This window comes from Lycium barbarum, chromosome 2 (genome assembly GCF_019175385.1).
Source record: "Lycium barbarum isolate Lr01 chromosome 2, ASM1917538v2, whole genome shotgun sequence".
NCBI classification, from domain to species: domain Eukaryota; kingdom Viridiplantae; phylum Streptophyta; class Magnoliopsida; order Solanales; family Solanaceae; genus Lycium; species Lycium barbarum.
In genome coordinates this window covers 96,150,478-96,222,566 of record NC_083338.1, presented here as the reverse complement: position 1 = coordinate 96,222,566, position 72,089 = coordinate 96,150,478, and the positions used below count along the sequence as shown (strand labels likewise).

Sequence of the window (72,089 nt, the reverse complement as noted above, 5' to 3'; positions counted from 1 at the left end):
TGCCCTTAACATGAATGTTGGGTTGTTATTTATAGTACAAGAATCAGCCCTTTGGCTGTGATTATCTACCAATTATGACTAATAATGAGCAATAAATTCTCACTTAATGCCAACCGTAACGCTCACCTCGAATCTGATCCGATTACGTAACGGCTCCAAAACGCACTATCCTCATTCAATGACCCGATCCGATGATAACCCGTAGCAATCCCGTTTCAAATGATTACTTCGGTTGAAATCGAAGTCTTCGCAAAGATTGCCCACAATGTCTCCACCTGTGCCGCCACATGTCTTGCTACGGACACGCCACGTGTCAAGTTATGCCTCACCATGTATACATCATGGTGATTGGATACTGGGTTTCTGGAAACATATTAAAACTGGAAATCATCTTATGACTGAAATTCTGGCCTTACAACTTGGTTTGCAAATGGTTGCCGACCATCACCTTACCCCTATTGAAATTGAAACCGATTCCACTGAAGTTCTACAATTACTTCGGCATCCTAGCCTTAACTATCAAACTCTCATTTCGGATTGCAGGTGCCTATTGAGGAGGTTGGGGAATCCAGTGGTGCGACATAGCTTCAGAGAAGAAAACAAGTTTGCTCATGTTTTGGCTACTTTATGTTCTAGGCTTCCAATGTGTAATCAACTTTGTAGTATGACACGTCCTCCAGACTTTGCAAAACAAATAGTTAAGATTTAATTCCCTAAAAGGTCACCCATATTTTGACAATTGTCTCATAATATTACTGACTAGAATATCGCTCAACTATCCCCATTTTCCTCAAAAAATACTAAACATTACAAACCTCTTTCTCTCCTAGTTGGTATGCCATGTCACATTAAAATTTTATTTTTTAATAATAAATTTATGGAATAATTTCAAAGACCTCGCTCCGAGTTTGTCTTGATAACACTTAGTTCCCTTGTGGTTTAAATATTTGCACTAACCTCCCTTATTTTAATTTTTGTAACCAAACTTGTTTAAGTTATTAAAAATCATACTCCAAATTTACCCTTTTATATTTTAGTCATGCGAACAATGTTCATAACAATTCTCTCACCCTAAAATTGTTAGGATTATTATATTGATAGTTAGGCTAAAAATTTGAAACTATCTTATATCTAACTAAGAAATCCTAAATTATAGTGTTAATGTAACATCACTATGAGAAATCCTAAATTCTAGTGTTACGGTAATATTTCTCTTTATTCTTATAATCATGTTATTAATAACAATATTTAGGCTAAAAGGAGCACATCTCGCTTTTAGTGTTTAGAGGGTGAGATGAATAATCCATTTTTTAAATTCTTATAATTGTATTATTGCAATAAGTTTTGAATCAATTTTCATATCACAGTTGTTGAATTTCATGTTTTAGTGTTCGAGATTAAAATTTTCAAGCACAAAAAAAAAAAAAAAACACCAGCACTTTTACCTATAAAATTAGATAGTTATGAATTAGGAAAAATCTTACGATCAATGAGAAACTATTATTGTCAAAAGTTTAAACATTATAAATAAGGTTACAAAAGGGTATAATAGCAACATAAATATTTTTTAGTATTTAAAATTAGTTTGGTTACAAAAGAATCAAAATAAGGGAGGCTAGTGTAAAGGGAACTAAGTGTTATAAAGGCAAATTTGGAAGGAGGTTTTTAAAATAATTCCATAAGTTTATTATTAACAAAATAAATTTTAATGTGACATGACATGCCAACTAGGAGAGAAGAAGGGTTTTGTAATGTTTAGTATTTTTTGAGAAAAATAAGGATAGTTGAGTGATATTCTAGTTTTAAAATAAATAAAAGTGATATTAATAAGTAATTGTCGCAACATAATCTTTTAGGGAATTAACTCAAATAGTTAATGCAGAAAAGGAGTGAGTGTCTTTAGTAAATGTGTAGCAGTGTATGTGTGTACTAAGTTGGCAAGCTTAGAAAACCACTTTGTACTCACCATCCATGATGGTGCATCTAGCTCTACCACTACTCATGTAGTGCCTTAGTATTTAAATAAAATGTCGTTTTCACCAAAAAAAAAAAAAAAGAAAGATATTAATTAAAATAATGTTTGATTTTTCCTTTTAGTTTTTGCACAAGAATATATGTATAACATTATGCGAAATTTATATATTATTTAATGCGGGAAAGAATGTGCAATAAAAATATAAATATTAGTAATACAAAATACTAAAACCACCAAACTAATCCTCATTATAGTAAGAACTTTTTTATTTTGTTTTAAAAAAACTAATATTTTAAATTATATAATATTATACAATTATGTAATTTATCAAATTAAACTGTCAACAGATGAAAAAAAAATATTTAACATTCTACAAGAAATAATTTCTGTTTTACTTATCCTCGCATTATAATTTTTAGGCAAAAGTCATAGACAACCCCCTAAACTTATCTACAAATTCCTCATGGCCACCTCAACTCAGACTTGTACCTATTGAACACTTATACTATTCCGAATTTGAACCAATTAGATACTTTTTTAATAATCTGCCAAAAATGTAAAGTGTGTGAGTTACACTTTCCAGTGACGTGGCAAGTGACAAATTAACTGTGGACACATGGCATTTAAGTTCTATAATAATTAAAAAATATTTTAGTGAATGAAAAAGGAGTATTTTATGCAAAAAAGAAAAGGATCCTACCACCCCCATCCACAGCACCCTTCCCCTGCTACAGAACCCCGTCCCCTGCCACCCCCATTTCTTCTTTTCTTCTTCTTTGATATCAATATGTTTTCTCTTCTTTTATCCAACTAAAAGAAGACTCCACCGATACAAAAACTTGCTTCCTCGACTAATTTCTCATTGATATAAGGAGCAAAAAAAGGAGGATGTGATACAAGTTAATGGATACAATCTTTCGATCTTTTGGTAATTCAAGAACGTAATTTTTTGAGTTTTTATTGATTTATTTTGGGTTCTTTTCCTTCTTGTGTTGTGGATTCTTTAGAGATTAGAGTTTTTTTATAATCTCAGAGAAATTATTTTCCGAATCATTTCTACTTGCCGCAAAAAATGGAGATTCGCCGGAAAAGTTTTGAGACCCAAATCTGATATCTTTTTTTCTTGATGGCCAACTCAGATTTGAAAAAGAAAAAAATGGTGGTAGCATTTTTAAATCTGAAGAAAGAAAAACGACGAGGCGGTGGCTAGTGGCAGAGATGGTGGTCATCATCCAAAAGAGGATGAAAAAATGGCGGGGTGGCAGCGGTGATGGAAATTAAAAATTACAATGGTGAAGTGGCCGGAGAAAAAAGAGGAAGGAGAAGAGTGGACGGCGGCAGCGACGGGGTTGGTGGTCAATGATGGCAAAGTAAGATGAAGAAGAAGATAAAATAAAAATTAAAAAGGAAATGCTAAATTAGATTACCCTTCCCACAAAAAAAAAAAAAAAAAGAGGTTACCCTCCTCACGCGCTTCAACTAAGTGCAACACACACATTATACCAACTCAGCAAAAAGTATTCAATAGGTACAGGTTTTGAAGAGTTCGAGTGTCAAATTGAAACAAGTTTAGGTTTAGGTGGCCATGAGGAATTTGTGGACAAGTTTAGGGGGCGGTCTATGACTTTTGCTTAATTTTTAAGTACTGATCCATCGTAGCTTGTCTCTAAACCGAACTACCACTTACTGCATTAAAGCTTCTCACTCCGAAACTTTTTTTAATGCATTTTGAGCAAGTAAATCTATTTCTTAACTTTTAATATCTATACAAACCGTTCCTTTTGTTTGCCAATCCAGCATGCATATTAATTAGTATTTCAATTTTTTGTTGTCGATCCTGCAAAGCCAAAGCTGTACTATAATTACCTTTATGTTACTTGTATAAAATTGGAATTCAACTTTCAACCTTTTAATAAGATGAGGTACATCTTTTAAAATCTTTTAGGGTCTTGCCAAGTGTAGTATTGCTTAAAATTTTTAGGGCCTTGCCAAGTGTAGTATTCCTTAAAATTTCCCTAAATTTCAGGACACACTCAATAAAGATTTTTTTTTTTAAAAAAAAACCATGTTGTGTGCCAATTAGGTCCACCCCTGGAATGTACAATATCATATCAGCAGGTTATTAACTTTATACATGGTTTGGAGGTATAATATCGTATCGTACATGGTTTGGAGGTATAATATCGTATCGGTTTGGTATTAACTTTATAACGTCAACGGTTATACCTGTTGCTTTTGACTTGGTCTCACTAATCGTAGGCACGATTGAATTTTTGATCAAAGTAAGCTATTATTTAAGCCAATTCATCAAAATAATACGTTTTTTTGAAAGTTAACATAACTAGCATAAACGTATTCCTAAGTAACGTATTAAGTATTATTTTATTCAAAAATTCCAATGGACAAAAAAGCCACGGGTTAACGACGTTAAAATATAATTTGTTACTGCCAATAACGTATTATGGCTAATACGTTACTGGCAGTAACAAATTTAGACAATCCAGGTACAAAGAGTCTTTCTACGAAATCTGACATTGATTGATCTTAAAGTCGTAAGCTGTAGTTATGACTTCAGCATAAAACATAACTGACAGTAACGTTTCTTTTGAAACTAGGCACATGCAATCGAATCTTGCAGAGAATCCTGCAAATTGGGAATCCTTCTGACTGATTTGACTATAAAACGTTATCTACAGTTACGTTTTACTTGTAAAATGTGACACACAATAACGAAAAAAATGCTAAAGTCCCTCTTCCTCATACTTTTCGAACAAAACCACAGATCATTATAGAATATAATGTATAAAACGAATGTTCAAACACATTCCAACAATTTTCAGCAAAGCTTCTACTTGTGTGCCCTATTGTTGGATTAACATTCAAAAATTCAACAGGTATGAGTTAATTAAGTCAAATATGTTAAAATAAAACTATAGTTTTAATTTATTTTCGTGTGTAGGAGTAAAGATGACCAATTTTGAACATAATGTGATGGTTGCTTTGTATTGGGGTGGCGAAATAATTACTGAAATGAATGGATTCAGGTATACTGAAGGTGCCAAAATGATTCTTAGCATGTCTATTTCAACGAACCATGCTGAATTGGTTGAATTATTGCATGAGAAATTGGGGATAGATAGTGAAAATATTCAAATCGATATTTCTAGAAAATATCCATGCTCATTTCAAGGTAACAATACAAGGTTCATTGAGTTTAAAATTGAGAAGAACCAGTCCTTGCTACAATTTTTCGCCATACCTCAAAAATTTGCGGATAAGATCGATATAAATATTTTGGAGATTTATGTAAAGACCAAGTCAACAAATCAAAATAATGTATTTCAAATGAGTGGTCAGCATGGTTATCGCATGAATTTGTTGGCTCAAAATTATGAATTTGCCATGTCCAGTCAGCCTCATTTTGCAAAACCGATTATTCAACCATCGTTCCAGCAATTGCCGATGCACGACAATCCAAATTTCTATAATCAATCTCACACCAATGTGTCATCATATAGTGCAACACATGATTTCCGTCAATCATTTGGTGCAGGTCCTAGCAGGCATGGTCATCGATCATTTGATGAAGGCTCAAGTAGTCAAAGACATATTAGTAGTAGCCATAGAGAATATGAGGCCACGTAAAACAACAAATTATATTTTTCCGATAGCTTGGGCTTATATATCTTCAACAAATAAATTAGTCAAATTATATGTACTCCCAAGAAGATATTTGTACTACCAACTGTTGCACTATTATTTAGTGTTAGAACAAGTTTATTAGAAACCTCAAAATTGTTGCATTTTTTAACTTTTAAATGTGTTAGTACTCGTATAAATTTTCTGCTAAGAGAAAAAACTTTCTTATATATCCTACAATCTTACTACAATTTATTAATATAGTTCCTTCCTTTTCTCCACAGAGAAGCTGAGGCCAGCATTGATTTGTATAATGATGCAAATGCTGAAATTAGCTCCGAAAGTTCAGAGGATGACGATCCTTCAGGAGATGATGAAGAGAGTGAAATAGAAAGTGAACCTGATGAAGATATCGTTGATATTGGAGATTTACTTCAAAATAATATTAGTGTAAATCCTGATAATCAATTTGGTCATGGTGTGTCTGAAACTAGGGCTGTTCACAGTTTTGGTTAAAACCAAAACCAAACCGAAAATTTAACCAAACCGAATAAAAAACCGACATTTGGTTTGGTTTGGTTTGATTTGGTTTTAAATTTTAAAAACCGATAATATTTGGTTTGGTTATGGTTATATTAAAAAATAACCGAACCAAACCGATAAATTATATACATAAATTTTATAATTATTTATATATATAATATTAGTTTTCAGAAATAATTATAAATATTTTATACCTTTTAATCATTAATTTGATCTCTGGTCTACTTATTTCACATTATTGTTTAAGGCCCGTGTTTTTAAGAATATGTCCAAGCCCATGTCTTTAAGTCTTTTAACTCTTTAAGTGTTAAGTGTAAACCTACTAACAGAAGCTCACGTTAGAGTCTAATGTCTTTAACTTAAATTTTTAATCTTTCTTTGTCAGCCATTTGATTTTAGGTTTTTTTTTTTCGAATTTATACCTTTCTTTTTTGCTTGTCCGAATGGGTCCTAAACTTCTAATATTTTTCATATGAAAAGGACAGAGGTTGTAGATTTGGAGGTTCCTATTGAAGACACTTCAGTAACATCAGCATTTGCTGCAACTCAAGTACATAGTAATGTCCTAATACTTCTTCCGTGGATAATTGTTATATCCGGCATTTTTGCATATTCGGAAAAATTCGAGATAACTTGACTTGTAATGAATGAGGCTATATTTGGACCTTACTTAGTATGAATGTGCCGGCTATGATAACATTGGTGTGGAAATACGAGAGGAGGCGAAGGGCAAAATTTGAATTTTGGGAATTAGTTTCGGGAATTACAAAATAAGAATTTTAATGAATTGGGCTCAAAAAAATGGAAAGAAAAAGGGGGCCCAAAAGAGATGGGGTGGCCGGCCAACTAAAGGCCCAAGCCCATGGATTTATTAATTATCCATGTGTTAAATTAATATAAGAGATCATTGATGAGTCATTATACCTAGAAGTTTCAAGAAATCAAAAGAAATTGAGAGAAAAAGAGAAGGAGAGGCTCACGGCCAAGTTAGAGAAAAAGAAAGGAAAAAGAAAAAAATTCTTGGAGCTCAATTCTTTGGTTCAAAAATCCATCTCTTTTGGAATTACTACTAAGTGCAAGATTCTCTACAAAGTGGTATAATTATTTTGGCAAGAAAGTGGTTTTGGTGGCAAGTGAAGAACTTGAAGAAAAGGTAAGAATCAATTCCTTTTTATTATGTTATGAAGGTTTATTTGTGTTGTAGTATGTAGAAATGAGTAGAAAGTATGGAAATATGGAAGTTTGCAAAGTAGGTATGTAAGATGGCATGTGGCCGTGTGTGTATATATGTTGTAGCATGTGTAAAGTGTATGAAAATCATGAAATTTTGTGTGTTGTGAATGTATGTGTGTGGCCGTGTAGTGTAGGGAAAAAGGAAGATGAACAAATATTATTTAGTATGTTAATTGGGTTGTGGTAGTCTTGTGATGAAAATGGAAGGTTAATGGTTCTAGTTGGCATGAGAAAATTGTTGTTAAGTGGTTGTCGGAAAGTATGTGATTTTATTATAGTTTATGTAATTATGAGAATGAAGTTGTAAGATGCAAATTGTTGTGGTTGTAAGTGAACTTGGAAGATAAGAATATATTGTGGATGTTTATGTTGAAAATTGAAAGTTTAGGTGGATTATGGTTTTGGTGGAAAGTTTGTATATTTTGTATATCTTGTGAATATTTTGTGGAAATGATATGAAGTGCTTCCAAATTGTGTTGTAATGATCTTGATTAGTAATGAATACGAGAATGTCGATATTGATTTGAAAATATGAAGTTGGAATGAAGGTTACGACATTATGTTGGAAAGATGACTAGTTATGTTATATTGTGTTTTATATGATAATTATTGATGTTGTTGGATTGTTGGGATGCTGTTGTTGATATATTGGGCTGAGCTAAGTCTCGGGGATGCTATATGTATAGGGGAAATGCTGCCGAAATTTCGGTAGATAAACATGAATTCAAGAGAACTCTTAGAAGTTATAACTCACAATTGGTAAATATGACCATTTGTAGATTTTGGGCGAAACGGGAATCGAATTTGAGCGAGCGTAAGGTGCAACTAAGGTATGTAAAGCTCACTCTTTCCTTCTTTTGGCATGTCCTATGTATACTAGGTCAAGACTTAAGCCTCGGGAACAATTCTGTCCATCGAAACCCGAGTTTGATTTTGAATACTATTCGTTCAATGTAATTGAACTATAGTTCTTATGTTTTGTTGGAAAAGTGTCTAAACATCCATAACTTCCACAAGCGTATTCGGATTGCTTTGAAACCTTCATGGATGACTTCATAAAGTCCAATGTTGTAATTTATATCCGCCACCTCGACTTGACCCGAGGTGGGCCCACAAGTTCCGAAACTTCCTTCGTTTGTCTCACTTGAGCTATTCTTGTATGATATAAAAGTAAGTATTCTGATATTCTGGATAAGCTACTTACCTTCTGTATTTTTCCTGATGCATGATTCTGGCATGTGTGATTTATGTTTGGAAAGTAATAAAGTTGGCATTTATATTATTGTGCGCACTATGTGATATTGACCGCTGGACCCCTGACCGCGGTGTGTGCGACATTGACCGCTGGACCCCTGACCGCGGTATGCCGCACTATGTGATGTTGACCGCTGGACCCCTGACCGCGGTATGTCGGGTTTGGGATGCTAACCGCTGGACACTTGGTCGCGGTATGTGTGATAGTGACCGCTGGACTTTTGGCCGCGGTAATTGTGTGTTTGATTTTCTGTGTGTATGAGACGGAGATGTTTTTCAAAAGAAAGCAAAGTATTTTGGCATTTTGATTGCCGTATTTGTCTTCCGGAACCTTTTATGTATGATTTGTACGTCAGATGCAACACTTTGGTATTCTGGCTATTGTGCCTACGTTCTGTACATTTTACTTCGGTTATGACCTCGTTTTCTGTATTTCAAGCTTTGCATACTCAGTACATCTTTCGTACTGACCCCCTTTCTTTGGGGGCTGCGTTTCATGCCCGCAGGTACAGATTCACATTTTGGTGACCCACCGGCGTAGGATTTCCCTTTTGCGGTTCGGAGTGCTCCCTTTGTTCCGGAGCCGACGTTTTGGGTACATACTCTTCCAATGTATATGTTTATGTTTATTCAGGGTACGTCTGGGCCCTGTCCCGCCATCTGATTCTGTTGTTCCGTATTAGAGGTCTGTAGACATAGACGTGGGTAATGTACAGTTTTGTTTGGACGCGTTGTGTAAATTGTGTTTGGGCGGCCCATCCGCCGTGGCGGCCCTATCGGTCGTGTGTATGTATGCTTCGGTACGTTATGTATAGTATGATAGCCTTGCCGGCTTCTATGCAGTATATATGGTTGTAGGCACCAGTGTGGAGCCCCGTCTGATATTCATTTATGTACGAGTCGTCTGTATGCTGTATCTGGTAAATGAGCGCGTAGGTGTGCCCCAAAGACATAACTAAAAGTATGCCCACAAGGCGGAACTTTTCCTTAAGGCATAACTTAAACTTTACCTTATAAGGCAAAGTCTATGCCTTAAGAAAAGTTCTTGCCTTATGAGGCATAATTTTGTTATGCCTTAACTAAAATTCTGCCCCATAAGGCATAACTAAACTATGTCTTAGGAAAAATTCTGCCTTATGGGGCAGACTTTTAGTTATACCGGATCCGGCATAACTTTAGCTTTTCCTTAAAGATTGTATGCTGGATCCGGCATACACTCCCCCAGTCCTGCCTGGCGAAATTATTTTTTTATTTTATGCCTGAGTGGGGATTCGAACCCAGAACTTCATGTATTCGCCCACCTTTCCAAGCAAAGGGCAAAACTTAAAGACCACAAATATGAGGGGCAAAATTTAAAGACCACAAATTTGAAGGGCAAAATTTAAAGACTACCCCAAAAGAAGGGCAATCCGTGCAAAAAAAATGAAACAGTTTATTCAGCAACTTATAAGCTATTGCTTATAAGCTGTTTTTAGCTTTTTGGAGTGTTTAGCTGGTCAGCTTAAAGTTATTTTGTGCTTAAAATAAGCTCAAAAAAATAATTGGGCCCATTTGACTTAACTTATCTAAAGCAGCTTATAAGCCAAAAAAAATAAGTTAGACTACCCAACTTATTTTTTTTAGCTTATAAGCTGCAAACAGCTTATAGGCATAAGTCCATCCAAACAGGCTCTAAGTATCTGACTTATAGTTTGAAACTTTTTTTTCTTTTCGATGTTAATATTTATCCCCCAACAAGCAAGAGGACGAAAAAAAATTGATTAATGTGCACTTATTCCTCTTATTTCTTTTCCTTTACTGACATTTGTTAGATTTGAGACCGATAAAGGTGTCTGCGCCTTATATCATTTTTAATTAAACAGATATACAGCGTGCCACTATTTGCCGTCTTAATTATGGTGTAAAGTCAAATATGAAAAAAGAAACACAAGATAATGATATAAACTTCAGTATGTTAATTAGACTATTAGTTGTTGTTAGGATATACTATTAATCATGCGGTTTAATCATAGTATTATATTTTATTCTTTATGAAATAATTATTTATTTATTTATTCAATTTAATAAAGTCTTACTTTAAATAGATCATTGTTCATATGCATGTCCATTATTTATATAGTAGATAATTTAGTGTGTAGAGCATTAGCTCATGTATGGAAGATTAAATTGTCAGTTCTTATAAGTTTATGTTCATAATCAAAGATAAAACTGGATAAAATATCTTGATGATTGTAGCACGAGATTAAAATATAATTTATCTGATTATGGGAATGAGCTTATTCCGACTTCTTGTGCTAGTACATTTTGTGTGTATTAAACTGATCAAGTAGAGATAAGTGTTTTTTGTACTGAATATATAAAATAACCTCTCTAGCTCATTAAATGTACTTTTACTCTTAATCTTGATATGATTATTATGATCAATGTGATTTGTTCATTATTTTGATTTATTCAAAGACACGACTCAATTGCGGGTCTATGTGTTAATGGTAAATTGGATAATGGAAAAATACATTTGTGAAATAATAATTAGTTGATAGAATCCATGTCTCGACTTTGAGATTGATGATACCCCTTAATGGATGCTTATAAGTTTCACGTGAAAATCCTGCAGGTGGATTTTGTATCCGTCACATGATATAAGTTAAGCGGAAATATAAAAGATTCAATTAGTCAATGAATTAAATTGTCAGTAATTTAATTTAATTGATTGGTATCTGTAATCTTAACATGGGGAGTTAATTAAGTTTAATGTATGATTTCGAAATTGAACTTAGGAGTGCAGTTACAATTTTTTAGTGGAATAAATTGTAATTTATTATGATAGGATTAATTCTCATATTCCGAATTAATATCACAATAGGAAGCCTCATTATTAAAATATGTGGTCCCTATTATGCCTGAATATTCTAGAACAAGGAAAAATAATATTCTTGGTGGGTAAGGAAAAGCCACACGTTTTTTGCTAGGATTTTACACCAAAAAACGTGGCTATATAAGCATAGCTTTTCAGCCCTAAGTTATATATTTTTCCTAGCCGCAATACCCGCCACTCAGGTATTCTAGTTGTAAGAAAATTTAGGATACATAGTAGAAAACTGCGGAACTAGCGTGTAGTGCTGCTGTGAAAGATTTGTGCAAAAGCTTCAAGAGGTTAGTATCTCGTTTATGATCTATGTTGTCTAGATTACATGTAAGTTTAATCTTGGTTGTTTGCTTCCGCTGCGCATATGCCTATGTTCCATCAATTGTAAATGGAAAAGAATATCAAAATAATGGTTAAAAGTTAGTTTATAAGAAAACTGTCATATCAATGCATGTTTGATATTTGAATAATTAAACCATTTGAAGTTATAAGTAGGCATTTGGCCATAGAAACAAAGAAAAAAATCACTTTTTTTTTTGAAATTTTTGAAGTTGGAGTTGTGTTTGGTCATAGATTTTGCGAATAATATTTGGTTGTTGAAATGCATTTTTCCTTAAAAAAAACATGAAATATGATTTATACCTTTCAATTTTTAAAAACTAGCAAAATCACCCAAAGCAATTAATAAACATAACCAGTGCGAGAAATATAGCAATTATACTTGAGATTAGCTTATGGAGTGCTAAAACCAATGGCTTCTTTCAATCAAAAGGCTGCACTGCAACTGGGAGTCTTACGTACACAACAAAATATAGCATCTCTAAATATGATTTTGTTACAAAATTCTCACCTGCGTCTTTTCTTTTAGAGGCTTTTTAGCACAAGATGTTCAATGTTGTTGGAGTGGAGAACAACTGAGCAATATAAGTTGCTTCTGACCAGTGAAAAAAGTTGTATGAACTTTTAGGGTAAAAATTGAGCAACACAAAAATTTTTGGGGTAAACATAGAAAACGAAAAAACAAAAGTAAAAGTCCAAAACAGAAAATGAAAAGTTTTGGTTGTTTTTCAAATTCCAAATACAACGTCAAGTTGCATTTGGAATTATTATGGCCAAACACCATAGAGTGAAAAAAGTGAAAAAAAAATATTCTAAAAAAAAAAGTGAATAATTCTCATGGCCAAACAGGTCCTAAAATTATGAAAATAGTACGGGCCCGTTTGGACATGATTTGAAATCAGGTTGATTTGAAATTGAAATTTTGTTTGTACATGCAATTTGAATTTCTTAAGCATAACCATGAAAAACCCACAATTTGTGAAAACTAAAACTTCCCCAACTCTTATACAATCTCACCAAATAAGCAAATCATAATTCATAATCAAAGTATCGAAATATCATAAGACACTATATTAATAAATTATATATCTCTATATTCATTTTACAAATAAATGCTCCCGATTACATGCAAATTATAAACTTTCAAATGCAAATAATTTTGTAAAGATCCACTGGTTCAAAAAATAAACAACACTAATAACTAGTTATTCTTTAATTATAATCATTCCACATGATACAAACAATCTCTTCACATCAAGCACGAATTTTTTTTAATTTTTTTTTTAACAAAATATAAACTTATGGTTCAAGTTTTATATTTTTAAAAAAAAAAATTGAAATCACAATTTAGAATTCCAAATCCAACTCTTTGGAGAATTTGGGATTTGAATGATGATTTGAAGTTGAGGTTGAATTTTATGCATATTTCGTAAACAAACGCTGATTTGAAATCAAAATATGAAATTAGACTTCTAAATCCTATGGCCAAACCTGCAGGGTTTTCACATGAGACTTATAAAGGGGTGTCATCAATCTCAAAGTCGAGACATCGATTCTATCAACTAATTATTATTTCACAAATGTATTTTGCCATTATCTAATTTACCAGGAATACATAGACCCGCAATTGAGTCGTATCTTTTAATAAATCAAAATAATGAACAAATCACATTGACCATAATAATCATATTAAGATTAAGAGTATACGTACATTTAATGAGCTAGAGACGTTTTATATATTCATTACAAAAACACTTATCTCTACTTGTTCCGTTCAATACATACAAATGTACTAGCACAAGTAGACGGAACTATACCGTTCCCATAATGAAGATACATTATATTTAATCTTGTGCTACAATCATACCAATGGCTTTGTCCAATTTCCATCTTAAATTATAAACATAAACTTTATACTTATAAGAACCGATGATTTAATCTTCTGTATATGAACTAAACTCTATATACTAAATCATCTACTATATAAGTAAAAGACACACATACTAGTACATGATCTATTTAACTTTATTAAAAAAATGAATAAATAATTGTTTTATAATAAATATTATATCCAAACACATGATTAATAGTATATATCCCAACATATATATATACTAGACGGTTGAAGCCCGTGCAAGGCACGGGCCTGTGCCCTACATGGAAACATTTTTTTCCTTTTCTGTTATAAAATTTACAATATGATCTATCCATTTGGATAATGGGCTTCAGGGAATAAATTGTGCCGGCAACTATGTCTAAAATAAACTTTGAGTTCAAAAGTATGCTTTGCTAGAACGCTACTTAAAAATATAACAATCTTATCATATAGAAAAACTTAGCAGTAGATTTAATCAACCTCACTTTTTTCCCCAAGCTAGTACAACCTTTCTGTCACTTCTCTTCATCCTCATCTCCATCTTTTTTAATAACATCTTCCATATCTTCAGATTCATCATCTTCCGCAGCCTCATCAGTAAACCATGACAGTACATGAGGAATTATTTTGTCCCGAGTTGTTCAACTACAAAAGCAAAACATATAACATCATATTTGTGATCCCAACAACAAATAATGATGCATAAACAAAAACTGAATTTCCCTGGACAAAGAGGAAAGTAAAAGTGAATTAATACTAAAGTAAGCATCCCAACAACGAAGAAATCAGCAGCAGACCCAATCTAAAGGGAATTTTCCAACAAAGACTATATTTGGCCCACTATGCATATCTCAAACTGTAAGCATGTAACTTGATTAGGGTAAAAATGACAATAATGTGTATTTCACATGTTAGAGTCGCACGTCCAATTAGTAAGCATCTTTCTTTCGAATGAATTTGCATCTAGATCTTGTACCTTGCAGTGATTAACAAAGTTGACTCGTTAGCCAACAAATATTCTTCTATCCATCATGAAGAGTGCTTTGTGAAGGTCAACCAACGTTGCAAGAAGTGAACGAACAAATTACCTTCTAAACGAACAAAAATTACTTTGAGAGCTAAATTCTTATGAACTGGTGCTAAACCATGAAAGTATTTAGGGTCCTCTCCGATATCAATCTTCACCCAAGATATGATTTAGTTGCTGCATATTTCATACACTAAATAGATGAAAAACCAAGAAACTTTTTTTTTTTTTGTTAGAATGACACATATAGCTAACATATCCTGTTTCCATAATCGTTAGGTGAAGAATTGATCGCAGCATACTGATAATCAACTGTAAAATCTTTGCATACAAACATATTACCCAACACCAGGCCACAATTGACAAGTACCACCCGAAGGTACAGAACCTTTTCCATGGCTTTCAACCTATAATAGCCAAAACCAGAAAACTGAACTTTTCTTAGGAAACAAGAGAACTGTATAGGCTAACCTTGAATGGAACAGAAATATCTCATTACAGTAAAAAGGATTGATTAAATCCCACAGGTTTAAGTCAATGGTCAAGACTATTATGACTGAAGCAGACTCTTGTATTTTTGTAGCTAATCTTACCACCAGACTTAAAAAGGTGATACATTGTAATAAAAATCTAGTCAAATTATGAAGATTTTGTCTTGTCAAAGCAAGGTAAATACAAATATGCATTATAGTCGCACTATAGCTAAATATGATTTCTATTTCAAGTGAACAAAGGCAACATAACCGATAACATGATTTACTGTTAATACTTCCCAATTTCCAAGAACCAAGAAGTTCCTACTGGAAGCGCAGTCAAATTCCGAGCAAACCAATTCAGCAAGCTAAGACAAAATATTTAACTTCTGCTCAGAGCATTATAAAAGATCTTAAAGGGCTATGTGCTTCAGTTGCTCTGGTTAAAGCAATTTTGCTTTCCCCTTTTCCCTAAAATATATATTGACAAGGAAAAGGGCCCAAGCATACAAGAAATCAGCAGGTTTAAGCTGATATACGACTCACATGTTGAAGTTCTCACTTTTTTATACTAAAAAACAAACACAATATACATAGGAGTAATGTAATATCATTTATGTAATTGCAGATATTGTGAATCAGTACCTGCTACAGCCATTATAAATTCTTGTTTTTCGTTTCATAAAGATAAAAGAAAGTACATTTATATCCTTCATTCAAATTCCGAACATTAAGTCAAGCCAAAAAATCAAATTTTTCAGTTAAGGAATACAAGCACATATAAGAAGCCTTTTACGAAGGAGATAAAAATATACATTTAATGGTGTACGTTATCAAAACTCTGGGAAAATCTGCCATTTATTGGTTTGTGCTCACAAGAATAGGTTAATTTCCATAATCAACAATTCTTGCGAGAGTCGTGGAAGACGAAGAGGGAAGATAACTTTTCACTGACAAAGTTTCAAGAATGGTACCTTGAGGAGGAAAAAAGTATTGGTGATATGCTTGAAGCAACTTAATAGTAAACATTTTTCTTTTCTCTATTTTTTACGGGTGAATTTTTTCTTTTCTCTTTTTACGGATGTGTAATGGAGATTTACTTGTTTTTACATGCATCTTTCATAGTTTCAGGAATTTTGTTTGGGTGATCTTTTTCTCTTGTTGGTCTTTTTGGTTTTGTGGCTTCACACGACTGTGGAAGAAACCAGAGGAATTATGGGTTGTGAAAGGGAGAACTATATATGACAATTCTCCAGTTATTATGAGGGTTTTTTCTGTTGATGATCATGACACAATTTGTTAGAAGCTGCTGGATATGCTAAGCAAATGACATTACCAGAGTATCTTGTTTCTGTGTTTTTGCTTACACAAATTATTTTGGACTCTGATGAGTTGGTTTACAGGTGCGAATAAATGGAAGAGCTTTCTGAATATATATCTAGGTTGATGCCTAATGAAAATATCTGCTTTGGAAGTTGTTTTTCGTTTCATTCTGAAAAGAAAAACAATCTTTTTTCTTTTAGGTAAAGAAAAGCAAAACTTTTTTTCATTCCTTTATACTAATTCTGTTCTGATTTAACTTTCTTAAGGAGAATATTAGTTGTTCTTTTTATCAGTAGGAGAATTTTAGATCTTAACTCCGAGGAAAAGGTGAATGAACCTTATCAAGAGAACAAAGGAAGTTCCGGTGGATTACACTTCCCTATTTTGAAATATTTGAATATGGCATAAGCCGGTCAACACTGCTCGCACTTGAACTCCTGTCTCTAAATTTCCAACATACCATCATCTTTTTAACTAACCAAGAACTTAACTGAGGGAATAGAAGCAATGAAATGATCGTTTGGTACCTGAAAGGCTGAAACAGCACATCACCAGAAAGGAATTTCACGTCTTGAGCACTATAGCTGATGTTGCTTATTGTAATCTAGCCGTCATGAAGTAAACAACCAAGATTTGATGTGATTCATTCTTTGACCGTTCTGCTAAAAAACAAATAGAGTAAATATTTAAGACAAACAAGTAAACTGATGAAAATTAGCTACTGCTTTCATCAACACTGAATAACAAACCTTCTTACTTTTTCCACCTTCCAATTCTTTGCCTACATCAATATATTCTAGTTGAGACAGGGGCTGTTGCACAAGTTGAGGAGAAGAAGATTTCACCAAATTATATTAATCTATTAGGCTAGGAGAATCAGACTTCCTGTATATTTCCCTTGTAAGAAAATCAGAAACTTCTTGAATAGGTGAAGGTCCAAGAAAAAAAAATTAACATTTTCCCAACTATAAAGAATTTCTCAGAGGACATATGCATGGTTTTTCCTGATTTGACAACTATTTTGGCCTCTAAGAACCCTTCACAATACATTTAATAAGATCTCATAGAGAGAATTAACTGATGTAGCAAGAAAGTATCTGACGTATATGCCTCCAATGCTTTTTATAGCAATATACTCCCTTTGGGACAACTAAAGTATTCTCTTTTGTCGTCAATAGTTCTTGTTATTCCATTTGGACTCCATTAACCCTAAAAGGCATAAAATAGAAAGGTTTTGCCAACCAAATTACCTCGACACAATAAGGCATATTACTCTTGAAAAGCTGCATCTATATCACATTTCCCTTGAAAGAAACGATCTCGTAAGTAACATATACCATTCATAACTTCAGAAGCTCAAAAAGTAATTAACTGAAACCATTTCCAGTATTGCTAGACAGTGAACAACTATTGGCAGAGACCCTACAAAATGTTTAGTAGTTCCACAGTTCCCTCATGGTCAAGGTGATAGAAGAATTTGTACGATGTAGTAATTTCTTCTGTTCACAGAAGATGCAATATCTTTAAAAATTGGAATTCTCATATGAAAATAGCTTTGAGTTGGAGTACTTATTCATTAAGAGGCAGCTCATTGTTGTTTGTGCATTACCAGAGTTTCAGAATTGTCATCAAGCTACAAATATTACCACAAAGGAATATTAGAGCCTGTTTGGATGATAAGCTGAAAACAGCTTATAAGCTGCTTTAGATAAGCTAAGCCAAATGGGCCCAATTATTTTTTTGGGCTTATTTTAAGCACAAAATGGCTTATAAGCTGACCAGCCAAACACTCAAAAAAGCTGAAAACAACTTAAGCCAATCCAAACGGGCTCTTAATCCTCAAGTTTCTTCAGCAGGATTTGGTTGATGAAACAAATTTTGTATCAACCGGTTATCCCTTTCTTCTTCTTTTTGTTTACTTAATTCTTTTAATCTCTAACCTATCCAATAAGAATCATCTTAATCTCTATTCATTAACATATTGGTAATGTTTTTTTATTTTATTTTATTGGCAATATCTCTGTTATAGCATGATAACTCAACCAAACAGTTATGAAAACTATATTACCTTTAACAACCTCGACCATTATCGAATCACTTATAAAATCTATCATTTTGGTGCTACAAATTAAAAGACAATGTAGTTCCTGTACACTTTCATCGAACTTGAAGTCTCAAAAGTAGAGCCGTAGAAGTTACAACAGTTATCGAATATTAAAGGCTTTCAAAAAATTTAGCTCCTCGAAAAAGATACACGAACCATATAAATTAAAGTGATGACATTAGTGTTTGTGTATAACTACCACCTTAATTAAAAAGAGAATAGATTACTCTATGTATAGGGAATGTCGACTTTTCAAGTCTTCTTACAAAAATTTTAGCCATAAGCACCTTCCTCCTTCATGGTCTTTTATAGAAACATCTCAATAAGGAAAAGAAGTCCACCTTTAACTCTCTTAAAAAAGATTAATAAACACAAACTTCATAAAAGAATGATAAATGCATAAAGATACTAAGGTTTAAACTTAAATGCATATAGTAGAACATCTTTTAATCATCCAAGAAGATGAGGCACCAGTGAATCAAGAGCAATTTGAATGCTCAATAATATTCTTTCCACGATTCTTCAAATTTATCCAATTGTTTAATATAAACAAGGGATATAAAAGTAAGCTCAAAAAATAAATTTTATCACCTTATTTTCATGGTACCTAAGGGGCAAAATGGTGGTAATCTGATGTCATAGCATTTGTCTTGATTCCCCTATGGATAGCAAGGAAAGAAGGCCACCCTTCATGTTTTTTGGTTCCCCGCTTTTCTTAGTTATTCTTTCTCGATTAGGGCCAGTATTTCCACTGGTGCTCTAAATTCTCCTCTGATTCCATACAATTTCTTCCATTCTGTTTATATATAATGCTAACTGATTAACATTGGAAAATAAATATTACTAACACACTAACAAGAATAACTAAAACCCAGTACAACTTCCCCAAATCAAGCAATGTAGATGAAAGAAATCGAGTTTAAAATGATCGAGATCAGTTAAGAATTAATACGGTAAAGAGATAAAAACAAAGAATAATGAAATTACAGAATGGAAAACACTGACACGAACTCATCAATAAGAAAATCAAAGATGGAGAGAGCGTAAAATTGTCAAAAGGACTAACCAACTTCGGCAGACGGAGAACAAACAACACTCTTGCCAGCACCCTTGAAACCAACATGTTGTTACCTCAGTAATGCTGTAAATCAAACATGACACAAGGTAAATAAACTAAAGACAAAAAAACACAAGAATTCTTCACAAGTTGTATCGCAACCACGCAAAAGAAACACATACCGAGGAAAACAAAGGGTAGCCAACGTAGGTATTTTGGTTCCTCGTCTTCTTAATTAACTTTTGAATTTTGCTTATACTGTACCAAATTCACCCTACATAGGAAAAGATCTAATTCACTTTCAAAATTTCTTTTTACCCAACCAAATCTAGCAAGAACTATATGACGTAGAAGAATCGAAATGTGCACCTAGAGGTTTATTTCTAACATATAAGTGCAAAACAGAAGTTATAGACATGCACGTATAATCTTAGTAAGAAACTGTCAAATTGATATGAAATTTGACGATTTTCGACTAAACTTCCATTACCAACAAATGGATGCAATCTATCAATTTCTTATTATTAACAAATGGGTGCACAAACAAAGTAAAAATGGGACAAAACAATACAATCACATCTAACTGGACTGACATTTAAAATATAAAATTTGAACTACTGCCTCATGCCTTTTAAGTTTCTCTATATATGTATATGTATATAATCTTATAAAAAAAAATCCCAATTCACAGGAGTGTACAACTTTGCAATTGTTGAAGGCAGTTCTAAAGAGAAACAAAAGAATTCTTACCAAATAATTTAGTTGTCTCAGGCATATCACCGAACACCTTGGGCTCATTAGCCTACATAATTTAAAATTTCACCATACATCAACGATCAGTAACCCAAAATACTATACAATTACATGCACCAAAATATGGATGTGCAGATCAGATAGAGTTACTGACATGCATGTTAAAAATATAGCAAAAAATTATGCGAAAGAGTAGGAGAATTAAAATTGAAGCAAAATGGACAAACCTTCAACGATGAATTTTGGTGGTGGTCAGTGGTGATTCACGGCGGAATCAACGATGAATTAGTTGCTGGGTTTTTCTGATAGAGCTTCGGTGGGAAACAGAGGAGGCGATGATTTGATTTCAGATAGCTATTGCTGAAGTTTTGGTGGTGGTTTCACATGGCAGATCGTTCTAGAATCTTGGAGTGTGTTTGGAAACAAATATCTAGTATTCAAGTTACCATTTTGCCCCTGTATGAGTGAGTCATATGAGAGAGGCAAGAAGCAATTTTGGCAATACCACGTGATGACTTAAAAGGCCCACAGGTGTACCATTATCAGTGGGTCTTATCACAGTTACAATTACGGAAGTGCCCTTGGTCGTCCAAGGGCTCATGCTTATTATATAGTAGATAGAATATATTGTGGATTGTGATTATATTAGGAGTACATTAATGAAAACCTAAATATTTGACGTCGTCTCATAATGAGTCCTCTGTATAAAAACAAGAGAATACAAGGAATCTATATATAATATAAAGCTAGGTATATACAAGGTGACGTGACAACTCTCTATGACTAGTATTCTTATTTATTCTTTTTCTCCTTTTTTTGACATTTGTTGGGTTTTCTCCTCATTTTTTATACACTTATTAAATGACTATTAGTTTTGGTTTTTGAATAGTCACCGTCTACTTGGATTTCGCCATTCCAAAAATAAATGTCTTGTGCATTGATAATTTAAAACTGCTCAAGTTAATCTTTCTTAATTACACCTTACTCTATTCCTCTTCTATTGGTTTCTTCTCTAAAAATTGGTTTCTTCTCTAAAAATTGAAGATTGTAACTGTTGAAAATTGTTAGTATTTACATGTGATCGGACCAATTGTGATCTCATTATTTATATTAATATTTTTGTGCAGCAGTTCCTGCTGCCTCTGCTGAGACCAAGCAAAAGTGATACGTATTGGTGGATTTCACAAGCATGAAAGGTCCTCTGCTACATGAAGCCATGGTTAAATTCTGTTCTTTGCCTTTTTTTTTTTTTTTGGTTCAATGTAAATGCACGAAAAGTTAATTCTGTGTTCTTTGCCTTTTTTGGTTCACTGTAGATGCACGAAAAGATTATTCTGTGTTCTTTGCCTTTTTTTGGTACACACACACTCTTCTCTCTATAAATATAAAATATAGTGACGGAAACCAGTCAATACTTTTACTCGGAAACTAACTGTATAAATACTTTGAAATCCCAAACAAACCACGTAAATATAACTATATTCCAAATTGAATTTAATCTATCAAATTGATTTAAACATGTAGAAACTATACAATCTTGACTTATTTCATTCATTCACCAAGAGAGAATATATATAGGATACAATCTTGAACCCTAGTGAAACAAGGAAACTAAGATCCTAGTGAAACAAGGAAACTAACTAATATATGGTAATTAGTGAAATAAGGAAACTAACTAATATATGGTAATTATCTCCCTACAAATATGCTACCAAATAATATCAAATAATATAAAGATATTATATCGCAATACCCCCCCTCAAGTTGGAGCATGAGAATAAAAAATGCCCAACTTGGAAAGCAAGAAGTCAAACTGAGTTTTGCCGAGAGCTTTGGTAAAAATGTCTGCCAATTGTGAAGATGTTGAAACGTGTGACGGAATCAAACCTTCATTAATTGCATCACGAACAAAGTGACAATCTACCTCAATGTGCTTTGTTCGTTCATGAAAAACCGGATTTTTTGCGATGTGCAAAGCAGACTAACTATCACAAAACAATTTGATCGCCTTGGGATGTTGTATACCTAAACTCAACAACAGACCTCTCAGCCACTTCAACTCACAAGTGACTGCAGCCATGGACCTATATTCAGCCTCTGCAGAAGATCTAGAAACTGTGTGCTGCTTCTTTGTCTTCCAAGAGATGGGAGATTGACCTAGAAATACTAGCCAACCTGTCAACGAACGACGAGTAAGCGGACAAGCCGCCCAATCAGAATCACACCATCCCTGCAAAGTCAACTCACCGTCGGCACGTAACAAAATACCCTATCCTGGTGTGCCTTTCAAATAACGGACCACTCGTAAGGCCGCTTCCCAATGTTCAATCCGGGGTTCTTGCATGAATTGAGACAAAATATGAACAGAATATGCCAAGTCCGGTCGAGTGACCCCCAAATAAATCAAACGCCCGACTAATCTACGGTAGACCTCCGGATCCGACAACAAATCTCCATTTGCAAGGCCAAGTTTATGATTTTGCTCAATAGGGAACCCACTTGGCTTTACACCTAACAATCCTGCTTCAGAGATAATATCAAGAGTATACTTGCGTTGACACAAAAACAACCCTGATGAACTACGAGCTACTTCAATACCCAAAAAATATTTGAGAGACCCAAGGTCTTTCATTTTGAAACAATCACTCAAATAGGCTTTGAAAGTTGCAAGTGCAGCGGAATCATTCCCAGAAATAATAAGATCATCAACATAAACCAAGATATTAATCTGAATATTCCCTCTAGTAAATGTAAAAAGAGAATAATCAGAATAAGATTGAAGGAAACCGTACCCTTTCAAAGCAGTCACCAATTTTGCAAACCAACATCTAGGGGCCTGTTTCAACCCATACAGCGATTTGCGCAAACGACACACCAACGTAGGATCTGGACTTTCAAACTCGGGAGGGAGCTTCATATACACCTCCTCATCAAGGTCACCATGTAAAAATGCATTATGAACATCCATTTGGTGAAGTTCCCAATTTTGGATGCTGCAATGGCTAGGAAGGCTCGAACAGTAGTCATCTTGGCGACCGGAGCAAAAGTTTCATTTTAGTCAATCCCCGCTTGTTGATGATTTCCCAACACAACCAAGCGCGATTTGAGCCGTTCCACATCTCCATTTGACAAAAACTTGGTCTTGTACACCCACTGATTACCAAGTGTTTTCTTACCCGGAGGAAGATGTTCCAAAGTCCATGTACCATTGTCTTCCAATGCACGTATCTCTTCTTTCATTGAATGTCCCAACCTTCGTGTTTCATGGCTTCTTTGAAGGTCTTAGGATCCTTACCCGAAATAATAGCTGCAAGAAACTTACGATAATTTACAGAAAAATTGTCACAATTAATATAGTGTGCCAAAGGTTAGGGAGTACCTGAGGATTGATTGTTAACAGGAGTTGTAGGGGACGGACTATTAGCAAAAACTGAGTGTGTCACATAATCACGAAGTACAACAGAGGGAAATTTCTCCCAAAAACCACGCCCCAAGACACCTTCCACATTCGTGACTGGGGTATGGTGTTGCTGCCCCCCCCCCTCGCTGCCAGCGGGAGCTGGGTTCCCAGCGGGCTGCGCAGTGGCTGTTGGCAGCCGCTCAGCCTCGCTGGCAGCTGGCGCTGGGTTCCCAGCGGGCTGGACAGTGGTCGCTGGCTGCAGCTCGGCCTGGCTGCCAGCAGGCGCTGGTTGGGCAGTGGTTTGCAGCTGCTGCTCGGCAGCCTCCGAACTATCAACATAAAGGACATGATGTAAAGTGATTTTATCTGACAGTCGAACAGAACATTCCAAAGAAGCAAGCACCTTTTCACCATTAGGCAAGCCAATAGGACAATCAACAGTTTGGACATCAAACAACCAAGATTTCTCACCGGTAACATGATGAGTAGCACCAGTGTCAATAATCCAAGAAAAAACATCAAACTTACCATTCAAGCAATTTTCGGGAATTGTAGCATTACCAAAAAATCTCGTAATAGCCTTCCATTGATCGGAAGTAAAGTGCTGACCGACGGCAGCGTTATTTGATGCGCCCTTGAAACGAGTAGGCGTGATATAGTCCCCGGATCGGTCTTGAGGACCGAGAAAATAGGGAGAATTAGACTCAATTTTGGGTGGTGGTGGAGGAGGTACGGCGTCACCGGCCATGGAAATTTACGATGAAGAGAAGAAAAAAAATGTGTGGCCTGATACCATGTAGAAACTATACAATCTTGACTTATTTCATTCATTCACCAAGAGAGAATATATATAGGATACAATCTTGAACCCTAGTGAAACAAGGAAACTAAGATCCTAGTGAAACAAGGAAACTAACTAATATATGGTAATTAGTGAAACAAGGAAACTAATTAATATATGGTAATTAGCTCCCTACAAATATGCTACCAAATAATATCAAATAATATAAAGATATTATATCGCAATAAAACAAAAAAACATCAAGATAAAAAAGTAGAATTACTTGGCAAACTAACTGTATAGACACACGAGGATGCCAAACAAATGTGATCTGCTTGGCAACTAATTATAGAAGCACACGAAAATGCCAAACAAACAGTGAAACAGCCACGAAAATGCCAACAAAATTTGATAGTGCATGCTTCCAAATGAACTTTGGGAATGAATAAATAGCATCACTCGTGAGAGTTTAATTGGAATTTAAGATTATAATAAAGCTAGGGAAGCTCAAGAGACTCAAGTCATTATGTGTATAGAATTTAGTGTTATTTAAAGCTCATAAAGATGGATTTGTAACTTAAAGTTCATGGGAAATTAATATTTAGACATTTTTATTTAGAGGAATAAGGAAAAAAACTCTCAAAAAAAGGAGAAAAAAGATAAATAAATCCTTGTCCATAGAGATGTGCCACATCACCTAGTTTATGCCTAACTTTATATATAATATAGATATAGATTCTAACATAAAAAGTGATTAGGTATTTTAGATTACCTCATATGTTTGGTATTAAGCTTACGACCACTAGAATACTTGGGACAATTGTATACGGTAAAAATCAGACATATGCTAGACCGGTGAGACCGGAGATCGAGGGAAGAAAGAAACAAGCACGAGCATGAAGACTTTCTTTCGAACCGAAGAAGTGCTTGATTCGAAGAAAGCGAAGGAAATCGTTTGGTTCGGTTTCTCCATAGCCAAGTTGATCGTGGCCGTTGGTCCCGTTGATCGTGGCCGTTGGCCCGGTTGTTCGTGGCCGTTGGTCCGGGTGATCCGTTACACAATTGCCACGCGTCAAGACCGTTCTGCCACATTGTACTGCCTATTGTTCGGGTGTCAGACCGTACGACCCAACCTTATCCTTTTAGGGTTTTTCTTTATTCAAAAGGGTTTTATGTTGTATGAGGCCCATAAGGCAAAACTATAAATAGGGGGCATTACCCTACTTTCAAGGGCTGGCTTTTTCAAATCTAGAACATTGTAATAGAAAAATATATAAAATCTATCCTTCTCATTCTCTGATATTGGTCCGGATTTGTGTGTTCTTCTTTAGCTTTATCTAATCAAACAATATTCATATATTATTTAATACATATATTTAGTGTAAATCACCGATCACTATTCGCTTGTTCACAGCAGATCCATATATAACTTCTTCCAACCAAATAGATTAAAGCTCAACCACATATCATATACCTCACTCATAAATTTAATTAATTACCTAAATTCGGGGTAAACAATTTGGCGCCCACCTTGGGGCTAGGATAATAGTGGTCTTTGATCTTGGTTTCTATCTCTTACCCGTCAGAATCGAAAAAAACTTTTGTTCGTCTCTGTGAAAACAGACCAAATGGCAAACAGTGAAAAATCTTTTGTTCGTCGACAGTCTCTCAAGAACTTCTTCTTTTGATATGTCTTCAACTCTTTAGGAACGATGCCAGTTACCAAATAATTGGCAATATCGGCATACCATGGTGCCACATCATTGGAGATGACCAAGACTCTTTCATCCGGAAAAGTGTCATCAATATCCAGCACATCAATTGGTCTCCCTGGTGCTTCAAGTCTGGAAAGATGGTCAGCTACTTGATTTTTTGACCCTTTTCGGTCTTTAACTTCAAAGTCAAATTCCTGTAGCAACAACACCCATCTTATCAACCGAGGCTTAGCATCTTTCTTCGCCATCAAATAGCGCAATGCAGCATGGTCAGTGTGAACCACTACCTTGGCACCCAACAAATAAGCCCGGAACTTTTCAAAAGCATAAACAATAGCAAGTAATTCTTGCTCCGTTACTGTATAGTTCAGCTGAGCTCCATTCAATGTTTTGCTGGCATAATAAATTGGGTGCAGGATTTTGTTTAACCGCTGACCAAGCACAGCGCCAATTGCAAGACCACTGGCGTCACACATTAATTCAAAGGGAAGTGACCAATCTGGGGACACAACAATAGGTGCGGAGGTTAATTTCAGCTTCAACTCGTCGAACGCCTTGATGCACTTCTCATCAAAATTGAATTTGGAATCTTTTTCCAAGAGTTTGCACATTGGATTTGCAATTTTGGAGAAGTCTTTGATAAACCTTATATAGAATCTGGCGTGTCCTAAGAAACTCCGAACTCCTTTTACTGAAACGGGCGGAGGGAGCTGTGAAATCACATCGATTTTAGCTTGATCAACCTCAATCCCTCTTTCTGAAATCTTATGGCCAAGGACAATGCCCTCATTGACCATAAAATGACACTTCTCCCAGTTGAGCACAAGGTTGGTCTCCTCACACCGTTGTAGCACCCGATCAAGATGAACCAAACATTTATCGAATAAATCTCCCACCACAGAGAAATCATCCATGAAAACTTCAAGAAAGTTTTCAACCATATCAGAGAATATGGACATCATGCAACGTTGGAAGGTAGCCGGGGCATTGCAAAGACCAAATGGCATCCGGCTGAAAGCGAATGTCCCATAGGGACAAGTGAAAGTAGTATTTTCTTGGTCTTCCAATGCGATATTGATTTGGTTGTACCCTGAGTACCCATCCAAGAAACAGTAATAAGATCTTACAGGTAGCCGATCAAGCATTTGATCAATAAAAGGCATAGGGAAGTGATTCTTGCAAGATGCTGTATTCAGCTTCCGGTAGTCCATACACACTCTCCAACCTGTGACAGTCCTTGTTGGAATCAACTCATTTTTAGAGTTGGGGACAATAGTGATGCCCCGTTTCTTTGGCACACACTGGACTGGGCTTACCCATGGATTGTTGGCAATCGGTTAAACCACCCCAGCATCTAGCCACTTAATAATCTCTTTCTTCACCACCTCTTGCATCGGTGGATTTAATCTTCGCTGATGCTCAACACTTGGCGAACTTTCCTCCTCCAACTGTATTCGGTGCTCACAAATTCCGGAGGGAATCCCCCGGATGTCTGCAATAGTCCAACCCAAAGATCTTAAATGCTTCCTCAATACTGCGATGAGTCTTTGGATTTGACCCTCATTCAGAAGTGATGACACAATGACTGGGAGGGTGGCATTCGCTCCAAGAAACACATATTTAAGATGGGATGGAAGTTGCTTGAGGTCCAACTTCGGTAGCTCAATAATTGATGGTTTTGCTGGAGGAGTTATTCGTTTCTCTAAATCCAGAGACAGTTTCTTGGGCTCATAAGAGTAAGACCCCAGACCGATGAGTGCATTCACTGTCTCAGTATATCCCTCCATTTGTTCAGCATCAAAATTCACCAAGATGGCCGATAGTGCTTCACTCAAGCATTCTTCCTCCATTTTGAATTCCACCACTTCATCCACCTCATCAACAGAATTGATGACTGAAATACTTTGATAAGGACTAGGTAATTTCATACCTCTGCTTGCGTGAAAAGTCACCTCCTCATCGTTCACCCGGAACTTTATTTCGTGCTTCTCGGAATCCATAAGATCCCTCCATGTGGCAAGGAAAGGTCTTCCCAGAATAATAGGAATTTCTTGATCAATAGCACAATCAAGAATCACGAAATCTGCCGGCAGTAGAAATTCCCCGATTTGAACCAGCACATCATCAACTACCCCAACTGGTCTTTTTATCGATCTGTCAGCCATCTGCAATCTCATGGTAGTTGGCCTTGGCATTGCTAGCCCCGATCTCTTAAAAATTTCCAGGGGCATAAGATTTATGCTAGCCCCGTTATCACACAAAGCCCTAGCAAAATTTTGCTGCCCTATGGTGCATGGAATTGTGAATGCTCCAGGATCTTCCCTCTTTTGCACTGTGGTCTTGGAAAGAATGGCACTAACGCGGTGAGTGATACCCACAGTGTCGTGTTTCAATGGCTTTTTCTTCTTTGTTAAGAGATCCTTCAAATACTTAGCAAAGTCAGGCATTTCTTGGACAACGTCCATGAAAGGAATATTCATCGTCAACTGCTTGAGTTGATCATGAAATCGCAAGCACTTCTCATCTTCTGTTTTTCTCACCAGCCTTTGAGGAAAAGGCGGTGAAGATTTGAACAATTGGCTCAAAGGGAGAAGAGCACCGGAAAGTTTTGCCTTCCCCTTTTCCTGGTTTTCCACCGGTGCCTTTGGTTTATCAAGATTCTGCTCTTCTTCGGCTACAATAGGGACTTCCTCCCCTGCTTCTTCCTTCATGATATCATTAGATACATCATGGTGCGCTTCTTTTTCAACAATTGGTTCCTGATCAATCACCTTTTTATTAGCACCATGAAGTATTTTTCCACTTCTGGTGCTAATAGCAAGTACATTCTCCACAGAGTTCACTGCACTACCTTTTGGATTAGGAACTGTATCACTCGGCAGCATTGTTTTAAAAGGCAGTGTCAGGACTCGCCCCGGGGCTCGCCTCGGGGCAGGGCAGTGGCAAAATGCCCTGGGGCTAACGTGCGAGGCTTAGTTCTTATGAGGCTTACGCCCTAAGCGCCCAACCGTACGCCCAACGCCCAGGACTCGCCTAACAGTTCTTACACAAATTATATTTTAAATTCCTTAATTAAAATCATTCACCCTCATAATTGTTTAACAAAATAATGATACTTAATAGTTTTTCATCTATAGAAATAGAAGATTGGGTGTAACTCATATAACAAGTCGTAGTATTGGATATTTACTATTTGAGAACGTCGTGAGGGTGAATATCACTTAATTTAAAAAAAAAAACACATAGCGGAATTGTACATTTTCACTTGTCATTGGTCATAAGTCCTATGTATCAGAATTATCATATAATTTTATTTTTTGTTCATGAAGAAGTTATGTTTTAATTGTAATATTGATAATTTTTATTGATTATTTGCTTATAGGGAGATAAAATGAATGGTATGATAGTAATAGTGTTTTAAGAAACTGTGTTTTTTTCCGTGTTTGAAAGTTAAAATGTTAGAATTTTTTTGCATTTCATAATAGCTTTTATTTCATTGTATTGTTTATACTTGTAAAATTATGTTATATATAATTACAAGTTATAAGCGGTGTATAATGGATTGCTTTGATCATTTTTTTGTGAGGATCAAGTGCGCGCGCGCTCACACACACACACACACACACATATATATATATATATTTCATTTATTTACAGTTTTCTTTTATTTTTTTATGTAATTTTACCTATTTAAAAATATTTATTGTAATTATATTATTTTAAGAAATACTAAAAATTAAATACCATGGGGCTTACACCCCGTGCCTCGAGGCTTACGCCTCGTCGAGGCATATGTAAAACGCCCCGCCTTTTAAAACACTGCTCGGCAGTTGTCCCCGTTGAGGAGTATGCACTTCTCGGGAAAGGTCTCTGAATTGCGCTTCAAGCTTCTGAATGGAAGCTGAATGCGATAGCTGGACTTGAGACATTCCCTTGATTGTGCTCTCTGTTCTGTCTTGATTCATCAGCATTTTCTGCATCATACTCTTCAGTTCCGCAGAATCATTAGACGTGTTGCCAGCAGAGTTATTAGTTGAATTATCTCTCCATGGTTGGGAATTGGATGCTTTCCCCCTAGGTGGAATGTAGGGGTTGGAGCTCTTGTTGCCATAATTATAGTTGTTGTAATTCCCTTGATTGGGATTGCCCTGATCATTTCTTCCATAATTATTCACTTGGAATTGTTGTTGAGGCCTTTGTCATGGGTGATTACCGGGACCTTGATAGTTTTGCCGTTGATAACCCCCTTGCGAGTTATTAACATAATTCGCATCCTCATATTGTGGCTGCCCCTCTAGATAAGTTTCATCAGAAACTTGGTACATTCCGGGAGCATGAGGTGGCATCTCGTCGACAACATTCACACCTTTGGCTTCTTTTTCCATAAGCCTTTTCGATAATAAATCCACGGTGGTTTGCAATTGAGCGAATGCATGATCTCGCTCATGATTTTCTTTGGCCACCGCGGCCACAGAGGGACTACCATATGATAGGACTTCGCTATCACTCGAATGCCAGGCTTGATTGTGGGTAGTAAGCTTGTCGAGCAACCTGGTGATGTTGACAAAGGATTTGTCCATGAAGCATTCCCCAGCTGCAGTGTTGACAGCAATTTGATTCATGGTATCTAGCCCCTTGTAGAACTTCTCTGTGAGGATTGCATCTGGAAATCCATGAGTCGGAGATTGAGCTAGATAATATTTGAAACGCTCCCATGCTGCATATAGTTGTTCCCCCGGAAGTTGTTTGAACCCAAAAATCTTGTCCCGAAGTTCAGCCTTTTTGCTTGGTGGGAACCATTTTTTCAGAAATATATTGGCCAACTCGTTCCAGGTGTGAATAGTATTACTGGGGAGCTTTTCATACCATTCCCTCGCTTGGCCAGCCAAGGAATATTTGAAAACCCTTAATCGCAGTGCATCAGCAGGGACAACACCTTGAGATTGTTGAGAGCATACATGCAGGAAATTCCTCAGGTGTCGGAGTGGACAATCCTCCGAAGAATTTCGGAAATAGCCTTCAAGTTTCAATAGCTGATAGATAGAACTATCAATTTTGAAATTCGCATTTCCCGTTCTAGGCGGCACTACAGCTGAAGCATAATCATCTTCGTCGACGAATTCCGCAAATACATTCTCATCCTCCTCTTCTTCTGGTGCAGGATGGTTCACTTGGATTCCCCCTTGATTTCCTTGATTGCGATGGGGTCTTCCTGCCATGTTCACCTGGTTCACTAAAACAGCAAACGAGGTGTGATGGAATAGAAAAAGTTTTAAAGAATAATACACAACAATTAGTAATTTCTAAACCGTATTCCCGGGCAACGGCGCCAAAATTTGATACGCTCAAATTACACCTATTAATGGCGTAAAACGGACGTTGTCAAATATAGTAACCCAACAAGGTTGGGGTCGAATCCCACAGGGAATATGGAAAGAAAAGAGTACTAATCGTATGCGATACCGGTCTTTAAATGCTTTAATCCTATTCCGGATAGTTTGAATTGATTGTTGAATAATGTAATTGAATACTTTGACTTAAAATGTAATTAATGTGAGAGAGAGACTAAGGTTGTGTTCCCCAATTTGATTAGATATTATGCTTCAGGTTTCAATGTGATATACTTCTAATGGCTGTTCTATGAATATGCACTTGGTCTCTTAAGGACTTCTTAATGTTTTCCAACAGTTAAGTCGTATTTCCTCTTTATGATTCTTCCGAATATAAAAGAGTTACAATCGAAGAGAGACCAATGATGCCAATTTAGACTTATTCTTATTCCTAAGTTAGTCTATTAAACAAGGGTTAACGCCTCGAGTTATTGTCATTCAATCTTACCAATACTAACTTTCTTTCCCAAGAACAGTTAATATAATGGCTTAGGATGTGATGAGAGAAGTGTACGAGGGGACCTGCGGCAACCACTCCGGTGCTGAAGCCCTGGTCCAAAAAATTGTCAGAGCCGGTTACTACTGGAACCAGATGGAGGAAGATTCGAAGAATTTTGTCCGGAAATGTGACGAGTGTCAAAGACATGCCCCGATGATTCATCAACCCAGGGAGTTGCTGCATTCGGTGGTGTCACCTTGGCCCTTTATGAAGTGGGGAATGGACATTGTTGGTCCATTGCCATGGGCACCAGGTAAAGCCCGTTTTATTTTGTTTATGACTGACTAATTCTCCAAATGGGTTGAAGCGCAGGCCTTCAAAAAAATTAGAGAGAAGGAAGTCATTGACTTCATATGGGACCACATTATTTGTCGTTCGGCATCCCGGCCGAGATAACTTGTGATAATGGTCCTCAGTTCGTGGGCGGCAAAGTCAATGATTTCCTCGAAGGGTTGAAGATTAAGAAAATTGTATCAACCCCATATCACCCGTGTGCGAACGGACAGGCGGAATCCATGAATAAAACAATAATTCAAAATCTGAGGAAAAGACTTGAAGCGTCAAAGCATCACTGGAGGGAAGTACTACCGGAGGTATTGTGGGTTTACAGAACCACATCGAAATCAAGAACGGGAGAAACGCCTTTCTCGTTGGTCTACGGGGCCGAAGCCCTCATTCCCGTAGAAGTTGGTGAACCGAGTCTCCGGTTCAGGTATACCACCGAGGAGTCAAATGAGGAGGCCATGGCCATAAAACTCGATCTCACGGATGAACTTCGCGAAAACGCGTTGGTCCGTATTGCAGCCCAAAAGCAGAGAATGGAAAGGTACTACAATCGGAGGGCCAATTTTCAACATTTCCAAGTTGGGGACTTGGTGCTTCGAAAAGTTACCTTGAACACCAAGAATCCCAACGAAGGAAAACTGGGTCTGAACTTGGAAGGACCGTACAAGATAACCGAGGTAACGGGCAAAGGATCGTATCAGCTGGAATCCATGGACGGGCAACGGTTGTGCAATAACTAGAATGTGGCTCATTTGAAGAGATACTACTGCTAAGGTATGGACACCTCGTGTTTATCTATTAACCTTTTTCTTTTTTGCAGGAAGTCAAGTACCGGATAAAGTTAGGATCTAGGTCTGAAAACACGTGTTGCACTCTTTTCCTCAGTACGGTTTTGTCCCAAAATGGGTTTTCTGACAAGGTTTTTAATGAGGCAACAAGTACAACGTGTTACTAGACAAAGACAAGGACAAAAGCCCGGAAACTCGGGGCCACACCCTACGAGTGGGGACTTGATAGTGCTTACCCGATCTTGCAGGTCGGATAAGCACCAGGGGACTACTATACCTACATCGAGGTTTACCCCGGTTAATCGAAAACGGAGGAGCTCAACAAACCAATACCATACCTTCTGTATTAGGTTCCGATGTAAGGATCAAACGATCAAAATGAATCGTGTCCACTTAGTATTTGCTACGGCAAAACCAAAACCGGACCTTCTGTATTAGGTTTCAATGTAAGGACCAAACGATCAGAATGAATCGTGTCCACTTAGTATTTGTTACGGCAAAACTAAAACCGGACATTCTGTATTAGGTTTCGATGTAAGGACCAAATGATCAGAATGAATCGTGTCCATTTAATATTTGTTGCGGCAAAAGCAGAAGGAAACGGAAAAAAATCTCATATCATGTACGTACAAATACTTGCAATACAAAGATTATCGAAAGTTCGGATTACTGTATTTCGGATGTCTTCTTGTTAAAACACCCTACCCCGGTGATCACCGCCGTATTTCGGCATCGCTTCATTCATATACCCTATTCCGGGCACTACGGTCGAAATTCGACAAAGGCAACAAAGTCACAATGAACCGAGCCAAAATCTTTAAACACCCTCGAATGGGGACTGCTACATCAAAATTTGCTAAGGTTGGGATTCAGGTGTCCGAACCTAATCTATGACAAGTGAATAGCCAAAAAAATACTGGCCCTAAAAAATGCCTAACGTGATTCGGAGAAGTCTGAATTCACAAAGCATTAGATAAGTCCCACGGGCAAACCACTCAGTCAAATTCCCGGACAAAACGTACCGGACGAAGAGAAAAGCCAATACTTAGGCACAGTCCGAAGTAATGACTCCGAGTCTCTGGTTGTCCTTAAAACGGACCGACAATTCGGGCAAAAGTCATAAGCATTCAAGCAAAATAATAAAGAAAATCAGGAAAAATGCATGTTCCATTTATATAAGGTTTTTACACCGGAAACCCCTACGAAGTCGAAAAACAAAAGCCAAAAAGGCAAAAAACAAAATAAAGGCTAAATACAGGCTCTGGTCTATCCGGTATGGCTGGATCCGGAGTGTTCGGACATTGTCCGCTCGGAGTCTTCGGAGTCAGTATCGAGGGCTCTTTTAGCTTCTTCCTCGACCCTTTTAGCTTCGAGTATCAGGGCCGGGATATCCGCAAAGCCATGCTCGGCTTGCTCAAGCGTGACCCTCTGAGACTTCCACCGTTCATACTCCACCGCAATCGTGGTATGAGCCTCGGCAGCCCCCACACTCCTAAGGGCTTCTGCCAAATCGGCCTCAGCCTGGGCTAGCTTGGCCACTAGTTCATCCCGCTCTTCTTCAAAGACTCTTTGGATTTGTGTGGCCGACTCGAGCTCGGCTTGGAGAAGGTTATTAGCCTCGACCGTCTCCTCGAGTTCGGTTTTCAGCTCGTCACATATCCGGGCCCTCTCCTCGGCTTTTTGCTCGAACACCCTCAATCTCTCCTTGTACTTAGCACTCTCGGATTCAAGCAGCCGATGCCTTTCGGCCATGTTCACGGCATCAGACTTGACCGAGTCAAGCTTCCCCCGGAGTTGAGAGATAGTGGTTTCGAGCTCACCAAGCCTCGAAGAAAAACGAGTGTTATCTTGACTAAGGTCGACTTTGTCCGCTTCTAGAAGTCGATTCTTCTCGACCATCTCGGCCAACTCATTCTCTAATCGAAGGTTTTAGGCCTTCACCGCGTTGAGCTCGGGTTGAATGTTGGAAAGGGCAACAACTCGGTTCAATTCATCCCCCTTCACTCGCAAAAGGTGCTGGAACTTCTCCGTTTCTCGACCTTGGGCATCCAGCTGGCCCTTAAGATCGTCAACTTCTTGCTGAGCGTGGACGAAGGATTCGTTAACAAGCACCACACTCTATACAAGAAACAAGTGTTGACACCCAATTTTGTCCCGTTTCTCCTCCGAAATACCCATTTACGCTTCTAATATTTTTAGAAAATTAAAATATATATATAATTATTTTTACTGAATTATTAGCCTCTTATCGACACCGCACTTTATTATTCTATTACAATTATTATTATTATTATTGCCATTTATTATTATTATTTTGGCATTTTACTAGCTTACGCACACACATCGCATTTATCTTTGCAGAATTAAATAATAGTATTTATTTCAGTACGAATTTTCTAAATATTATTGCACGACTATTACAACGCCAATTTTTATCCGAGGATTGATGATTGCACATTTTATATTGAACAATATTTAACACAAATTGTTCAAACATGTCTTTTATTTAAATTTAGAAGCCAAACTATTTTTTGCACTTAGTCCGTATTTTGACTTACCGGACCCCAAATCAAAGTCCGATTAACTCCTAAATATTTTTGGACTAGCCCATATCTCTTATCTCAATTTTTAGAATAATTAGTGTTTTAATTTATTAGCCTATTCTCTTAATACTCGGTCTAAAAATTAACCCAGTCCATTTATGGACCGGGTCCGATCCATTTTCAAAAGAAATAAGGGAAACCCTAAAAAGGGTTCCCCTTCATTTCTTCTTCGGATCTTCCGCCTCTTTCTCCTTCTTCTTCACATCGTCGCCTCTCCACCTCCATCTCCGCCGCGCTCACCTCTCCACCACCTCCTTTTCGCCATCCTCTCATCTTCCTCCCCTTTACCCCTAAACCCTAGCCGCCACCCCATCCTCTTTTGTTCCCACGTTACCCCTGTCACACCCACGCTACCTTCACCTTACCCCTGTCCCTCACACCTCTGACTTCGCCCATACCCCCCACGACGCCTCCACTACACCATGCGTCTGACACCATCACGCCACTGCTACACCCATACCTCTGGCACCCCCACTTTGTCTTGTCCCACGCTCCTCTCTCTCTTCTTCACACGAAAACCCTAACAATCCCCTATAAATATTCATTTTCCAAGTCAGTAGAAGGGGGGATTTTTGGGGAGAGGCGAAACCCCCCTAGAATCTGAGATTTTGTTTTTTGGTAAATCCCCAAGAATCGATTTTGGATCGGTGAAAGCCCCAAAGAGACTGGAGTATTTTTTCGATCCCTCAAAAACTAAGTCTTCTTCAGTCACGAAAATTCCCAAAATATTCAGTTTTTTAGCTTTGAATACCTCTAAAATTCCAGCCCCTAATCGTACGAGGTTCCCTGTAAAATATCAGTTTTTCCATTTTTTCTAGATATTGTCTCCAATCATTAAATTCCCTTCTATTTTTATTTTAATATTTGTTTGAATTTGGGCGCGCACAAGTTCGGATTTAGTAGTGTTCGAGGATAAATCGAGACTCCGCGCCTCGTTCCGCTGCACCCGAAGAAGGTAATTCCCCTTCCCTTTTTTTTTTATCGTTTTACATTTTGTTCGGTTTTTCAGCTATTTGCAGTTTAGTTATGTGCTATATCGACATATTTCATAGTCAAGTATGCTTTGGTTTGTTGTTTAGCTGCTTTGTGGCACAGATTAAAGGTTATTCGTCTTAAATCTTACTAAGTATATGTTTGGTTAAAAAATCGTCTGAATCTGGTCACACGTTTACATAACTTAACAAGTTAGAATCAACATGTCATATGACACTGCAAGGATTCTGTATGCTCGCTTCCATTGAAACGCATAGTTGTTGCTGCTATCCATATCTGTTAAGCTAAGAGTTGACGTATAGAATTTGTCTGCCTGAATGTTGTTTATCTTCAGTTTGTTGAGTCCTAAAGGATTTCCTGAAAGCGCATACGTGAAAGAGATTTAGTCTCAGATACGGTTCTGTCCTGTTTGGTTTTAAAATAGTCCAAATTTATTAAAATCCACTAGAAGTGTTTCATCCAGTGATTTAAAGCTTTTCATCTTGAGCAGTTTTCCTTTTTGGCATATCAGTAGTACCTCCCCTTCTTTTATCACCATTCTGTTAAGGGCTTCTAGTAATAGACTAGCTCGTTCTCCTCTAAGGATTATCTCTGTGCTTGGGATTTAATTGCTTCCAAATTGTGGATTTGATTGGTTTAAGGCAGTCATTTGGATAAACTAATGTCTAGTTAAGGAGAGGACTTCCTTGAAATATGTTCTGTCATAATGTAAGCTAAATCAGTTAAGTTTGATTCCCTAATGTTCAAAATGCATTATTCATTGATACTGAACATCTGGTTGAAGTGTCAATCATCTATGCTGCTTTTTGTTGAAACCTGAAGCATATATCCATTTCCTTTAAATTACTGTAAACTGTATTGTCTAGTTCTCTCGCTGCTATCTGGATTAAGTAAATGGATTAAGGAACAAAAACATGAATAGCATATGAGTTCGAGGATAAGTTTATCTGGAATTTCATTTTTTGTGTGCCTCTCTTACAGTTAGTTTAAGAATTTAAATGATAGGACTAAGATAACAAAGAGTGCATCCTTGTATTTTATCAAATGAGTTTTTCTGATCGTTAATATGCTTAATGCATGTTTAAGTCGAAACCAAGAGCAATATTTATTGGAACACCTGGAAACGATTTATTAGATTCAAATAGGTTGTGCTCTAACTCAAGATACATGATTAACAATAGATAAATAGATACGATCTTTTTCCACTTCCCCCTGTCACTTGTAAATTACTGGATGTCAACTGAGATAGTCTTGGTAAAAAAAAAAATGCTTGTCTTTCCATTGGATTACCTGTGTATGAGCTTCTGCCTTCCAGATAACTGTGTAGTTGCCCCCAAGTGCATGACACTTTGGTTCCCATATTTGCATCATTCTGTTTGACCTGCTGCAAGTATATGCCAAGAAATTTTGAATATGTTGCCTGCCCATTTCGGATTGTCATTTGATATATTGTCATTAGATGTATGACTTTTAGTCGGTTTGTTCAATTTGTATGAGCAAATTTGGAAATGAATTTTAGTTCTGTGGGGATATTACATTCCTGAATCTGTTAATTTCTACATGTCTAAATTATAAAAGATACCATGTTTTGATCTGATTTGAGCCTACGCCTTTATATGTTTTACCATATTCTTTGAGTGTATACTAATCCTTTCCCTTTCATCTTCCGCATGAACTCGCATACGAGTCCGAGGGGGACTCGTTCTTCTCCTGCGTGCGTTGTTGGGCTAAAAGTCCAACGAAATCATCTCGAGTAGCTTCCCATCAAGCCAATCTGCAATATCAATATATATAAAATTTATTGGGCCAAAGCCCAGTAATATACATAGTGTGCAGCAGCTAGGCCGAGAAGATGGGCCTGATCCATTCAACTTTCTTCCCCTCTAAACTTTCTTCCCCTCTATTTTATTTTTTACTGTTGCGTATTTTGATTGGTTTTGTATGACTAACCTTATCTTATTTCATTAACTTAGATGGAATCCTAACGATTTAGTAGATTTAGTTTTAGTAATGGGTAGTTAGTTTAAGGAAGATTAACAGTTAATTCCGTAAGTTATACTTTTTTTATGTTTCATTTTGTTTGGGATAATTGATTTGCAAAATTCCATGACTATATATTTTAAGTAAAATAAAATCATATTTTTATTCTTACCATTTTAAGATTTCACAACGTCATTAAATAATAACTTAAGCATATTTTATAAACCTTGTTTCAAGATTTTTTCTAATCATACAAGTTTTAAATCAAATGCATTTAATAGAGTTAGAGAAACGAAACTTATCTACTTTACATCCAATTCAAAATAGGTTCAGATGTTCTACGCCACTACATTTATACAATATAATTTTATTCTAAGGTTCAATTTGTTAAGTCTTATCTAAAAGTGTCTATTCGTATGCGAATCATTATATTTTGCAAAATCTAATTCTTTTTTAGATGACATTATTATTTAAAGCTTAATAACATTTATTAGCTTATCTTAAATGAATTACCGTGCAATTTTTTACAAGTTAGTTTAAATAGCATTAGTATTCAAAATCATATCAACATTCAAGAGTTTACTTTAAATGGCATTTGAAGTTCCCTTTCATGTAAATCATCATGCTTTTCTACAAATCTCATTCTAAATAGCGTTTCTATTTAAAGTTTTATCAATTTCTATCAATCTTGTTTTAAACGGCATTTGAAATCTTCTTTATCATATTTCATCTTAAGCAACATTCTTGTATTTTCTTAAAATCTTAGCAATATTTCTTAGCTTTCTTTTACTCTCCTTAAGGTTTAATGTCTTATTTATCATCAATTAATTAACCTAAGTTTGGTCGGATAACCGTAAGTTAACGGATTCTAAAGGATGCCTAACCCCTTCCCTTTAGGATAAGATAGAGCCCTTACCTAGAATCACATTGGTTAAGCAGACTATTAACGGAGGTTTAGTTTTAACTTTACCTTAGTTAACATTTAGATGTCCTAATTCATCGTTAAATTAATTAGGTGGCGACTCCTTAAAACAAATAATTTAGGAATCCCCAATATGTCATACCTTAAATCGAACCCGGTTAAAATGGGGTATGACAACAAGAAGTTAAAACTCGGATAAACGAGAAACTAAAATTCCCAATGAATTATGTAAGGATGGCTGACCAACTTACTCGATTGCCCGCGTGCATGCCCTCGTTAATGAGACACTGCCAGGGGACTCCGTTCATCTTCCGTTTGTCCGAGTCCGAGACGAGGGGCCTCAGGTAGCTTGCTACTCCCACCGGACGAGATAAAAAGCTGCAGTCCTCGGGGACCGTAATCACGGCCGACCTTGTCCTCCTAGGTTCCACACTTGGAGCTGGGAAGATGCGCACTAGGCTATCCATAGCACCAGTCTCGGTGGACCGGCTAGCCGCCCTCATGACTCGAGGGATAGGGAGATGTCCAAAACCGGCAGCTTCCCGGGTAGCAGGAGGAGTATCAGAGAACATGTCATCAAAATTATCCGACCTTGAAGCTGGAGTTGATGAACCCGAAGAGGCCTCAGCAGCCTCGGTAGAGGCAGGGATCTCGAAAGTTGCACCAGTCTCATAGCCGGGCAGTGGGCCCACATCCTCGGTAATGGACGAGGGGTACCGTCTTACATCAAACCCCCTATCGGAAACCAGAGAAGGTTTCTTAACCTCAAAATCATTGTTATAGTTGGGTTTGGACGGTACAATGTCCAAAGCAGTAGGCTCAAAGGCGATTTTTCCCTGGGGTTGAGAAGTTGGCTCGGTTCCTTGAGAAGAAACCGAGGGAACATCATGGGAGGTGGTTTCGGTGTTAGCAGACATTTGGAAGCTATGGAAAAGGAGATTTGGCGAATTCAAAAAAGAAGTTAAAAAATAGGAGTAAGGGAGCAGTCAAGAAAAAATTCAAAATGGTAAGAGTAAGAAGAAAAAGAAGCAGCACTTTCTAAATAAAAACAGCTAATGAAGAAGTTGGTGAAGCTAGTTTCCTTTCACGCAATATAAGTAATGAATCAAAGGGGATAAAACGGTTGAATCAGCAAGAAATATGAGATGGAGGACGATTAGAAGTGAAGAAATAAAATAGAGAAGTGAAGTGAAATGAAGACGTAAAATGGAAAAATGAAGAGGTGGAAGGCATTATATAGATATGGGGATCGAGGCGGTTACAGATCCCAGCCAACCGGGGAATGCCACGTGTCCCACAATTAATGAGAAGTGACTTGAAACGACGTGCGTTACGGGGGTTATCAGAGTTGACCATCCGGATGAGACACGTGGCTGATGACAGAGGGACGTGATGCAATTGTTCCCGCCAAAATGAAAAAATAATAACGAGCATATGGAACCACCGGTTTCTTGATTCATCCACTTCCCGTTACTCCGATAAAACTATGGTCCGGAAAGTGTGGGGACTATCTGTATACGGTAATAATCGGACATATGCTAGATCGGTGAGACTGGAGATCGAGGAAAGAAAGAAACAAGCATGAGCATGAGGACTTCTTTCGGACCGGGGAAGTGCTTGATTCGAAGAAAGCGAAGGAAATCGTTTGGTCCGATTTCTCCATAGCCGAGTTGATCGTGGCCGTTGGTCCCGTTGATCGTGGCCGTTGGCCCGGTTGTTCGTGGCCGTTGGTCCGGGTGATCCGTTACAAAATTGCCACGCGTCAAGACCGTTCTGCCACATTATACTGCCTATCGTACGGGTGTCAGACCGTATGACCCAACCTTATCCTTTTAGGGTTTTTCTTTATTCAAAAGGGTTTTATGTTGTATGAGGCCCATAAGGCAAAACTATAAATATGAAGCATTACCCTACTTTCAAGAGTTGACTTTTTCAGATCTAGAACATTGTAATAGCAAAATATATAAAATCTCTCCTTCTCATTCTCTGATATTGGTCCGGATTTGTGTGTTCTTCTTTAGCTTTATCTAATCAAACAATATTCATATATTATTTAATACATATATTTAGTGTAAATTACCGATCACTATTTGCTTGCTCACAGCAGATCCTATATAACTTCTTCCAACCAAATAGATTAAAGCTCAACCACATATCCTATACCTCACTCATAAATTTAATTGATTACCTAAATTCGGGGTAAACAATAATAAAAGTATATACTGTAACACATTAGCAACTAATTCCGAGATTGATATGTGCAAGTTGAAGAAGTTATTTGTCTGTTGCCCGAGTGCATACTTATTACGCGCCTATTTCTGATTACTCCGTAGACAAAAATTCACAACAACAAATATCAACTGAGTGCTTGGGGGAAAAAGAAAAAAACCTGAGTGATTGGAGTATTATCATAAATGGAAGTCATCTTCCATCAATATTTGGAAATTAAAAAGTAAAAGGTAGAACCTTCAAAGCAAAAGCTACGGGATCCATGAGTTTGGAAGACTTTGCAAGTGAATGCATCATACACAAATTATTTACAGCATAAGATGTTTTTAAAATCATGACGATTGGAAAAACAAACCAACAAATTAAAGAGAAAGCCATATATAGTAGAGCATAAAGAACTTTCTCAGTCTTCCAAAACAACTATATGCTGACAGCTCTTTTTTTCTTTCAAGTTGAAACTGATCAAATGATATATGAGCCATCCATAAATTAAAGAATAAATTCGTGTCCTCTTATAACCTTCCTAAACACTTAGGGGGTATTCGGTATGGAGAAAGTGTTTTCAATTTTCTCATGTTCGGGTAGTCAAAAATTTTGGAAAATATTTTCTCTAGGAAAATATGTTCCTTAAAAATGAAAAAAATGATTTTCCTATTTATTTTAGAGGATCGTGCCGTATTTTCGATAACAAAATATAAGGATTCAGGTGAGATTTACTTTTGTATTAACTTGAGCAAAGTTGGATGACTTTCTCGTAACAAAAAAATACAAAACTGATTTTTGTTTGATAAACTTCAAGTTGGATGATTTTTATGTAGCAAAAAATAGGAAAGCATTTTTTTTTTAATAAACATTAAGTTGGACAGTTTTTATGTAACAAATTATAGAAAAATGACATTTATGTGATAAAGTCAAAGTTGAATGACGACCATAGGTTAAGATACTTTTGTGGTAATCAATACGGATATACTTAAATAAATAGAAGGATGAAAAAAAATCGTAAAGTTTATTGATTATCTTTTGCAAATCGTAGATTTAAAATTTTATATTGAAAGAAAAATAGTTAATATTGTTTCTTCATACAAGCATTTCATCATGAAAACTACCATGAAAACAGAAAAATTTACGATGGGAGGAATTGAATTTTTAAAATATTGTATATCTTACTTTTGTGATCAACTTAAATTTGTTTACAATAAATAACTAAATATTCTTAAAACTGAAAGATATTCTTATTATATAATTTTATTTAACATGGTTTTCATCACTTTTGTATTGGTAAATGACAGTAAATAAATATATGTTCACTTAATCTTTAATATTGAATTATCTTAGTCGTAACGTGTTTCCAATAATGTGGGGAAAACGAAGAAGAAAAATATATACCATGAACGTAATTTTCAAAAAAAATATTACATGTATATAATCTTATACTATAATAATATTTTTGTAACTCATAAAATATATGTATGTAAATAATTACTTATGATGATTGAGATTGACAGAAAATAACATGTGATGCATATTATTAGTTTAACGGTAGAGTCTGGACTCTAAAATGAAAATGCGGCTACCAATGAGATAACTGAAAAGTTAATTTCCCCAATCGTAAAGCTCATAAGATAACAAAAAGAAAAAGAAGTAAAGAATGACTTTTGATTAAGAATAAGAATAATATCTTTTCTTAGGACATTTCCTCTAATGCTTGTATAATGTCCACCTGAGGACAATTTTATAGATTAAATTGAAGACAAATTAATTCCAATAGTCATTGTCAATTTTCTCAACCACAAGTGTCATCGAATGAAACAAGAAAAGTGAGGTAATTGGAGCAATAATAAACTTCGGTAGACGTCATTGTCATATCCCCAAACTTCAGTGGCCAATCTAAGATTATAGCTAAAAAAGAATTATTTTACGAAAAAACATCAAACGACATAACATAAAAGCGTTCGGATCGACTTTTTCAACTCTCATCACCGCACAATATTTTCGATCTAAAGTACACTGTTTGTCCTTATCTTCCACGTCTATAACTTTTTTTTTTCCCTAATAATCCAAGACACCCTTAACTCTACTGAATATATCATTTTACCCATCACCTTTAGAACAATTTTCTAATAATTTCTTTGTTGTTGCTTTTAAAATTGCAATTAGACGAGATTTATAAATGATTATTCACTGAAATTTTACTTTTAGATGAGCAGTACTGTCAGACTCTACGTAAGGCGACTAAAGTAATGACTTGAGTGCTAGGGTCCTAACTTTTTGAGGGCCTCATTTTTTCTAAAAAGTTATCATATATGTTATTAATTTTTTATTATCTTATTATTGGATATTCTTATTAAATCTCAAAAAGTAGCTCTTAATAGCTATATTATCATTTGCAAAACATTTATTAGAACAAATTGATTATAAAACAATAATTAGTGACTTTACAACTAAAAAAGCTAGAAAAATAGATTTTAAATAAAAACATATATAACGATATTTCCTTTATATTAAGAAAAAAATAGGGCCTCTTTGTAATGTTTGCTTTAGGCCCCAATCTTATTGAGCGACCTTGAATACTACATGAAGATCATTTGGAGAAAACATATTGGGGAATATTTATATTTTTTAATGAAATATTTATGTTCAACAGATTTGAAATAAATTGGATTCTTCATTATATCTAGAAGGCCAAATACATAGGCAGCCCCTTTAATTTGTCTGAATATTTTATTTAGGTACCTCAACAACCAACTGAACACCTCATTTATGTTTAAAATGTGTCAATTGAACACATATTTCACAATCTTAAAGAAACACAAAATGCGTGAACATCACTTGCTATGACGTGGGGAAAGCATCCAACGACAAAAAGACACGTCAACATAGAAATAAAACTCAAAACCTTAAGAGAAGGGAAGGGAAGAAAAAAAGAAAATGAGTTGACCGGAGAATAACTCCGGCAAAGCTCCTCCTCTCCGGCAGTGTCCCAAATCTGTACAGTCTAAAGAATTTTTTTCGACTGTTAAAACAATATCTAACAATTGCCAGACATAGCCTCTGCAAAAGTTTAGCCCTTTTGGACCATGGAATGGTCTTTCAAACTGAAAAATCCTTTCGCCGGCGAACTGGTCATATGAAAAAATGGCACTTACGACCATCCTTAGAACAATGTGAACTATATAAACTTAAGCTCCATCATCAATTAACGAAGTCTAGTAATGGAACCTTTTTGAATCTTAAAATCATTTTCTCTGACAAGCTTCGAACTGGAAGATATGGCCATTCCGGTTATGTTGTTCGAAAAGCAATTATTTATCTTATTTATTAACATCTTAACAACCACTTTATGAAAACCATGTCATTTCAATCATCCAGTTGAGAGAATTTGGCCGGAATTGTGGAGAAGAAGACTGGAAATGCATTTTTCCGGCGAAATCCAAAACCTCACGGTGAAATTCAGCTTTTCCTCAAGTTTACGCGCTCAATCTTGGTTAGATTACACCGAACATGCCATGTCACCAAGGTGTGTTGAATTGACATATTTTGAATATAAGTGAGGTGTCCAATAGGTCAAGCCCCTAGTTTGAGGTGTTAAAATGAAATTTTCACAAGTTAAGGGGCTATTTATGTATTTGGCCTATCTAGAATATCATTAAATTGAGTAGACAATAACATTTTCTTTCAAGTTATCATTAAAAGAACAGAGCTGGTACCTTATAACGTTACCCTTTATATGTTTATCATTTTAACTTTTGATGTGTACCTAATTCTCTTCAAGTTATTTTCATTTGCAAAATATGGTTTACATGCGAAAAAACAATCTAAGACACAATTTATTTCTTGATAACTAATTTTTGTTTCATGTTCTATTCTTATTTCATACTTTGGTTTCAATAACAATGACAACTTTTCAGTTTCAAACAAATTTGAATAGGTTATATTAATTGCCATACTATTCTAATTAAGTATTATAAAAATAATTTAAGGACTAAAAACTGAGAAAAACAAACATTTTAATTGGCCTAACATTGAAAGAATTTGAGTTTTTATATATAATTCACCTGTAGTATAAACATGGGCTGGTAATACACAAATAGTAAATAATTTGATTTAACACATAGTATCATATTATTCTACTAAAGACAAAGGATTAAAATTACCTCTCAACTATTGAAAATAAAATAATTATACCCTCTGTTTGATTTTGAAAATAGTCCTCATTGTTAATCCATTACTCATAATTTTCTTCTTTACTAACGGACTCCATGTTAACCAAAAATAACTTGAAAAAATAGTAGACTGGAGTTATGGTGGATGAGATTTTTTTGGCGCGTGAGGAATTTTTCTCAAGCTGCAAAATTTGAAGAAATGGTGCGATGGAGATTTTGACAAAGGTAGACGAAACTACGGTGCGTTTTTTTTCCAACTCAGCAAAGAGAAATTGTTATTTGTGGGTTTTAATCTGACATGGAGTCTACTAATTTTGAGGGGTAAAAGTGAGTCATGGATAAGTGTTGAGGCTTTTGGAGGACCATAATCAAACTAAAGGGTATAATTATTTTAGGCTTAATGCATATGCGGCCCCTAAACTTGTCTATTTTTTTCTATTTTGGCACCTCAACTAAATGTTGTTCATATTGAACCCTTGAACTCATCCTCAAATGTGTCTATCAAACACAATCTGACTTACATAATATTCCATCTTTACTGTAAGAACATGCTAATATATATTCTAATTTAATTATGCCATCTTTTAGCTAAGATTAACAGTAATTTAGAGGGGAAAAAAGAGTAGCTCTTAATTAAGCTTGTAGTGAAAGAACAAAAACCGACACATCCATGACCTAACATGTCAAAAAATTACTCCACCTTCATTTGCCTAATTTAATTTCTGCTTCTAATAAAAATCCAATTTAGGGGGTTTGATAGACATACTTGGGACAAGTTCAGGGGTTCAATAGGAACAACACTTAGTTGAGGTGTCAAAATAAAAAAAAGAAGCAAGTTTAGGGGGCTGCATATGCATTAAGCCGTTATTTTATTTCTAATAATTTAGGTATATATGTTTTTATCTTTTTTCGATTTTATAATGCACTACTCACTTTGTTTCAATTTATTTGTCTTACTTTCCTTTTTTTTCGTTAATTTTTTTTTTACTAATGCTTTAATTTTAATTTTTCATATGACATGTTTAAGATCTCACGATGAAAGAGTATTTTAGTACATTCTACATATCTTTGATTAACAACCACAAGATTTAAAATTTTTATTTACTTTTTATATTCCATGTCAATTCAAACTTAGACAAATAAATTGAAACAAAGGGAGAATCTACTCACTTCGTGCCAATTTAAGTGTATTAGTTTGACTCGATATGAAATTTAAGAAATAAAAAGATAGTTCGGATCATGTCATCCTAAATTAAAAATATATAATATAATATCTTAAAATATCTTTTGAATTTTATGATTATAAACTTGACACGTATGATATTTGAATCGCGGACAAACCCTTTTTAAACGGCCTAAAAAAGAAAGTGGTCGGAACGGAGGGACTTCACTATTTTATTGTGCAGACGTATAAGAGCCCGTTTGGATTGGCTTATAAGTTGCTTATAAGCTGTTTTCAGTTTTTTTTTAGTGTTTGGCTGGCCAGCTTAAAGTCATTTTGTGCTTAAAATAAGCTCCAAAAAATAATTGGGCCCATTTGACTTAGCTTATCTAAAGCAGCTTATAAGCTGAAAACAGCTTATAAGCCAAAAAAAATAAGTTAGACTACCTCAACTTATTTTTTTTAGCTTATAAGCTGTTTGCAGCTTATATGCATAAGCCAATCCAAACAGGCTCTAAGTTATCAAAATCACAGTGGACTTAGGGAAAGGGCAAGAGTGTCATTTGACTTAACCGCAAAGCTAAACTCCGTTTTAGCATATATTACCGTCTCCGTCAAACTCCTTTTTGGCGAAAGCGTGTCTATAATGTCTATGTCTCTATCTACGCACATTCATCAACACTTCGCCAAATCATATATATATAATAATATACATGTAAACTATAATTCATTCACCTCTTCCTCTATTCAATCTCACCAAACACCCCAATTTTTCCAAATCCGATTTTAATTTATACAAAATTCCTCAAATTCATATAGCCAGTGGCAAATTAGGTGTACAGTGAGGTAGTGACATCATAACCTTATACACGTTTCTGTTTGTTTTCACGGAAAATTCGCATCGTCGATTAGGTGTACAGTAAGAAAGATTAATTTAGGGTTATTTTGATGGCGGCGACGACGGTGGCGACGGCGGCGGGTGTGGTGGTGTTGTTATACTACGTGTTGAGTCGGCGATTAACGGCGGGGAAGGAAGGAGATGATGAAGAAAGCGGAGATTACACGAGTAGTAGATCTGTTAAACGGAGATTATCACGGAGGCCAGCTCAAGCTCCTGCCACGTGGCTCGAAACTATTTCAACCCTGTGTGAAACTTTAAGGTTTACTTATTCCGAAACACTCGGGAAATGGCCTATTGGTGACTTGGCTTTCGGGATCAATTACCTTATTCGTAGACAGGTAATGTATTACTCGCCATCGAGTTTAAGAAATAAAGAGATACTTTTGAATCCCCTGGTCCAACATGTGTTATAATGTGCTAAATTGTTTCTTTGAATCTTGTCGTTATAAACTTGTTATGTAGGATGTTTGAATTGTTTAACTTACTAAATATAGAAAGAGATCTCTTTTTTGGACGGAGGGAGCATTTGATACTTTTGTGGATGGAATGATTGTTGAATTATTTACCAATATTTGGAATGAATTGTTGTAGAGATTTATATAGCTGATTCTGGACTGGTTAGGATTGAAAATGTAGTTGATTGATTATTAATTGTTGAGCTCCTAAAGTTGGAATCTTTTTGTGCAGTTACAACAATAACATACCCAGTGAATCCCACAACGTGCAGTTATTTACCATTATTAGAATGGAAAAATTATTTTATTTACCAGTGTTTCCAATGAGATATGCGCGGATAGTGCCGAGTGGATATAGATGATTCAGCTAGTCCGTCTCAACTTGATTGGGAGTAAGGGATAGTTGATTGATTGATGTTAGGTGTTGAGTTTGTAAAGTTGGAATCTTTTGTAACACGAAATGTGTTTACAGCTTGGTGGATGGAAGTTGATGTGATGTAGCCTGATGTGAATGAACTAATTTCTGATATAGTTATGTATTATCTGAATGATTTCCTGTTGCAATCTTTTGCTATATATATATATATATATATTTTTTTTTTTTTAAATAGACCAAGATCCTTTTCTTTGCTTGAGCCAAGGGTCTACCGGAAACAACCTCTCTACTCCACAAAGGTAGGGGTAAGGTTTGCATACACACTACCCTCCCCAGACCCCACTTGTGGGATTACACGGGGTTTTTTGTTGTTGTTGGTGCCACATAAATTGGGACAGAGGGAGTATTATTTTTCTATGGAGTTATATGGTTTTGCCTTCTACTGATATTCGTGCATCATCCTTTTCATCGAAGAAATTCTTGATGCTGCACCTCTTGTGCCTTGAAATTCAGTCCCAAGACTCTTGATGCTATTCGCAGGTCGAGCGAGAAATTGTTGTTTATAAATGCATTATCTCAATACAAGTTCATGGATACAGTAGCTCCAGCATGTTCTATATCTGTGTTTTTCATGCTTGAATTATACCTGTATTTCATATGTATTTATGATCTTGAAGGGAAATGCAGCAGTTGCAAGTGTATATGCTGGGGAAAGCTGTGTGCAACTAAAGGGTGATGAGATTATAGCTCAATTGTATCATTACTTAAGATTGGTGACCCTTTGTATGCTTTTCTCAAAGAAGCCATTTCCTGTATTCTTGGAGTCTGCTGGCTACTCTCAAGAAGACGTCCTCCTTCAGAAACCTAAAGCAGGAGTATGTATTTGTCTTACCACTACCTGCTATTTGGATTTATTTCACAAATTCATAATAGTGTTCTGATTGTCGTGAACTAAGTTGTTCAAAATTTTTGTTTGCAGCTTCTTAAGCCTGCCTTTACAATTATAAGAGACAAAAATTTAAACTGTTTCCTCCTTCTAATTCGGGGCACTCATAGCATCAAAGATACCCTGACTGCAGCAACAGGCGCTGTTGTACCTTTTCACCATTCAGTTTTAAATGATGGTGGGATTAGCAATCTTGTTTTGGGATACGCACATTGTGGGATGGTTGCTGCTGCTCGGTGGATTGCCAAGCTTAGTATGCCTTTCTTGGTAAAAGCTCTAGAGGAAAATCCTGAGTATGAGATAAAGGTAAAATTTAGAATTCACATCGTTGCTTCTTGTTGGTTCTTATCCTTTTTCTTCTTTGTCGCATATGGAGATTGAAGGTGTTTTGATGTGTTTTTCCGTTCACTACCTTGTTTAGACTGAAAGCTGTCAGACATGATAAAATTGGAAGATTTAACAAGTAATGATTGTTGATCAACCTTTCTAATTACTGTTAACGTGATGATTGTCATTGATGTGTCATGGGATTTGCTTTCATTTGGATATTTCTGCTACCATGTTACGTTATTGATCTATACTGTGGCTTGCATCTCCTTCCTGTTGTTCTAAGGGTTGATCTTAAATTTTGCGGTACCGGTTTCTGTTGTCCTCTAAAGAGCAAGTCAGAAGGTCACCTTCTACATTTCTTCTATTCTTTTGACATACATTAATTTCATAGTCATGTGTTTCTTTCGTTCTTGTTGCATTTCATATCCTTGGGGCTAAGGTTGAGTCACTGAGATTATCATGCAGATGGCCTGTAAGAAATCATTACTTTACTTTAAAAGAAAAAGTAATCATTAACTTTGGTGGTGCCGTGTAAACTTTTACGACATTCCTGTAAATATTAATATAATGGCGAGTCTTCAGTGGATATGTAATCTTAACATACTTTCAAAAGTCAGGTTATTTAAGTGATTTGCTGCAGATGAACACATAATTCCAGTTTGTTTTTCTTGTGCTTAATATCAAAGTTGTAATGATGGTTTTGAACTTCAGATCGTTGGGCATTCACTTGGTGGCGGTACGGCTGCACTTCTGACCTATATCCTTCGAGAGCAAAAAGAACTTTCCTCAAGCACCTGTGTCACTTTTGCACCAGGTGTGTTTTTCTGCTGCAGTTGCAGATCTCTGTTTAAAAGTCAGAAGGTTTACTTTCCCTCCTTTTATGGTTGCATGTTGTATATCAGTACCTGGTAAATGAGAATTGTAGGTGACAAGGAGGAAAATAGGACATTCTCATCCATGCCTTCTTTCCAAATTGTTTAGTGAATCTTTAAGTGAAATTAGAAGCCATCGCATTTTCCCTTGTTGATTTAGGACCATTTAGTGCTACATTAAAGTGGAGTTTCTGAAAGTTTTCTACTTTAGTGACTCTTTCCAATTGAGTCCTAATATTTATCATAAAGATGCTTTTTCATCTATTTCTACATCTCTTCACAAAATTGGGTTTTATGATGTATCTATAAGACCAATATTTCATAAAGATATTTTTTCATCTATTTCAACATCTCTTCACAAAATTGAGTTTATGATGTATCTATAAGACCAATATTTCAGTCTATGATGCTACCTTCAGCAGATCTATGTTATCTAGAAATTGTGAAGCTAAAACCAAAAAATCGAAATTCATGCCCAAAAAATCGAAATTCATGCTCAATTAGTTGAACCCTGAATTAAGAAAGTTGAACAGCTTACCGTATTTTGTTTTCTAGAAATGCCGATGTTTCTATCTTGAATTGTTTTTAATTTCATGTCACTAGCTTTTAAGTTTAATTTTGTAAAATATAGACAACACCTGTAGGTAGATCTCAAGAAAGGTACTACTTTAGAATGAGAAAGGAACAGACTAGTAAAACTGGTGAACTCTGAAAAGACATCTCAATTATCTGAGTGTACTGTGGTCAATTCAGTATTTGCCAGGTTTTGAACGTCCGAAGTTCTTCATCCATAGTTCTGAGGTCTTACTTTGAAGTGATCATGGTAAAACTACATATTACTGCAAACTGGAAGTGAGGGACTAGGGACTGTGTACATTGTTAAATTGTGTTTCCTGAAATGGCATGAGATTGAAAACTTGAGATGAGAGCATCTATAAACGTACTAGCTAAACTGTTGCTAGAACTGTTTTTGACTGTCTGTCTGGGGATCTCCGAAACTTCATTGGATATTTTAGTTTCTTTTCCAGGAAGCACTTTGAGGAAAATAGCTCGCAGTGTATATCTTATTTTAGCTCCAAAAGTGTGAATATATAAATCTAAGTTGTTGGGAGCATAAGAAATATGTAGGAAAGGGTTATTGAATTGGACCAATTATCTACTTTTAAGAAACCTGATAAAAAGGTAGAGAGGTAGTGTAATTTGTAGAGAAACTTTTGTAGAAAACTTTCTGTGCATTAGGAGACTACTTGTTTCGTATGTGAGCTGGTCCCTTTAACATATAACTGAAAAATATCTGATGATAATGAAAGAAAAGATAGAGTCTGAAGAAAGTAATGGAAAAGTGACAAACTAATTGAAAGTAATTCTGGACTTCTATGACAAAAAGATGATGGTAGCGTGAACATTACAAAGTTGCTTCTGTAAATTGTGTTGTCCTGAGAGAAGGCTGGGAAGCATCTAGATGACTTGAAGGCTTTGCTGAGCAGTTATGACATTATATAGCCGCAGTGTTGAAGGTCAAGTGCAAAAAAGAAAAAGGTTAAAGTCTATTGGGGCTTTGAGCACAAATTGCGAATAAACCGCAGGTGCAAATCAAGTGAAAGATGGAAAATATATCTGTAGTTCGAGAATAATAATTATAAATCCAAACAGTTATATAGACACAAGAATTGAATAAAAAAGACAATTAGGTGAAATATTCTATTGTTTAGTGCCGCTCTCTTCAAGACACAGCCCGTGGGTCATAACTCATAAGGCACACATCTTACCTCTTTAGTGCTAAGCGCACAGCCTATTAAGTGCAGCTTTAGTGAGCCTTTGACAACAGAGCTACTAAGTAGGTTGATGAAAATTAGCTCACTGAAGTGTTGTTCTAAACCTTTCTCAACGACTTCTCTTGTAACTAATACGAGTCCTGAGCCCCTTAGGCGTGTATTCATGCCGCCCACTAATTGGATGCTGGACATGTGCTCAAACACAAAATAAATTGTCATTCTAGAAATAAAATTGGAGACTTACTACCTAATTTTTATCTCCTTTTTGTTGATATGCTTTTCTTCGAGGCACAAAACAAGTGGAATTTGTGAAAAAGTAAAAAAATTCAATCCCCCTTGACCGGGAAAAAGCGAAAATCTTCAATCTCCTTTACTTGACTGTGTCCTATATAAGTAAGGAAGAGGAGAGAATTCTTTACCAGGCTTAGACTTTGTACTTCATTTTATGCTCTATTAGTACTCAAACTATTTGCAGAAGTTATTTAATCTTTATTCGTGTGGTGATCTGTTGATTCTGTTGTTTTTTATTTTGGAATTTATGAAATTGATGGAATGACCTTTGTTATAATAGTGCTACTCTCATGCTTTTGGATATGTTGAGGCTGTATAATAGTATAGTTCTTTTCCTCTTTGTGCCGTGCCTACAATTTTTAATATCGGATACATTTCTAGTTTCTCCTAGGTAAATTAGCATCTCTTACATCTTTTCCTATGAATTTCAATGCCTTTATGTGGTTTACATTCGTATGTCCTTACTGTTTTAGTGTTGTGCAGCTGCCTGTATGACGTGGGAGTTGGCAGAGTCAGGAAAGCACTTCATCACTACAATAATTAATGGTTCTGATCTGGTGCCTACTTTCTCAACTGCTTCTATAGATGTTCTTCGTTCTGAGGTATGACACATTACTCGCATTCATGCACTTCAAAATCCCATCTTGGACCTGCTATGGTTTCTAACTTCAAATTAATCATTTTCAGGTAACGGCGTCATCCTGGGTGAATGATCTACGCGACCAAGTTGAGCGCAATAGAGTTTTGAAGGTTATTTATCGATCTGCCACAGCTCTTGGTTCTCGTCTACCATCTATAGCTGTAGCAAAAGCAAGGGTTGCTGGTGCAGGTGCACTTCTGCGTCCCGTCTCAAGCAGTACTCAGGTAGGAGGTTGGGGCCTTCCACTGGTTTTGCCCCTTCTACTTATTAGTACTAATTTCCCTTATTGAATGCAGCACAAAGTTAAGTTTGTGAATCAATGGATTGTGTAATTCTAACCCAAGTTTTCTGGATCAGTAGTAATTCTAACTTCATTGTTCTGGATAAGTTGTTATTCATAGATGAATTTTAGGTAAAAAAATTAATAGGATACTGCCAATGAAACTTTCAGGTTAATTATGTTTGCCACATCCTCAACTTCCAGTGTACTTAACTGTCATGGCAGGAAAGCTGATTTTATGCCTTTGTGTGCAGGTGGTGATGAAGCGTGCCCAAGATGTTGCCCAAGCAGTTGTCAAGACACGCTCCTCTTTGTCATCATGGACTTGTATGGGTGTGCGTCGCCGTGTCGTCTCCCCTTCGGCAAACTCCAAACCAGATGATTTCTCTGAGGCTCCCCTTATAGCTCCGAGAACATGTGAAACGTTTGTGAGTGAAGAAGTAAGCAGTGTTCCTGACGGGAACAAAATCGAATATTGTTCTTCAAGCAGTGGATCTGGACAAGATGAGACGGATGAAGAGGAAGATGCTGCTGGAGTGGACAAAGCAATTGGTACGACCGCCATAGAGGATATCACGGAAGGTGAATTGTGGTATGAATTAGAGAAGGAGCTACAAAGGCAGGAGCGTGAAGCTGATGTCCATGCCCAAGAAGCAGCTGCCGCAGCAGAAGAAATTGCTGAAGAAGAGAAAGTGCTGGCTGATGCAGCTGAAAACCAAACACCAATATCTCCATCAGATGTGTCAGATAACCATCATTTTTACCCTCCTGGAAGAATAATGCATATGGTTTCTATACCATCAACAGAGGCAAGTGATCTGGATCATGATGGTTCAACGGAAGACCGTGTCGGGATATATGAGACCCCTAGAGAATTGTATAGTAAACTTCGTTTGTCAAAGACAATGATAAACGATCATTATATGCCAATGTATAAGAAGATCATGGAATTATTGATTAGGGAGCTAGAAAATGAATTAGACTGTGATTGTGACTCATGAGTTAAACCAAAAAAAAAAAAAAAAAAAAAAAAAAAAAAACAGTATATATTGAAGATGCCAAACAAAGGCCACAAATTGAAATTTCCCTCAGCCTCCCCCCTCTGTGAATCGAGGTCAGTGAATTTACTTTTTGTTTCTTCTCTTTTGCTGGTGTTAATTCTATTTAACCTTCGTAACCTTGGAATTGAGTAATAATACCCCCTTCACCTTTTAGTTAAGACTAAAAACCCTTTAATCTTGAATCAACGGTCGATATGAGTCCGCCTTTGCTGGTATTTGCGAAACGTAAAAAATGACCCTCAATTTATTGTGGATTATAATTCAAAACTTCAAAAATGAAAGAACTATCAATAGTATTAACGGACAATGTGAGCCCGCCAATTGGTCCTTTTTCCCCGTCATTTAGGTTCCAAACTCCTTGAAATTGTGGTGTATACCAATAGTGTTCTATAGCATGAAGCTGAAATTTAATGGCTAAAGGAGGATGAGAAATACTATTATGGTTATTGATTTTTAGGTGATCTCCTTGAGAATACTATTTGATGAATTGAGCCAAAATAATTCCTTGAAGCAATCATGGTCTTAAAGCAGCCTCCATAGCACTTGTGGTCTCAATTCCCATAAAGTCTCCTTATAGTTGAGAAGCTAAAGAGTTGTTTTTTGTCTTGTGAGAGAAAATTCATGTGACAATTTTAGTTGGATGATTTCTATTACTTGGAGCCAAAGGATGATTTACTTGGAGTCAAAGAATGCATTGCTTGAAGCCAAAGGATGCATTGCTTGGAGCCAAAGATGTGGAGGAGAATTGAAATGTCATGTAGCACACTTGGAGCTCAAGTCATTTTATGCCTATAAAATGAGAGGCAATTCTTCTTTGTTCATCATCCCAAAATTCATACAATCCTTTGTAGTGAGTAGAGAGTTGAGAGAGTAGTTCTCTTAAGTGTAATTGAGAAATCTCCCCTTCCTTTGTTAATAATAAAAGACAACTGTTCTCTGGTGGACGTAGAATCATTTTGATCTGAACCATGTTAAATCTTGTGTTCTTTCTTTTACGTTTCTGCTAACAATTGATATCAGAGCGTTAGGAATCTTTGAAGATCCTAGGAGGAAGAACAAGCAAAGAAGAGTTCCATGAAGTTTGAAATCGATAGATTCAGTGGACGTAACAACTTCAATATCTGGAAGATCTAGATGATGGCGTTACTGCGGACCATGCTATTGACGGAAAGTATCCCGATGGTGCATCGGCTTCCGACAAGGAGATGATTGAAGGGGATGCATTGAGTGTAATCCAATTGTCTCTTGCACCTAACGTGCTTTGTGAAGTGAGTACAAGTACCGAAGAGACGACCAAACAGTTATGGGACAAGCTACAAGGGCTTTACCAGGACCGATCGGTGACAATAAGGATGTTGTTACAACGACGTCTTCACACATTTAAGATGGGGTCAGGTACTTCGTTACAAGATCATTTAGACGCGTTCAATAAACTTGTCATGGACTTACAGATTGCCGGAATTAAAAAAGACGAGGAGACGCTTGCATGTGCTTTGCTATTTTCATTGACTTCAGGATATCGTGATATCGAGAATTCAATGATGTATAGCAAGGAGCCTATCAACCTTGAGCAAGTGCGGCAAACACTTAACTCTAGTGATGTAAGGAGGCATTTTGAAGGAGACAGAGATGATCAGGCAAGTGGGCTCTTTGTGAGAGGCCGGACTAGCCAACAGGGAAGGAGCAAATCAAAGCACAGATCAAAGTCTCATGTGAACAAGAAGAATGCAGATTGTTGGGGCTGCGGAAAGAAAGGGCACTTTGAACGAGATTGCCCAATGTCAAAGTCCAAGGAAAAGGCAAGTGCATCCACAGTTGAACAGGTACATAATTCTGATAATGATTAAGTACTTACAACATCAAGCAATAATGAAAGTTATGGAAACAAATGGGACTCTGCTTGTACTCTGCATATGACGTTCCGAAGAGACTGGTTTAGCGACTATAAGAATAGTGGAGGAATTGTAATAATGGGCAATATTGCAACTTGTGCAATAGTTGGCATTGGCTCAGTTCGGGTTCGCTACCATGATGGAGCCGTGAGGACTATTACACAAGTCCGTCATGTTCCTGATTTGAAGAAGAATTTGATCTCCCTGGGTACTCTGGATGAACAAGGGTACAGGTACATGAGCGAAGGAGGAACTATGAAGGTGACTAAAGGTTCTTTAGTCATGCTGAAAGGCAAGCTGGAGGATGGCCTTTACACATTGGCAGGAAGCACCATTGTTGGCTCTGCAAATGCGTTTACAGTGCAGTTATCTACTGATGAGTGATGACAAGGCAAGATTATGGCACATGAGATTGGGTCATATGAGCGCACGTGGACTAGAGATGTTGAGCAACCGTAACCTTTTGAAAGGTGAGAAGACCAGCACACTTGAATTTTGTGAGCACTGCGTTCTAGGGAAGCAAAAGAAAGTTAGCTTCAGCACTAGCAAGCACAAGACAGGAGGGGTGCTAGACTACATCCATTCAGATTTATAGGGTCCTTCTAAACTTCCATCTAAGAGCGGAAAGAGGTATCTTCTCACTTTTATTGATGATTTCTCACGAACGGTTTGGGTGCGTTTTTTGAAGGCGAAAAGTGATGCTTTTGAAGCATTTAAAGAGTGGAAGATTTTGGTTGAAAATCAAATGGAGCGGAAAATCAAATATCTTCGCACAGACAATGGCTTGTAGTTTTGCAGTGAAGAGTTTAATGATTTCTGCATGGTTCATGGCATCTCAAGACATAAGACTGTCAGGCACACCCCACAGCAGAATGGAGTTGCCGAGAGGATGAACAGAACTCTTCTTGAAAAGGCTCGTTGTATGCTCCTCCAAGCCAAAATGTCCAAAGTATTTTGGGCTGAAGCAGTTCACACTGCTGCTCATATTGTCAATCGATCTCCAGCATCGGCGATTGACTTTAAGAATCCGAATGAGGTATGGTCAGGTGAACCCTCTAAATATTCATATTTACGAGTATTTGGGTGTCCAGCTTATTATCATGTTAATGAAGGAAAGCTTGAACCAAGGGCCAAGAAGGCCATATTCGTAGGGTATGTGGATGGAGTAAAAGGGTACAAACTTTGGTGTTTGTCTTTACTCAAATTTATAGTTAGTAGAGATGTCACCTTTGATGAATCCTCTATACTTGATCCCCGTAAAGTTTCCGTGGAGTTTTCAGGAAACGAGAACAATGAGCAGGTGGAGCTTACCAAGGAAAAGGATGAAGAGACTCAGGTTAAAGATGAGTCAAAAGATGTAGATCTTGAAGAACCTGCGGTCAATGAACCATACACAATTGCGAAGGAAAGGGATAAGAGGCAGACACGAAGAACGGAACACCTTATAGATCAAGCCAATCTGATTGCATATGCGTTCGTAGCTGCAGAAGAAGAGATTAAAGATCTTGAGCCCTCCTCGTATGTTAAAGCAACTTCTTGCAAGGATGCTGCACAATGGCGGTTAGCCATGACTAAAGAGATGAAGTCTCTTCACAAGAATCAAACATGGATCTTAGTGAAAAGGCAAAAAGGGAAGAGGACAGTTGGATGCAAATGGGTCTACAGAAAGAAAGAGGGAATTCCAGAAGTGGAAGATGCTAGGTTCAAGGCGAGATTGGTTACAAAGGGTTTCAGTCAGAAGGAGGGAATTGACTACAATGAGATTTTCTCTTCGGTCGTGAAGCATAGCTCAATTCGCGTGCTACTAGAATTGGTTGCACAATTTGACTTAGAGCTTCAACAGCTTGATGTCAAAACTGCTTTTTTACATGGTGATCTAGAAGAGACAATCTATATGGATCAGCCTGAAGGTTTCCTAGCTGAGGGAAAAGAAGATCATGTATGCCAACTAAAAAAGTCTTTGTATGGTTTGAAGCAATCCCCTAGACAGTGGTACAAAAGGTTTGTTGCATTCATGACTACACATGAATTCTCAAGGAGTGCATTTGATAGCTGTATGTATCACAAGGAGATGTCTGGTAATTCAATGATTTATTTACTATTGTATGTTGATGACATGCTTATTGCTGCTAACAACATTACAGAGATAAATGCTTTAAAGAAACTGTTAAGTAAGGAATTTGACATGAAGGATTTGGGAGTTGCAAAGAAAATTCTTGGTATGGAGATTTAAAGAGAAGACGGTGTTGTACATCTTTCTCAGAAGAGGTACATTGAAAGGGTTATCGGGAGATTCAATATGCATACGTGCAAGCCTGTAAGTACACCGTTAGCTCCTCATTTTAAACTTTCAGAGTTACAAATGCCTCAGTCGGAAGATGAGATGGAGCATATGTCAAAGGTTCCTTATGCCAGCGTAGTTGATAGCATTATGTATGCTATGGTATGCACACGTACAGATATTGCTCAATCTATAAGTGTGGTAAGCAGATACATGTCCAACCCAAGAAAGAGTGTCACGACCCGACTAGGGACCATGAAGGGTACTCGGGGCTAACCACCGAGCACCACTCATTCTATTACTTATCATACTCATTAAGCGTACATTCATTAATTTATACTCAAATCATAGAAAAATCATTCTTCATTTGGAAACATAATTACTTTTATATACATAAGCCCTTCGGCTATCAAAATAATAATATAGATACAATAGTAACATCGTGAGACCATACTACCCACACATGCGTATCTACGAGCCTCTACTAGAGTACTAGACATATGGACGGGACAAGACCTCGTCGTGCCCAAAATACATACATATATATATATATATATATACATATATGTATACACAAAAGAATCAACCAAATAGCACCTCCGGAATAATGGAGTGCTCCTGTAAATCTGCTGGTGGCTTCTATGGGTCTGCACCGTCTCCTTGTCTACCTGTGGGCATGAACACAGCGTCCAAAGAAAACGGACGTCAGTACGAATATTGTACTGAGTATGTAAGGCATGAATGAAATGAACATAATAGAGAAATCATAAGTCATAAGGTGAAGATACAACCTGCGTAACCTTTAAGGGTGGATACATTTCATATATATATCATATACATAATCGTAGTACATGCATCATTATAGCGCGTACATCATCGTATCGTATAAATCATCATCTTTAACCCGCGTCCGGGTAACCATCATATGCCGCCCACTAGTGGTGATCGTGTCCGGCCTTCTAGGCGCGGTGGAATCGTAAGCAGCCCGCCGTAGCGGTGACATGTCCGACCAACTAGGCATGGTGGAATGGTAAGCAGCCCGCCGTAGCGGTGACATGTCCGACCAAATAGGCACGGTGGAATCACAAGCAGCCCGCCTTAGCGGTGACATGTCTGGCCAACTAGGCACGGTGGAATCGTATCATCATATAATCAACATAAACTCATCATTATTACACATCTCATAGGCATATTATAATCTTATCATAAGCTTATCGTAACCTTATCATAGCTTAGCATTATTATACATTTACCATTAAAACATACATTATAACTAGAAGGCATCTTTGGCTATGTCGGGGTGACATAAGGTCGTGACCCCTGATTACATTATGGAGTGATCATAATCATCATATCTCACCTTGAAGGGACTAACATTTTAAGGTGAGTGTACACAAGGAAAAACATCAATGGAACCATACTTAAGATCATTAGAGTCATGGACATCGTATGTTACTCTGGGATTCTTCATACTTATTTTCATCATCATCATTATCATGCTCGTATCGTATCTCTTTTCTTTATCATATGCGTATATAGTTCTCTACTAAGATTGACTCATAATTTTTGGGATGTGAGAAAGTCATGAAGAAATAGGGAATATCATGTCATAAGAATCATGCCTTAGAAAGAAGGGACTAGCCTTACATACCTCTTCGCTTTGCTACTCTATCGCTTGATCGTTCTCCTTCAACGCTTACATCTCTACCTTCAAAGGAATTTGCTTCGACATTAGCTACTTGATTATATAAACGTGCTTACTAATGCTAGAGAAAATTGGGCAGCATTTCCTTTATACAACTTTCCTCATTTTACATATCAACTCCCAACATCCATCACAACATTCACAATATTATACCCAAAAATCATCATTCATCTACATTATCCGCATTTCACAATTTCACTTCAATTTCTCCATAATTGTGGTTATAGTATACTAGTACGTTTTCTCACATATAATGCTTATCCCACGTCCTTAATATCATTTATAACATCACCATATCACTACACATCAAGAATCATGACTCAATTCAAGCTATCACTCAAAATGACACTATTCCCACATTCATGACCCATTTTTCTATATTCTTCTACAATCCAAGTGTTTCAACTTCCAAATACCTTAAACAATATGAAAATAGCATGAAACTTACCTTTGAATGCGGGAATGGGTTTTGGTTGGCAATACTTCACTTGAAGAAAACCCTAGCTTCCACTTCTAAGGGATTTCTTGACTCTAGCAACCCCAATGAGCTTCCTTGCACTTGATTCACTTGAATTTATGGTATGAACCTTTGATTTCCCTTGTATTCTTGAAAATGAAGTGCATGGAATATTCTAGAAGCTTGGAGAGAAGTGAAGAAGTGAGTAGAATGAATATAATGAGGTGGGATCACATTTAAATACTTGGAAATACTCAGCCCGTCGGGACTTATACGGACTACTTATACGGTCCGTATAACATTATACGGTCCGTATAAGTGTCCGTGGTTAACCACCATGGAAAACATTGTTGCTGTTGGGTTATACGGACCATTATACGGTCCGTATAAAATTCCATGGTCCGTATAATGTGGTCGTGTAACTCACAGTTTTTCCGAAGTTGTCCTCGTCATTTCGTTTGATCTCCAATCCTTATACAACCTTCTTAACACTTGTTTAGTACTTCATCAATGATCTAAGCATCCCTATAGTTCGTCCTCAAGGCCTTACCAAACAATCCTTAATGCAATAATTTACGAAACCTTTCCTAAACCCCACTTATATTTCACTTGTCCTTATCAATCCTTATTTCATCAATTCCTATAACTTCAAGATCTTAACATACGCATTCTAAGACCACTAAATATACGTCTTATAGTCTTAAGAACTTCCTGTTACCCTTAAGCTCGCATTGGTTCATTCACTACATGACGACATGAAATTTCCAAGGTGTAACACTCTTCCCTCCTTTTTGGAACATTCGTCCTCGAATGTTAAGCATTCGGAAATTCTATAAAAATTTCGCCATAGTTTCCCCGGTAATATGACATTACCATCCTGTCACAACAACCCACAATAATATTGCCTCACAGGGCCACAACACAATAGCAATATAAATTGGCCACACACGACCCATATGCATAAAAAGAAATCATACATACCTCATAATCTTGATGTTCCGTCTTGAATGTCTTCCGGGGCTAAAAAAAGTGCGGACACTTGGATTTCATATTTTCTTCCGCTTCCCGAGTCATTCTTCTCGGTTGTTATTTTGCCATAAGACCTTAACTGAGGCCACTTCTTTATTTCGAAGTCTCCGTACTCCGTACTTGCCTATCTAATATGGCAATGGGGACCTTTTCATGAATCAAATTTTCTGTCACTTGAACATCATTTACTGGCACGATCCTAGTAGGATTTCCAACATATTTACGAAGCATCGAGATATGGAAACTGGGTGAACTGACTCCAAATCAGGAGGTAGATCTAATTCATAAGCCACTTTTCCTATTTTGCGCACAATCTCCTCGGGGACTAAGCTCCCCCTTCATTCAGTGATCTTATTGCATTCGTAAGTTGTCACACCCCAAAGCTATCGTAGGAAGCGTATAGCATGTACGGTTACGCGGCGCCTTCCTGAGACTTTTTGGAAGGGCGACGTAAGGCTAAGCAACCGATGATTCCAAGGTTTCTGTCCGCCAACCGGGGTCCCGTCCGCACGCTAGACGAGACTATCAGTGCCGTGCGGGAAATCCAATGTCAAGAGCAATTGAGAGAACAGAAAAGTGAATTGAGAATGAGATAGAAAGAGAGCTTGTTTGCATTAATGAAAGCTATCACAATGAGAGCAAGCGGTGTCGAGGGGGAGAGACACCAGTACAGAGAATTGATTGCTTGCTTGAAAGTTTTGATTGCTTGATCCCCCCTAATAATGCTTTAAAAATAAAAACCCAAGTTACAGGACTAGACATAAATTTGATAGAGAATCACAACAAAAAATACATAAAGTAAACTACTCTATATTTACAACAAAAGAGACCTAACTAGAGCAGGTCCAGGTGCACCCTCGGTCGGGGCACTGTCGTGCGCGCAGGGCACAGTGCGCGCGCACACTGGGGCGCAGGCACTGGGCGCTGAGCGCTGGCACTTTAGCAGGGCTGCACTGTCACTGGGCGCTGGGCACGCGTTGGGGCACGGCCAGCATAGGGGCGCGAGCGAGGGACATTGATGGGGTGACATAGGCAGAAGCAACCTTGTCACTTGGGGCGTCCGAGACCACGGGGCCGTCCATGGCGCTAGGCGCTGAGAGGCTTGCCATGGCGCCATGGGGCGCATCCAAGGGGTCATGGGGCATGGCTGGAAAGCCGCCTATGACATTCTCCCCCACCTGAGTTGGCGACGTCCTCGACGCCTTGCTTGCAAGATATTCATCGATCAGGTGCTTTTAGGCTTTGAGGCTGGTGCCCCTTTCCCACGTATTCTCTTCTGCATCACATCCCAGCCATTTCACCAGGAACTCTTGGTGATCTTTTCTTGAGGCATGTATGACTCGATCGTTAAGGATGGCTTCTACTACCCTTTTCCCAGTTGCTTGTGGGCCTCGAATGCTGGGTATTGTGAGCTGGCTTCGTGAAGGGTCTTCTGTGTCTTCTCGAAAAGGCTTTAAAAGGCTGACATGGAACATAGGATGAATCTTTCACCAAGCTGGGGTATCCACCCGGTATGCTACCTTTCCAATGCGCCTCTCAATGGACAGAGGTCCAATGTATTTTTGCAACAGGCGGGGGTCATGGACCCCTGCAAATAGGTATCTCTTTAGGATCTTCACCATCACTTTGTCCCCAACCTGATATTCCATAAAGCGACGATTCTGATCTGCATGTCTCTTCATTCGCTTCTGTGCCTTCACTAGATAGCTCTGCACTATCTCTAAATTCTGGTTCCATTCTTTCGAGAAGTTGGTTGCTCGTGGAGATTTTGCCATGTTTGGGGCATTCACAGTGTGTGGGAGTAGCGGTTGCTGTCCGGTAACAATTTCAAAAGCGCTCTTGTTTGTGCTAGAGCTCTTTTGTGAGTTGAAACACAGTTGGGCCGCATCCAATAGCTTCACCCAATTCTTCTGCGAGCCGGTAACAAAGTGCCGCAGATATTCCTCCAACATGCCATTGAACCGCTCCGTCTGACCATCGGATTGCGGGTGAAAGCTCGAGCTGTGACTCAGTTTAGAGCCTAAGCACTTAAAGAGCTGGGTCCAAAAGTTGCTGGTGAAGCGAGAGTCGCGATCACTAACAATATCCTTGGGCAGACCCCAATATTTGACAACATGTGTGAAGAAGAGTCGAGCCGTCTCCTCTGCTGATATATACTTGGGTGCTGCGATAAAAGTGGCATACTTAGAAAACCGATCAACCACGACCAAGATAGTCGTGAGATCTCCAACCTTGGGCAAGTCGGTGATGAAATCCAATGAGACGCTTTCCCAAGGCCTCTTTGGGACAGGTAATGGCTCCAACAGGCCCGCTTGTGTTAAGCGGTCAGACTTGTCTTTCTGGCATACTAGGCAAGTCTTCACATACTGAGAGATATCATTTGCCATCTGGGGCCAATAATACGCACGGCGTAGCAGTGCCATGGTACATTCTTCTCCTGGGTGGCCTGCCCATAGAGTGTCGTGACAATCCATCAGGAGAGTCCTCCGCAAATCTCCTCCTTTAGCAACGTAAAGACGGTTTCCTTTTGCCTTCAGGAACCCATCCTCCATGTAGAACTGGCGAGTTTTTCCTTGACCTGCTAAGTCGACCAAGTACTGTGCAGAGGGGTCCTTGGTGAGAAGGTCCTGGATTTGATCTTTTATGGTGGTAGCCACCTCACTCCCCCTAAGGGTGGCAAACAGACATACCGACGCTAGATCAACCCTTCGACTTAGTGCATCCGCAACATGGTTGGTCTTCCCACTTTGGTATTCTAGATTGAAGTGAAATTCTGCTAGAAGTTCCTGCCATCTGGCCTGACGGCCATTTAGTTTTGGCTGGGTCATGAAATGACTGACAACCGTGTTGTCCGTCTTTACCACGAATGGGAACCCCAGAAGTTAGTGCCTCCAAAGGCGCAAACAATGGACGACAGCCAATAATTCTTTCTCGTGGGCCGCATAGCGCCGTTCCGCCTCCTTCAAATTTCGACTCTCGTATGCCACCGGGGGCCCCTCTTGTAGCAAGACTCCGCCCAAGGCGTAATCAGAGGCATCCGTCTGTACTTCGAAGGGTTTGGTCAAGTCGGGCAAGGCCAAAATAGGGCTACTAGACATAGCCACTTTTAGTGAGTGGAAGGCGTCTGCTCTCTTTGGCGACCAGTCCCACGGCGTGATCTTCTTGAGGAGCTCTGTCAGTGGTAATGCAATGAGGGAGTAGTTCTTGACGAACCGTCGATAAAAGTTGCATAGGCCAAGGAACGCCCTCAAGGCATGGATGTCCTTGGGTGGCGGCCAATCTGTGACAGCCTTGATCTTTTGTTGGTCCATCTTGATGCGACCCTCTTCAACAACATGCCCGAGGAAGTCAATCTGGTTTTGGGAAAATGAGCATTTGGATAGCTTTATGTACAATTCATGCTCTCGCAACCGAGTTAGGACTTTCCTCAGGTGCTCCAGGTGTTCGCCCAAAGTTTTGCTGTACACCACAATGTCGTCCAGGTATACCACCACAAATTCATCAATGTATTCTCGAAAGACCTGGTTCATTAGAGTGCAAAACGTGGCCGGAGCATTGGTCAAACCGAACGGCATGACCAGGAAGTCGAACGAGCCATATCTTGTCACACATGTCGTCTTGGACTCGTCTCCTTCAGCAATGCGGACTTGCCAATAACCTGTCTTCAGGTCTATTTTGGTGAACACTGTGGCACAGCCCAGTCTATCAAACAAGTCCGCCATTAGTGGTATGGGGTACTTGTTCTTCACAGTGATCTTGTTGAGGGCCCGATAGTCAACACAGAGCCTAAGGGTACCATCATGTTTCTTTTGGAATAGCACAGGTGACCCATAAGGCGACTTGGAGGGCACGATGATCCCCGTGTCCAACATATCCGTCAAATATCTCCGAAGCTCGGTGAGTTCGGGTTGTGACATTCTGTAGGGTGCTCGGGCAGGTGGCTTCGCACCCGGCACCAATTCAATTTCATGATCGACCGTCCGCCTAGGCGGGAGTCGCTTCGGCATATCTTGCGGCATGACATCCTCAAACTCCTTCATGAGCTCTTTCACAGGCATTGGAATGGGGCCCGAAGAACGCTCAATCTCTTCAATGCAAAGGGTAGCTAGGAACGTGGGTTCTTGTCGATGGACCCCCTTCTTCAGCTGCAATGGAGAGATATTTCCTGAGGCCATCTTTATGGTTGTGCATGGGACAATGCAGGGTTTGACCCCATTTTCTCCCATCATCAGAAGCACATCCGCGTAGGGTATGGGAATGATGTTAGTTTGTCTCATGAATTCCAACCCCACTATCAAGTCGAAGTCGTCAATGATCACTACCCGCAAGTCGAACTTGCCTTCATAAGGACCCATCTTTACCGGCACTCCTTTGGCTATTCCACCCACCAATTGGGGTGGTGAGTTGATAGCTTTGACACGACCCTTACCCTTTCCAACAACTAGGCCAAGACGTTCTACTTCTGTGGTGGCCAGATAGTTGTGCGTAGCACCTGTGTCTATCATGGCCTTAATAGGTTTGCCATTTAATCTCAAGTCGACAAACATCAGGGTCTTCTCCTTTCTGAGAGGAGGCCCGTTGCCTGCCTTTGTCTTTCCATTCTTGGCAGTTGAGCTTGGGTCTTTCTTTTTGCATAGACCGGCACTGGTGCCCTCAACAACATTGGAAATGGAACAAACAAGTGCATTGAAGGCACCTATTGGTTCTGTCTGATCCGCATCATCCTCATCATCGTCCGTCCCATCATCCAGGATTTGATGGGCGTTCATCTGTTCCTGTGGGCATTCATTGTTCCAATGTGGTCTGCCGCAATGACGACATCCTGAGGGGGGCTTCCGCCCCCGATCATTATTATGAGATACAACACTATTGCTGCCTGAGGAGGAACCTTTAGATTTGGTTGCACTACGATCTCCCCCACTTCTGCTGGGGCCAGTATTGTAGGCTTGGCCCCCTTTGGATCCCCCACGGGTTGGTGGTTGGGGTCTATCCTTTCGAGCATCCACTTGGTAGTCACTGAGGCATTCCGCAACTTGGATAGCTTTGGGCAAGGAATCAACCCTCTGTCTTTGTATTTCCATGCGGGCATAGGGCTTCAAACCTTCCATGAACGTGAAAAGCTTGTCCTTGTCGCCTATGTCCCTTATGTTCAGCATGAGTGCAGAGAACTCGCAGACATAATCTCGGACATAATCCGTGCATTATACTCGACGTTCTCGGGGAAGAACTGTAAGCGAATGGCTGCTTTTAGTTCTTCCCATGTCTCAAGAGCGTCCTCACCTGCCTTGATGGCTTCATATTTCACACGCCACCAGAGTTTGGCATCGCCTTGTAAATACATGGCAGCAGTTGCTACCTTCTTGGGATCTTCCAATTCTCCCACAGCGTCGAAGTACTGCTCGATGTCAAAGATGAAATTTTCCACCTCTTTGGCATTTCGAGCGCCCTGATAGGGCTTTGGTTCAGGAATCTTGAGTTTCTGGGGTGCCGAGGCAGTGTTTGCCGCGCCCCCAATTGGATTGCCCCCTCCTCGGAGTATGCCTTGTAAGGCAGCGTTGACAACATTGAGCTGATTAGTCAAATTGTCGATGGTTCCTTGCATGGCAGTCATTCTATCTGCCTCCTGAGTCCTATGGGCCAGATCCTCATCTCTTTGTATGGCAGCCGCCCGCGCGGTTGCGTCTGTGTCAGTAGCAATATTTACAATGTCTTGTTCGGCCTGCCGCATCTTGCGGTCCAGGAGCTCCACTCTTTCAGTCACGGGTCGAAATCTGTTGACCGCAGTTTCCAAAATCAAGAGGCGGTCTCCATGGTTCACCATGGTCAGAAAATGATGATAATAGCAACGTGTTCCCTCGTTCGATGTCGAGCCTAGGCTCTGATACCAACTGTTACACGACGCCTTCTTGAGACTTCTTGGAAGGGCGACGTAAGGCTAAGCAACCGATGATTCCAAGGTTGCTGTCCGCCAACCGGGGTCCCCTCCGCACGCTAGACGAGACTGTCAGTGCCGTGCGGGAAAACCAATGTCAAGAGCAATTGAGAGAACAGAAAAGTGAATTGAGAATGAGATAGAAAGAGAGCTTGTTTGCATTAATGAAAGCTATCACAATGAGAGCAAGCGGTGTCGAGGGGGAGAGACACCAGTACAGAGAATTGATTGCTTGCTTGAAAGTTTTGATTGCTTGATCCCCCCTAATAATGCTTTAAAAATAAAAACCCAAGTTACAGGACTAGACATAAATTTGCTAGAGAATCACAACCAAAAATACATAAAGTAAACTACTCTATATTTACAACAAAAGAGACCTAACTAGAGCAGGTCCAGGTGCACCCTCGGTCGGGGCACTGTCGTGCGCGCAAGGCACAGTGCGCGCACACACTGGGGCGCAGGCATTGGGCGCTGAGCGCTGGCACTGTAGTAGGGCTGCACTGTCACTGGGCACTGGGCACGCGTTGGGGCACGACCAGCATAGGGGTGCGAGCGAGGGACATTGATGGGGTGACATAGGCAGAAGCAACCTTGTCACTTGAGGCGTCCGAGACCACGGGGCCGTCCATGGCGCTAGGCGCTGAGAGGCTTGCCATGGCGCCATGGGGCGCATCCAAGGGGTCATGGGGCATGGCTGGAAAGCCGCCCATGACAGTACTTATGTCATATTCCAAGAAATTGTCCTATTTATCCCTAACGATAATCCCAACTCAACATTTCAACTCAATTTACCATATATTTTCCTTCAACTGACCCGGAGTATCATGACTACACTATCATTGTTTATCTCCTACTCCTCTTTTTAAGTACCCACTTGGTTTCATTGGTGACGTATAAATACTTGTAAGTTACATAGTCGTTCTCGCGTAGTTCGTGTACATACACATCTATACGTATACATGTATCCATATCCGTATACATATTCGTGTCCATATTCATATCCATAGCATACCCGACTTTGAAGGTTCGGTGGTTTTCGCATATCCGGCCACGACAAGGCTCAGTGTCATTCATAATAAAAGTCTTTTGTCTATCTGTAGTAACTTATCTCGTCATGCTCTCTTCCTTCCTTTATTTTTCCCTTGATTATCATATCTTATGTTCTACTGTAGAAAACCTTAGGTCCCTTTCTTAATTGTCGCTTGTAAATTGCAATATCATTAATTACGACTTTACCGTTAGTGCCTTTGCCTCTATTCTAGTATAACATCGCCATCCTGTACAATACCCCTTGAGTTATTTGTTCCCAATGTCTCGTGGTTCGAGGTCTTCGCGAATGATTTCCCATACAGTCTCAGATGCCTGCTGAATTCGTGTTCGTTTATTTACTAGTTATTAAACTCATTTCTGCATAACTCTCACTTTTTGTTCTAGAGTCTATATCTGCCACATCTTAGGGTCCATCGTTTCAATCTCTACACTTGTTTTCTCTTGACTCACTTCCCCCCTTTAAGGGTTTTACTTGGACCATTCTTAAATTCGTTGCCTCACTTTCAAATATTGAATTCACATATCCCTTACTATTCTACATCTTATTCATGTCGTTTCCCATAATCTGTAGCTACGATAATTAATGTGTAAAGTCTTAACATACTCATCTTGCAGTTTTGAAATCAAGTAATACAACCGACACAACAATCCGAACAAGGATGTATTTTACTTAGCTCATCTGGTAATTGTGAGTCAATGTCTGAATTCGCTCCCATTAACAACTTTTGTCCTATAGGGATGCTCACCATAGTAGTATGCCTAGTTATCCATACCATCCATGCAATGTCACTTGCTCTCTTCTTCGGTGCTCAAAGTTAACTTGTAACGTCATCTTCGTTTTCCAGGGCCTAAGTCTCATGCGCCACTAATACCCCTCATGCCTCATACTCTTCTACTCTTGTGTTGCACTCAACCTTGATTTCAAAACCAATCATAATCGTATTATATTTGTCGTTGATGATAGCTTTACTCTATCGCTTTATTGTCGTACGGTAAACTCATAACTCATGATCATCTTTTTCTTTTTAGCTCATTACTTCATATACTTTACTCGTTCTAACTTGGTATAGGATATTCGTAGGAGATGCATCTTTCTTTAATCATAACGCGGCTATTTCTTGAGTGTGCGTACTTTGCGGCGCATTTCCTTCTCCTCCTATTCCCATTCTTATTCCTTTACATTCCTTCCTCCTCGATTTATCTTATTTCCTTCCGTTTTATAATCGATCCTTTATTCTTCGCACGAGGAACCCTATTCTTAAATTAGTACCTCTTTGTCCTTTAGAATATACTACCTTTGTACGATCCATCCTTTGCTTTCAAGACTTATTCTGTTCATTCTGATCATCCCCTCTCATCCTTATTGTGTTGATCCTTTCATTATTCATCTTTCCGTAGTCTTGGTCTTTTATATCCAGCTAAAAATATCACCCATACTTTCGATTATACAAATCACAAACTACTACTTTGCCCTATCACTTTTCTTTGATTTCTTTTTCAAGTTGACTTCCCCCTTTTTGCTTGCTAGCATTTCTGTCATTGAGGAACCTCTATGCTGGACTTTCCCTTAACAAAGTCTTATAAGCTTTCTCATCTACAGCCCCATGGCTCGCTTTTTGGTTTCACACTTGCGTTCACTCTTTATTCATATAGAACATGTCACATCTTTAGTCGTTTCCTCGCTATACTTTGTATTACAGTTCTTGCCACGCTCTCATTATATCTTGATAATAATCAACACTATAGAGTGCCACTTCTTTACCTCGTTCGCAAGCCTGCTCGTAAGGTAGAATAAACCTTGCCAAGTAAGCATACTCAACCTGTTACTCTTTCTAATCAGCCCTATTACACTTCCCATATAAATTGTTTTACCAATGGATTCACATTCGTCATACCCCTGCCTCAGTCATGTTGTTACTTTATTTTGCTAATAGACTTGTCGTATTTTACTTGTACTTATCCATCTAATCAATACGTCAGTATCACACTTTATTGGAGTTACCTTTTCTCTTCTATGTCATGCTTTAGTACTACCAGTCTCCTTAATTTACTCTAGTATTTCTCTTTACCATATCATTGTCGATCTTATAATTACCGTTACTATTAATTCAATAATATTTAACTCATCTCTTGTAATTGTCAACGATACTCCTAACTTAATCTCATCCTGCCATTACTTTTTTTTTTTGCATAACATCTTTTCCTGTTAGGACATATTACAAGCTTATATCTTAACTCCTTTAGATTCTAGGAAAATTTCGGCAGAGTTTCTCTTGTAAGCATAACAATCCCAAAACTGCACATAGCCCAGAAAACACGTCCAATGTCTCAATAGGACATATATTGGGACACACATAATACGCAACTCAGCAACACAAGATCACTTACCGTTAAAGGATATAAATAATGGAGCTTGTCTCATAAGTTGTGCCTGTACACTCGGT

The 72,089-nt window shown here is 37.8% G+C and overlaps 1 protein-coding gene, 1 long non-coding RNA gene and 1 other non-coding gene across 12 annotated transcripts; 2 read left to right on the top strand and 1 right to left on the bottom strand.

Moving 5' to 3' along the window:
- Positions 1-13,932: 13,932 nt before the first annotated feature.
- LOC132626664 (uncharacterized) lies at positions 13,933-20,910 on the bottom strand. 10 transcript variants are annotated; one of them, XR_009577544.1, is made up of 7 exons: positions 20,690-20,910; positions 20,460-20,511; positions 19,892-19,983; positions 19,719-19,793; positions 17,298-19,448; positions 17,076-17,210; positions 13,933-14,370 (listed from the first exon to the last, which is right to left on the bottom strand). It is a non-coding gene; the product is annotated as an uncharacterized LOC132626664 (long non-coding RNA). The 10 variants fall into 10 exon arrangements; XR_009577545.1 differs by having other exon boundaries at positions 17,076-17,207; XR_009577546.1 differs by having other exon boundaries at positions 17,306-19,448.
- A 10,116-nt stretch (positions 20,911-31,026) lies between these two features.
- On the top strand, positions 31,027-31,133 carry LOC132629540 (small nucleolar RNA R71). Its single transcript, XR_009578311.1, has one exon. It is a non-coding gene; the product is annotated as a small nucleolar RNA R71 (small nucleolar RNA).
- Positions 31,134-47,980: 16,847 nt separating this feature from the next.
- LOC132626662 (uncharacterized) lies at positions 47,981-55,382 on the top strand. Its single transcript, XM_060341609.1, has 7 exons — positions 47,981-48,611; positions 49,782-49,979; positions 50,084-50,356; positions 51,092-51,194; positions 53,802-53,920; positions 54,006-54,182; positions 54,493-55,382. The coding sequence occupies exons 1-7, from the start codon at positions 48,321-48,323 to the stop codon at positions 55,237-55,239; spliced, it is 1,908 nt and encodes a 635-aa protein (XP_060197592.1). The 5' UTR covers positions 47,981-48,320; the 3' UTR covers positions 55,240-55,382.
- Positions 55,383-72,089: the final 16,707 nt, after the last annotated feature.

Bases quoted from the DNA above. Each gene is read 5' to 3' on its own strand.
- LOC132626662 (XM_060341609.1), top strand. From the start codon at position 48,321: ATGGCGGCGACGACGGTGGCGACGGCGGCGGGTGTGGTGGTGTTGTTA. The intron at 48,612-49,781 runs GTAATGTATTAC...ATGATCTTGAAG, and splicing joins ATTACCTTATTCGTAGACAG to GGAAATGCAGCAGTTGCAAG. The intron at 49,980-50,083 runs GTATGTATTTGT...TTTTGTTTGCAG, and splicing joins TTCAGAAACCTAAAGCAGGA to CTTCTTAAGCCTGCCTTTAC.